General features: G+C 47.1%; 4 protein-coding genes, 1 long non-coding RNA gene and 8 other non-coding genes across 17 annotated transcripts; 9 read left to right on the top strand and 4 right to left on the bottom strand.

Moving 5' to 3' along the window:
- Positions 1 to 9932: 9932 nt before the first annotated feature.
- On the top strand, positions 9933 to 10928 carry OR6S1 (olfactory receptor family 6 subfamily S member 1). The gene has a single exon (XM_008269605.4). It carries the CDS (start codon positions 9933 to 9935, stop codon positions 10926 to 10928), a length of 996 nt encoding a protein of 331 aa, XP_008267827.1.
- Positions 10929 to 15207: 4279 nt separating this feature from the next.
- TRNAP-UGG (transfer RNA proline (anticodon UGG)) lies at positions 15208 to 15279 on the bottom strand. The gene has a single exon. It is a non-coding gene; the product is annotated as a tRNA-Pro (tRNA).
- A 1295-nt stretch (positions 15280 to 16574) lies between these two features.
- On the top strand, positions 16575 to 16647 carry TRNAT-UGU (transfer RNA threonine (anticodon UGU)). The gene has a single exon. It is a non-coding gene; the product is annotated as a tRNA-Thr (tRNA).
- A 524-nt stretch (positions 16648 to 17171) lies between these two features.
- On the top strand, positions 17172 to 17260 carry TRNAY-GUA (transfer RNA tyrosine (anticodon GUA)). Its single transcript is given in 2 exon segments — positions 17172 to 17208; positions 17225 to 17260. It is a non-coding gene; the product is annotated as a tRNA-Tyr (tRNA).
- A 3094-nt stretch (positions 17261 to 20354) lies between these two features.
- Positions 20355 to 20436, bottom strand: TRNAL-UAG (transfer RNA leucine (anticodon UAG)). The gene has a single exon. It is a non-coding gene; the product is annotated as a tRNA-Leu (tRNA).
- Positions 20437 to 24281: 3845 nt separating this feature from the next.
- LOC149123052 (uncharacterized) lies at positions 24282 to 31593 on the bottom strand. 2 transcript variants are annotated; one of them, XR_016217485.1, is made up of 2 exons: positions 31240 to 31593; positions 24282 to 28171 (listed from the first exon to the last, which is right to left on the bottom strand). It is a non-coding gene; the product is annotated as an uncharacterized LOC149123052 (long non-coding RNA). The 2 variants fall into 2 exon arrangements; XR_016217486.1 differs by lacking the exon at positions 31240 to 31593 and adding an exon at positions 28562 to 28975.
- Positions 25405 to 25477, top strand: TRNAT-UGU (transfer RNA threonine (anticodon UGU)). Its single transcript has one exon. It is a non-coding gene; the product is annotated as a tRNA-Thr (tRNA).
- TRNAP-AGG (transfer RNA proline (anticodon AGG)) lies at positions 25770 to 25841 on the top strand. Its single transcript has one exon. It is a non-coding gene; the product is annotated as a tRNA-Pro (tRNA).
- On the bottom strand, positions 26819 to 26900 carry TRNAL-AAG (transfer RNA leucine (anticodon AAG)). The gene has a single exon. It is a non-coding gene; the product is annotated as a tRNA-Leu (tRNA).
- Positions 27510 to 27581, top strand: TRNAP-AGG (transfer RNA proline (anticodon AGG)). Its single transcript has one exon. It is a non-coding gene; the product is annotated as a tRNA-Pro (tRNA).
- On the top strand, positions 29104 to 34359 carry RNASE12 (ribonuclease A family member 12 (inactive)). Of its 4 annotated transcripts, none has more exons than XM_089309379.1 (2): positions 29104 to 29249; positions 33708 to 34359. In XM_089309379.1, the coding sequence occupies exon 2, from the start codon at positions 33746 to 33748 to the stop codon at positions 34181 to 34183; it is 438 nt and encodes a 145-aa protein (XP_089165505.1). In that variant the 5' UTR covers positions 29104 to 29249; positions 33708 to 33745; the 3' UTR covers positions 34184 to 34359. The 4 variants fall into 4 exon arrangements, with proteins under 4 accessions (XP_089165505.1, XP_089165506.1, XP_008267525.3 ...); XM_089309380.1 differs by lacking the exon at positions 29104 to 29249 and adding an exon at positions 30355 to 30482; XM_008269303.5 differs by lacking the exon at positions 29104 to 29249 and adding an exon at positions 33108 to 33263.
- A 5979-nt stretch (positions 34360 to 40338) lies between these two features.
- RNASE11 (ribonuclease A family member 11 (inactive)) lies at positions 40339 to 41865 on the top strand. Its single transcript, XM_002718037.6, has 2 exons — positions 40339 to 40505; positions 41007 to 41865. The coding sequence occupies exon 2, from the start codon at positions 41032 to 41034 to the stop codon at positions 41626 to 41628; it is 597 nt and encodes a 198-aa protein (XP_002718083.2). The 5' UTR covers positions 40339 to 40505; positions 41007 to 41031; the 3' UTR covers positions 41629 to 41865.
- A 15646-nt stretch (positions 41866 to 57511) lies between these two features.
- On the top strand, positions 57512 to 65863 carry RNASE9 (ribonuclease A family member 9 (inactive)). Its single transcript, XM_002717871.4, has 3 exons — positions 57512 to 57665; positions 60922 to 61153; positions 64864 to 65863. Exon 3 carries the CDS (start codon positions 64871 to 64873, stop codon positions 65435 to 65437), a length of 567 nt encoding a protein of 188 aa, XP_002717917.1. The 5' UTR covers positions 57512 to 57665; positions 60922 to 61153; positions 64864 to 64870; the 3' UTR covers positions 65438 to 65863.
- Positions 65864 to 69004: the final 3141 nt, after the last annotated feature.

Here is a 69004-nt window from a genome sequence, read left to right on the forward strand (position 1 = left end):
CTAGTCCCGGTTGGGGCGCCGGATTCTGTCCCGGTTGCCCCTCTTCCAGGCCAGCTCTCTGCTATGGCCAGGGAGTGCAGTGGAGGATGGCCCAGGTGCTTGGGCCCTGCACCCCATGGGAGACCAGGAAAAGCACCTGGCTCCTGGCTCCTGCCAGGATCAGCGCGGTGCGCCGGCTGCAGCGGCGGCCATTGGAGGGTGAACCAACGGCAAAAGGAAGACCTTTCTCTCTCTGTCTCTCTCTCTCACTGTCCACTCTGCCTGTCAAAAAAAAAAAAAAAAAAAATAGATAGGATAGGCTTCTGTCCTGGATCTCCCCATTCTGACTTGTGGGTTTCAATGTTGCCTGCACTCCTTATGGATCAGACAGCAGGATGTTGCTGGGGGCTTTAAATTCCTCGAGGAGTTGGTAGCTCATTATAGTTTATCTTTCCTGGGCTCTGAGTAGCCCACATGGCATTGACATTCCCCGGTGGCTGCTTCAGTAATTTTGTGGAATTAGTTTCCATCTTTAGGGAAGTATTTCTCACATTCATTAATTCTTAACTTAAGAAATTTTGTATTTTTTAAAAGATTTATTTATTTGTCTGAAAATCAGAGTCACACAGAGAAAGAAGGAGAGGCAGAGAGAGAGAGAGAGAGGTATTCCGTCCGCTGATTCACTCCCCAATTGGCCACAACGGCTGGAGCTGCGCCAATCCAAAGCCAGGAGCCAGGCACTTCCTCCAGGTCTTCCCATGTGGATGCAGGGGCCCAAGGACTTGAGCCATCTTCCACTGCTTTCCCAGGCTACAGCAGAGAGCTGGATCAGAAGTGGAGCAGCTGGATCTCAAAAGCTCGTGCACATATGGGATGCCGGCATTCAGGTGGCGGCTTTACTTGCTATACCACATGCTTGAATTTTATTATGAAATTTTTATTAAGAAGAATTTCAAGCATACTAAAACTAGAATAGTATAATGAATCACAATGTAACCAACATGTAAAAATTCATGGCCATGATAATTTTGTCTTAATTGTCCACTTTATTTTGAACCAAATCCAAATTATATCCTTTTGCTATAACTTACTTTATTTACATAGGGATAACAAACTTTCTGATACAATTATACCACCATAAAAGTTTTACTGATGATGAAAATTCAAGTAAAAATATCAATTATTAAAGCAGATGTTTAATTTAAAATGTTGCAATCCATTCATCAATTGATTTCTCATGCTAGTATTATCTTCCTATAAATATTCTCCTTCTACTCTGTGTACAGAGAGGGAACTTTTTTAAGAGAATCTAAAAAGCAAAAAATAAGGTACTGGACAATGTATGAAAGTTACAGGCAAATAATCATTTTGTCACATGCTTGTATATACACAAAAATTCCTGGAATTATATACATTAAAGTAATGAAAATGGTGAATCAGAGAAGGGAGGTGGAATACCTAGGGATGAGGGGGACTAGGACCATTGTCACTGTGGTTTTTTTGAACCATGTAAGTATGCTTTAAAAACAAAATCTAAATCATCATCTCATGTACCTAATACTTAACAATAACAAAATAAATTTCTTCTAACATGCTCTACTTCATGAAAAAATTTGGAAAATCCTATGATCAAGTAGGCTTGAAAGTAATATAAGCTGAATATCAAAGCTGTTGCCAATTGAAACAATAGCTGTATAATTTCAGAAATTACCTGACTTTAATTTCATCTCCTTTGCAATAGCTTTTTTTTCCCCAGTGATGATAAATGCATTTCGTTATTTATGTAGATGCTTAAGCTCTCATATTGTTTTTACAAGCTAATGACTGACAAGTTATTTCTCCAAACAAAACTATAACCAGACATTCCCAGATTGTATAAATATATTGTTGAACTAACATTAATACACATCACCATTTTATCAATTACATAATAAAACAAATTACTGAGTATTTGATGTCAAGTTAGTTCAAAAGGCATATGAAATATTACCCGTCTGCTTAGTTCAATAGCAGAAACCCATTCTTTCTTTTTAAAAAAATTTTTTTTAAAGATTTATTTATTTGAAAGTAAGAGTTACACAGAGAGAGGAGAGGTAAAGAAAGAGAGATCTTCTATCCGCTGGTTCGCTACCCAATTGGCAGCAATGGCTGGAGCTGTGCCGATCCGAAGCCAAGAGCCAGGAGCTTCTTCTGGGTCACCCACTTGGGCACAAGGGCCCAAGGATTTGGGCCATCTTCTACTGCTTTCCCAGGCCATAGCAGAGAGCTGGATCGGAAGTGGAGCAGCTAGGTCTTGAACCAGCACCCATTTGGGATATCCGTGCCCATACGGGATCCCAGCACCTCAGGCCAGGGCGTTAATCCACTGCGCCACAGTGCTGGCTCGCAAACAACTTTTGATAAGTAAAAAAACAATTACAAGAATTTCAGAAATTTTATCATTAGGAATTGCTTTAGGCTACAATAATAAAACATCTCTACCTCATAAAAATATAAATTAAAGAGCATCTTCTACATGTTCTGCACAAGACAAGGCAACATTTTTTAAGATTTATTTATGTATTTGAAAGTCAGAGTTAGAGAGGCAGAAAAAGAGAGAGAGAGAGAGAGAGAGAGGTCTTCCATCTGCTGGATCACTCCCCAATAGCTGTAATGACTGGAGCTGGGCCGATCAGAAGCCAGGAGCCAGGAGCTTCTTCCAGGTTTCCCATGTGGCTGCAGGAGCCCAGGCACTTGGGCCATCCTTCACTGCTTTCCCAGGCCACAGCAGGGAGCTAGATTGGAAGTGGAGCAGCCAATACTCAAACTGGTGCCCATATGGGATGCTGCCACTGCAGGCTTTACTTGCTATGCCACAGTGCCAGCTCCCCAAAGGCAATATATATATATATATATATATATATATATATATATATATATTTTACAGGCAGAGTGGACAGTGAGAGAGAGAGAGACAGAGAGAAAGGTTTTCCTTTTGCCGTTGGTTCACCCTCCAATGGCCGCTGCGGCCGGCGCACTGCGCTGATCCGATGGCAGGAGCCAGGTGCTTCTCCTGGTCTCCCATGGGGTGCAGGGCCCAAGCACTTGGGCCATCCTCCACTGCACTCCTAGGCCACAGCAGAGAGCTGGCCTGGAAGAGGGGCAACCGGGACAGAATCCGGCACCCCGACTGGGTCTAGAACCTGGTGTGCCGGCGCCGCTAGGTGGAGGATTAGCCTATTGAGCCGCGGCACTGGCCCCCCCCCAGGCAATTTTTTAAAAAAAATATTTAATGGTGCTCTCCCACTCTTTTATCAGGCCCTCCCTGGTTAAGTTGCACCTCAGAGCACAAACATTAAATTAAATGAATGCCTTTTTTGATTTGCAAATGTTAAGGACATGTGCTTCTGATTAAAGTGGTTTTTCAAAATGGACGTTTTCCATTAACAGAAAAAAATATTTACAGAAATACATTAAATAATCATAAGACTTGGTAAAAAAAAAAAGCAAAGGTTAAGCAAACCTGATGTATACTGGTATGAATGTGAGAGTTGTAGTCATAAAGTCTACAACATAAAGAGCAGGCAAATAACCATAGAGTCCCTACTTTCAATGCTTGAAATGACTGAAGGAATAAACCACATAAGGTCTAGAGTGTTCATAGTTTCTGAGATATTAATTCGGTATGCCACTGAAAACATACAAGTATTGTGCTGGGTGCAGTAGCTTTAATCCTACAGGTTAATTAAGATTTTAAATGGATAAAGTTTAGTATGTTTTGCTAACTCTCAAATTTCATGGGTCTCTATCATTCAGTTTCTAGTTTAGTTTGTCTGACTTAGTTCAGTCAGTTTTTCCCAATCTTTGCTCCCACTCCTTCCTTGGAATCTGGTGATGATACTTACCATGCCTCACCCATGCTTTTGTTTATGTGTTTTCTTTTCTCTAAAAGGAAGAGTGTCTAGAAAGGATGGAATTGAGCCAAACCGAGTCCCAGAGGCCCCTGTGTACTCTCCTCCTTAGGTTAGAACTTAGTGTTCATTTCACAAGAACAGCTGTTCTTCAAGTGTGAGTGAACCAGGGAGTTTAGTTCACATGGAATTTATTAACCACGGCATTGATGCCTGGGTGAAAATATTCCTGCCTCAGGAATTCAAAGTTCAGCAGGGGATACACACAAGAAAATAGTTACAATACGAAGGATTAAATACTGAAATAGAGGTTAGCAGAACCTGCATCAAAGAAGGAAGTCAAAATATCCAAGTTTTCAGATGACATGATTCTGTACATAGAAAAACTTAGACACGCAGCCAAAAAGCTCAACTGTGGGGAGCAACTGGGAGCAACTCGAACTAGACTAAGTTACTGGAATTAAGACTTATTCTATGCATCTGCTCTCCCACAATATGGCGCTGGGAGAGGAGAAAACAGCTTCTACGCAGCTGCCTCTTGCCAACTTGAGTGATGACTTCCAGGAGCTGATCCTGCTCCTGATTGGAGGAGAGCAGCGTGCTGGGCGTGTGGGCAGCCAAGTTGGGATTGGCGGAAGAGGATTATAAAGGAGGAGAGAGACAACATGCACCGGGAACATCTGAAGGAACACCTGTGCAGCCCCCGAGAGAGCCGGCCGGCGGTGTGCCGCTCCCCTGCGGAAGTGGGGAAAGTGGCCAGGGGGAACCGCCCTTCCACAGAGGTGGAAGGGACAGTAGCCAACCCGGGAAGAACCAGCAGCAAACCTGGGAAGGGCCGAGCAGACGAAAGAACAGCGCAGGGTCCTGTGTCGTTCCTCCACGAAGACGGGGAGCGACACTCAACCAATTTAGTAATCTCACTGGCTACAAAACAAACATATAGAAAACAGCATTTTTGTACATCAATAATGATCTTGTTGAAAAGGAAATATCCTAATAGTTATAATAAATTTTTAACTTTTAGGAATAAGTTTAAACAAAGAAGTGAAAGATTTCTATAATAAAAATTATAAACCAGTGATGAAAAAATCATCAGTGACACAAAAAAATGGAAAAATATTTCTTGTTCATGGATTGAAAAAATTAATTATTAAAATGTCCATACTATCTACATCATTAGCATCATTAAAATCTACATCATTACATCATTAAAATGTCCATACTATCTACAATAATTATACAGATTCAATGCTATTCCTATCAAAACACCAATGACATCCTTTACAGAATTAGAAAAGCAATCATAAAATTCATAAGAACACACAGAACACCCAGAAAAACCAAAGTATTCTGAGGGGGAAAAAATCAAGCTGGGAACATCATAATACCTGATTCCAAAGCATACTACAAAGCTATAGTAAGTAAAACATTCTGATACTGACCTAAAAACTGACACTTATGTCAATGGAACAGAATAGAGTGCCTAGAAATTAATCCATATACATCTGGCAGACAGATTTTTGACAATGTACCAAAAGCAAACATTGGAGAAAGCATAGTCTTCAATAAATGGGACTGGCAAAACAGGACATATATATGTGGAAGAATGAAATTAGATCCCTGCTTCTCACCACATAAAAATCAGCTCAAGATAGATTAAAGACTACATGTAAGACCTGAAACCGTGAAATTGCTAAAATAAAACATAGGGGAACCACTTCAAGATCCTGGTGTAGGCAATGATCTTTTGGATAAGACCAAACAAAGCACACAACAAAAGCAAAACCAGACAAATTGATTTTAGCAAACTCAGAAAGTTTCCACACAGCAAAGGAACAATCAGCAGAGTGAAGACACAACCAAAAGAATAAGATAAAATATTTGTTAGCTACTTATCTAATGGAGAATTGATATTCAGAATATATCAGGAACTCAGAAAACTGAATAGCAATAAAAAGAAAAGAGCAAAGGACCTGAATAGTTCTCAAAAGAAGATATGTAAATGAGAATTATATGGAAAAAATGCTTAGTATCATTAAGCCAAGAGAGAAACAAAATTTAAAAACACACTGAGATGCCACCTCACCCCTGTCGGAGTGGCTATTATCCAAAAGACAGAGAACAACCAATGCTGGCAATGATGTGGAGAAAGGGGAACTCTTACACATTGTGGTGGAAAGGTAAGTTAGTGTAACCATTGTGGAAAAGAGTATGGAAATTTCTTAATGAGCTAGAAATAGACTTGCCATATGACCCTGGAATTCCAGTACGAGTATATACCCAAAAGGCATGAACTCATTTTATCAAAGAGATACCTGTTCCACCATGTTTATAGCAGCACTGTTCATAATAACCAAAAAAAGGAACTCACTAAGTTGTCCATCATCAGACAAATAGTTAAAATGGGTATCTATATACACAATGGAACAATACCGGTCATAAAAAGAATGAAATACTGTCATTTTCTATAATAAGGATGGAACTGAAAGCCATTATATTAAGTGAAATTGGCCAGACACAGAAAGAAACGCTGCGTGTTCTCCCTCCTTTGTGGGAGTTAAAAAAAAAACACAACCCTCCATATGCACACAAAATAGGGATTACTAGAGGCTGAGAGGAGTGGTAGGGATCAACAAAGTTGGGGAGAGGGAATATGGGTGTGATTCATTAATTGTGACAAATATACTCACGTGAGATGTTAATAATAGAGGAAACTGGCTGTGGGTATACGGAAACTCTTATATTAACGTTACAGTTTCCATTTGGTAAATTTAAAACTGTTCTGAAATAGAAATCTTATTTTTAAGAAAAGGAAAAATGGTTCAGGTGTGAGAGTAGATAGAGAGGCAGGATTGAGGGGAGCGATAGGGGAAGCTTCTTCGAAGAACCATTACGCACTGCAGTAAGCTGAGGAACAGCAGCAGGAGGAGGCAGTCAAGTCTTTAGTGAGGAGAACAGAATGGACACAAATGGAAAAATGTCGATTGTCCAGACTTCTGAATACTTTAAGTATGTGGTACCAAATGTATTACCACTAGAGGATAAAGTTTGGGACTGGGGGAAGCAGTAGAAGACAGAGATGATGTTTGGAACTTCCCCTAGCTCGTCTCACCCTTGGGTTTCCCATTATTTCCTAACAGGAAGCATGGGGAGGGATTTACAATATCGTTTTAAATCTTCAGGGAGAAGAGACAGCATCTGTGCTTCTTAGGATATAAACATTTCCCCTAAGTGCCATGCAAGAGAAAGGTGGATGGTCAGAATCTTCCACAGTTGACTGAATTCTTCTTTTCCTCATTCTCATTTTTAATGCTACTACATTTTTGCAGTTGCTTGGCTTCTGGTGGTTGACAGATGAATGCAGGATGCACTCTTTATTGAGTGAAAAGGTCAGCCTCCTTTTCAGATTTAACAGCACAGAGTCTTGGAAATTTCCATTGACTTGCAATCTCCCTTGGGTCTTCCAGGATTTTTTTTTTTTCTCTCTCTTTAATGGTCTTATCTTCTCATCCTCTCTGGGTTGTTTCTCCAGAAAGCATCACTGCTAGCTGGGTTCCCAGCGTCTGGATCAATCTTCCTTTGGGGGCAGAGAGCATCTCCTTTGGAAACTACAATTATGCAAGAATCCTACCTTTCAAGAACCAGATTGGTTGTAAACCATTATCTTCTTCAGCCATCTACTTCTCTGCGTTCAGGCTAGTACCAGGATGCAGGGAGGATATGGTCTAAAAGAAAAAAAACCTGAGACTTTGTATATAAAAACTCTCAGCAAAAAAATAAAGATATGGCTTCAAATTAAACATTTTTTCAACCATTAGAGGTGAAAGGAACTGTAGGTAAGAATGCTAAGTCTTTTCAGGCTTTTGGTGGCCCTGCACAGTACAGCATATGGGAAGGACTCCAGGATGGAGTAGGATGTTAAATCACAAATGGAAAGAGAAATCCTTTATGATGATTCTCACCTCCTGGAGATATCAAGGACATACAAGGGCTGATAGGCATTCCTTCTATAAGGTTGGGACTTATCATCCTGCCACATAAGATACAGGTTCAGTTCAATGGGGCATATTCAAAAGGAGTAACAAAGGGGCAGAACTAGTCCCCTACAAAGAGACCTGTGATTCTCATTACATTCCACTCCATATGTTCTGTGCTTTAGCCCAAATGTATTATGCTTACAGGCTGCTGTTTCTCATTGAAGACCCTCCCTTTTCTCCTGTTAAATCCATACTAATTTTTTTGTGTTTATTTTAGGCATCACTTTTCTCTAGGATATGATTTATTTTTCTTCAGTTTGGTTCCCTTTCTGTGTCCCCCTCTTAATACCTTGCATGTACCTGCAGCATTCCACCTGTCTTACGTATTAAATGCAGAGCAAAAGTTAAATGACTTTACTGACCAAAAAAAAAAAAAAAAAGCACTTTTTAGAGAAGCTGAATGGAAGAAAGACTGAATGAATCTCTAATGAGAAAGACCATGGAACTGCTTTACCCTAGACAAAAGGTACAAAAATGCCCCTACTTGTACTTGTGGGTCCCACAGGTGAGAAATTCTAAGAGCCTAATGTTTGCAGGAAACAAAGACTGTTGAGGTACCCTAGCCAACAAGCAGGTTGGCAGAGAACCAAGGGTCTTAAGAGCAATTCTTTGGTTTTGCATGGCTGAGAAGACCAGCATTCTCCTGGGTAACTGAGGCATTTTTAGAAACAAGTTTCTAAATATCATCAGTTCGACTTTTCTAACTTGTTGTTTGGTTTTCTGAACTAGAAGGACCTGAATCAAAGGGTAAGAATTTCATTTCTCATTTCACAGCCAGGAATTCTTAATTCTGTCTCTGACAAATCATCTACCAGGGGCCACATTTTGGAAAGGGCCTTGGATTGGTAGTTCAATAGGGTAGTTGTCCTGGACTGGAAAATTTAACATTCCACAGAATATTTCACTTGGAATTGACACTAAAGTAGAGTAACAATTGATCAAATGAAGCAATGTGGTTTATTCCTATTCTTTTTTTCCCCATAGTACACTGGCTTTAAAAATTCAAGCACTTAATGAAAATCTAAATTCAGTTAGACTCTTAGATTGTTGGTGAAATTCTCCATGAAAAGGGTAACTTCAGGTAATAGGTGTACTAATGGCCTGGATTCATTGACAGTCTTGAAGGGTAGTAGCAAGTCAAGCCTAGATTCTCATATCCTAACGTACAACCCAAGGTTTTTTTTGTGTGCATCATTTGTTAGTTGAGTGCTGGAAAGTCTTAAATTTTTTGCTATTGTTTCACCTGCTCCTTATTGTACTCCAAAATTAAGGAACAGAGAGGTTAAGTAACTTTTCCAAGGTTACTCAACCAGGAAGTAGAGATGCAGGAATTCAAAGCTAGAGAGAGTCTGACTCAACTTCTGATCCTGGTTGAATGAGAAATTAATTTTCTGGTATTCTTGCCCAACTCAGCTCTTAGTCATATTATTGTAGTAATGGAGTATGATTAGTTAAGATCTACAAACAGGATATCTGAAAAATCTATTTTCCTGGCTTTTTTACTTCTAAATTTTAGCTATGCTTCATAAGGGCTGGTGTTTGGTGCACAGTTAAACTGCCACTTGAGACACTTGCGTCAAATGCCTGGGACTGAGTCCTGCTACGGCTTCAGATTCAACTGCCTGCTAATGTGCACCTTGGGAAGGCCATGGTGATGGCTTCAGTGGGTGGACCCTTGTCACCCATATGGGAGACCTGGATGAGTTCTCAGCTCCTGGCTTCAGTCTAACTCAGCCCCAGCTGTTGTGGGCGTTTGGTAGGTGAATCAGTAAATGGGAAAGCTCTCTCTGTGTTTGTCTCTCTCTCAAATTAAATTAAATTAAAAAATTACAATTAGTAGGACTAGTCTTTGCAAACATAAATTTGCTCACATGATGACCTCAGGTGCTTCAGATCCTAACAAGATGTGCAGCTGGAGAAAGTGGGGCTACTTGTGCCATGTTATGATAGAAGAAGTTTCTGGATAGAAGAGAGAAGCTGCTTTCTCCGTGATCATGTTCATATTGTCACACAGGTGGAAAAGAAAATGGTTCTTGGCTGTAACCAGAGTAATAGTGCGACAGAATTCATCCTGGCAGGCTTCCCAAATCTCAATGGCACAAGAGTGGAACTGTTTTCTGTGTTTCTTCTTGTCTACCTGCTGACTCTGACAGGCAACGTATTGATCGTGGGTGTGGTGGGAGTTGATACTCGCCTGCAGACCCCCATGTACTTCTTCCTGGGTAACCTGTCCTGCCTAGAGATTTTACTCACTTCTGTCATCATTCCTAAGATGCTGAACAATTTCCTCTCAAGACAATACACGATTTCCTTTGCTGCATGTGTTACCCAATTCTATTTCTACTTCTGTCTTGGGGCCTCTGAGTTCCTGCTGTTGGCTGTTATGTCTGTGGACCGCTACCTGGCCATCTGTCACCCTCTGCGCTACCCCTTGCTCATGAGTGGGGCTGTGTGTTTTCGTGTGGCTTTGGCCTGCTGGATGGGGGGCCTCCTCCCTGTGCTCGGTCCCACCGTGGCTGTGGCCTTGCTTCCTTTCTGCAAACAGAGTGCTGTGGTGCAGCATTTTTTCTGTGACAGCGGCCCTCTGCTCCGTCTGGCATGCACAAGCACCGAGAAACTGGAGAAGACAGATTTTGCCCTGGCCTCTCTCGTCATTGTATCCTCGTTGGTGACCACAGCTGCGTCCTATGGCCACATAATCCGGGCTGTTCTGCGCATCCCCTCTGTCTCAGGCCGCCAGAAGGCCTTCTCAACCTGCACCTCCCACCTGATGGTGGTGACCCTCTTCTATGGAAGTGCCATTTTTCTCTATGTGCGGCCCTCCCAGAGCGGCTCTGTGGAATCCAACTGGTCAGTGACGGTGATAACCACATTCGTGACACCACTGCTAAATCCATTCATCTATGCCTTGCGCAATGAGGGTGTCCAGGAAGCCTTAAAAGATATGTTTAGAAAGATAGCAATGGAATCTTTCGGAAATCTTTCACTTGCTAAGACTTTCCATAAGAAGACAGGAAGGTGAAAGTGAAGAGACTCAGTAATCAGTGTTAAGTCTCAACAGTCTCCGTTGTACTTTTCTCTCCATCACCATCATGGACTTCTCCAAAGAACTGAATTCTGGAACCGCTAAAGAACTCCAAAATCATCCAATCTATCCTTTTTCTTTCTGGTAAAATGTCTTGATTCTATATCATGCCTAATAACAATCCACATTATTCTTTATTTATCCTGATCAACATCATCATCATTTTGTAAGAACGTCCTATCTGTAAGATCACAACCTAAGGGCCCATAGTTACCTAGGAAATCTAAGGATGGTTTTCAGAAAATCTATAAGCCCCATAGGTACCTAAATTTTATGTATTTGCATATATTTACATTTGTCTGGGAAGAGGATCCATAGCTTTAATTCAATATTTAGAGTTATCTGGGTGCGCCCTCTTCTCAAAGTTAAAAACTGATTATCTTGGGGCCGGCATCCCATATGGACACCAGTTCTAGTCCCGGTTTCTCCTCTTCTAGTCCAGTTCTCTGCTATGGCCTAGGAAAGCAGTGGAGGATGGCCCAAATGCTTGGGCCCCTGCACCCACATGGGAGACCGGGAGGAAGAACCTGGCTCCTGACTTCGGATCGGTGCAGCTCCAGCTGTTGCGGCCACTTGGGGAGTGAACCAGCAGAAGGAAGACCTTTCTCTCTGTCTCTCTCTCTCTCTCACTGTCTGTAACTCTGCCTGTCAAATAAAAAAAATTAAAAAAAAAAAAACCTGATCATCTCAGAGCCTTCCTATTGTTTATGCAAGTTAAAACAGTTTTAACAAAATTTTCCTTATAATCATAAAAAATAAAAATAGATTGTCTGGATATTTTTGTATACATTTTACAGAAGAAATTACACTCACCACCAGAAAACAGTCAAATAAAAATTTAACAAAGGAATTTAATCACTTCATTACTTCTCTATGATGACTGTAGGTGCCTTTGGGAAGGCAGATCAATGAGGGATTCTTGAATAATATAGTATTTAATGTGTTTTTCTAATTTGTATTTTACTGCAAAAATGAGTTAAAGACATCACTCATTTTGTTGCTGGATTATGTTTCTTTCATTTATTCAACTTTATACATTCTTATATATGTTGTCTCAAATCTTTTGTTTTCATTAAATTTCAGATTGAGATGAGGGACTTTGCCATTCAAAGAGTTAAGAATGCCAACTATTGTTGTCATCTACCAAAAACTAGACTTTGTGGTCAGTTTTATCTACTTCGCTGGATTTTGGGATTCCTGTTTGTACTGCCCTTGAAAATCTTAAGGACAAATATTCATTTATTTATCCACTCATTAACAAGGTTTGTTAAACATCTTTGTTGGACCCTGTGATACACAAATATATGCTGAAGTGACTAACAAATTGTTTTTAATCTCTTGAACTTTAGAAGGGAAGTGTAAGAGACAAATAGAATTCAAGGGAATGAGGAAGATAAAGGGGTTTACAAAAAGACATTGGCGATCATATGAGAATCGGTTTACCCTTTCTCGTGTGTTCTCTTCTTGAAGCTTTCACAGAGGCTTTCATTCATTAAGCAGGAATTAATGCTACGTTGGAATGTGATTGTGTGTATAGGGACCATGTTAAAAAATCATAAAATTCAAGATATGAACAGCATACTAAACTCAAAATAGTGCTGTAAAATTATCAAGCTGAGTATTAGCATCAAAGGAGGTAGCCACAAAGCTTCACTGGGCACAGAAAACATTAATGCTTTCATCCAGTTCCACTGATAATATGTACAAATACAAACTAAACATTTCTATTCTGAAAGCTATTTGAGTGCTTATGCAATGGAAGGATGACCAGTGATTTGAGGAAGGAAAAGAACTCTTCTGGAGTGATATAGAAGTGTTGCCTAGAGAGGCGATGAAGAATTGCCTTAAAACCTACTTAGTTTTCAAAAAGAAACAACAGAAAAGCTAGAGTAAAAAAGTATTATCATTAAAACTTAAGACTGAACTTAAGACTGAACCTATTACACAGAAGGCTGGCTCACAAACTGATACTAGTTAAAATTAGGCCTGGGCTGCTCCAGGCTGGAAAGCCAGTTCACCAGAGACAAGAGCTGCCCTAAAACCTCAGAGTCAAACATGTAGTCTGTTCAAGCACTTCCCCTCACAGTGAAGCTTCTAGAATTATTTGCCTACAGGTCCATACCTACCCCCTCATGCAACCTGTTCTGTAAACCTGCTACTTCCAATGCTGGGAAAGACGGCCTCTAGCCCCTGTACAACCAATCCAAGCAGTAGTCAGAGCAAGTGACTGTCCTTGAGACTGGCGGAGGCAACATCATCCATGCTGCATGACAAAGTCCCAGCTGGAGGAGGAGAACTCTGCAAAGCAGGAAGCCCCTGCCTGAGCTGAAGCTGTGTTTTTATCAGGCTTAACCATGATGTAGTCATTGGGTTTGGGTGTGGGAATCATGGATATCAATGTAAGCAAAATTGTTGTTACAGGAGGTGGCTGGAGAAATAAGAGGGGAATCTCCCAAAGTTTGTCTAGAGCAAAATATTATTAGGAACATGAGTAATGAGCTTTATGAGAAAATAGAACAGAAAGAGCAGGCAGGTGCTTGTTCCCACAGACCGCTCCTTGCCTCACACAGCAGTGCATGAGAATGTTAGGTGTGTAGTTAATATTACAGCAGGTGGATTGATGCACAAGCACTGCCATTCTTAAAAAGGTTAGGACGTTATGGCCCTGCTTGGAAATGTAGAACAAAGGAACAAGGAACTCTTACATTAGCCAATGGGATAGGTTTTATGAAAAACACAACTGTTGGGGGTGTGATTTACCTTAAAAATATATAATCATTAGATAGGACATAATCATTAGAATTTTATAGTTTTAACATCTTAAAATAAGTCGATTAACCTATAAAATCTTGGACTTTTTATCTAGCACCTTTAGATAAGTTAAGCAAGTTCCATGTAGCTGACGCATCCACTATGAAGAGAGAAAAGATTAATGGGGAGGTTATGATGAGGCCATGAAAGGAAAACGAAATAAAACAAGATTAACAGAGAAAGGTTACCCATAGACGATCACTTGGGATGTGTTCTTTCCCAGAAAGAACAGAGGCTTGGGAGGAAGTAGGCTTAATAAAAAGTATGTGTAAAAAGGGTAGAAAATAAAGCTATGAGCAGGAGCGGCAGAATGATGCTTTCCCTTGCCACCTAAACCTGGTCTCCTCCTTTTCTCGCCGACGCCTCCCCTCCTTCGGGATGCCCTGGACCTGCTGAGTCTGGACCGCGGCAAGACTCCTCCAGCTTTAAACACTGGTGAGCGCCAGGGCTCTGCCCTTCACCTCTCTGTGAATTCTCTTCCCAGTGTGCTCTGGCCCAAACCAGTGTTCACCCCTGCCCTGTGGTTTTGATTCCTGAAAAGCCTTTCTTTAGTTTGGATCTTGTTCCTGAACTCAAAGACTTTAACTCCAACTTCCCAAAGGGCGTCTCCACTGGTAGGCATTCAGCAAACACAAAGTCCCAGGCCTCGGCCACATCACCTTTCCGAATGGACGACCAGCCTAGAAGTCAGGCCATCGTGGCGGGTTCCTGCTCTTCTGTCCCTTCAATCGCCAGCCACAAAACCCCTTCTTCTCAACAAGACTAATCAGAACAACGGAAAGGACAACATCCTGTGCACAGGCGGTTTAGGAAGGACTAGCACGTTTCTTGCTGGAAATAACAAAAATGACTCTCCCGCTTACGGTGCGTTTTGGAAAACACCCAGGCAACGTCCCTCGGCTCTCACTTCGAAGGCAGTGCACGTGGAGCCCCAGCGTTTCCGGGGCAGAGCCCCTGCCTGGAGGCCGCTGCCCGGCGCCTGCCGTGGTTGGGGGCTGAGGGTCTCCCTGAGCCAGCAGCGCACCGGGCGCAGCTGCACCACGCGCGGGGTCACCACGGAGACCCGAGCCTCAGAACGCGGGTTCTGCCCCGCATTGTGACGCCCTTCCAGGTCATCTCCGTGCCAAGCGGCCCGGAGAGAAGCGAAGATCCCCCCCCCCCCCCCGCAGAAGGTGCCCGGTAAGAGGTGTCGGAACGAGACCCCCCTGCCCAAAGACCTAGAATGGTGAACACCCCCATCTCCCACAGGGCCTTTACCCCTGGTGGTCTCTGTTCCCGAAAGCTTTGGATAGAAGCGGACCATCATTGTGATCCGGAGACTGGTAGAGGATTCAAGATAGGTGGGCCTGGCCAGGCTAGGCGACGACGTCCACTAACAATTGCTGGCCAAGAGTTAAAAGGATCAGGGCTCGTCCGGGATTTGAACCCGGGACCTCTCGCACCCAAAGCGAGAATCATACCACTAGACCAACGAGCCGCAGCTGGAAGGTGTTTTTTCGCTCCGCCTGTTCACTCAGCCTGCGAGGCCTAGCACACCCATGCACTTCCCCACACTCCTCTCCTCCAGGTTCCCTGAGCGAGGACGAGCGAGTCTTGCAGGCCTGGCCCAGGGCGTGCCGCAGGTGGAAATGCCCATGGCAGGATTCAGGCGCAGGATTGCCTGCGCACACCGCCTTATGGGTCGGGCCGGAACCAGCTCCGGAGGCCTGGGGCTGGAGGGCCCAGGGATAACTACTGGTTTGGCAGCAGCGGCAGAAGAGGGGGCATGAGCCGTAGGAGGCACCGCCCTGGTCCATTCAGCACAACACTTCCTAGGTCACACGGGGCTTTCGCCTCCTTCAGCTTTACCCGCTGAACTTTATATTACAGGTCTGGTTTCAGGACACCTCTCAGGGGGTGCCCAAGGGGGAAAGTTGCTCCCTTCTGATAGCTTTCCATAGAAGAAACTTACCTCTCTTCCACCAAAAACGTGGCTGGGCCGGGATGCGGGGGTGGGGAAGAGCCTGGCTCTACGGCTGCGTGTGCTTGGGGACCCGAGCTCTCGGCTGTAGCTTTAACTTGCCTAGCACGGAGCAGTGCCTGGCTGGGTCACGGGGCCCACGGTGAGCACGGTTCCCAGCACGTGTGGGAAACCCAGTGAACAGGTGGACGGGGTGGCCGGCTCCCAGGCAGGCCAAGAGCAGAGGAAAAAGCAAAACAGAGAGAGGCCCCACCTGACCCCGCCAGCTTGGCGTCCGCCTCTCCTCCTGGCTCAGCACCCCGGCCCAGGCTCCGCGCAGGGTCCAGGGAAGGGCTGGTCTCTTCCGAGCGGCTCTGCCGGAACCTAGGGGAGGCTGTGCCCCAGCTGGACTCCCTGGCTGGTCCGGGGAGGTCTGGACGCACGCCCTGCCTCGGTCCCCACGCTCCCTGGGACGGGAAGCACCCTGTGCCTGGAGAGAGCCGCCGCCATTTAAAAAAACAGCCCGCAACTTAGCCGATAGTTACTTTTCTAAGACCCCAAGCCCGTGGGGAAGAAGGACGCTGCAGCCGGGCCGGCGCTCCTGCCCCGGTGAGACCCCCACGGCTCGTGTGGCCTGAGTCTGGCCGGCCGTCAGCCCACCCAGGGACTGACATTGCAGACTGGGCCTGGGCCAGGAGGAGGTCCTTTCCCACACATAAAAGGACGGTTCCTTTCCATCTTAACTGTGTAACAAATCTGTTTAGATGCAAATACTATGTGGCTATGATTTGATAATTTTGACGGATTCTATCCTGAAAAATGGGCTGTATAACGGCTCCATAGCTCAGGGGTTAGAGCACTGGTCTTGTAAACCAGGGGTCGCGAGTTCGAATCTCGCTGGGGCCTCATGGAGGGTGCATTCTTTTCCTGCCTACATGGGTTTTTTGTTCATTGATAAAGCAGACGAAGGGAAGGCTGAATCTTTGATGTGTGTGTGGAAGCCAAATCCTGGAGATCTGGGACGAACGAGCGCAGTTGGTTCCCTTCACCAAGTGGGCAGAGGCTCTCCTGGAGCTGGTGGGATCCGCAGCTCTGTGCCTGCTGCAGACCCAAGCCCCGCTGGTGGCCAGGAGCCCTGCAGCTTTCCCGGTGCCGCGGGTTCTCCCGGGCTCCTGGCGTGAAAACCGGCTCGCAGGTTTCTCCGGCGAGGTTCTCCGCAGCTCGGGTGGCTTCTGCACGCTCGCATCTCGGGGCCTCGGACTCAGACCCCCAGTCCTGCTGTTGCAGGGCTGCTCTCAGGGCTCCGTTCGCTGTAGGTCCGCGTCTATAGGGACCTCCTGAACGCGAGGGCGAGCCTCAACCACAAAGCCCAGACCGCGCTAGCCGCTGCCTCCTGCACAGAAATGCACGCCAGGGGAACCATGCTGTATCCTTCGATAGCTCAGCTGGTAGAGCGGAGGACTGTAGGTGTTGGACTGCTGTCATCCTTAGGTCGCTGGTTCGACTCCGGCTCGAAGGAACTTCTTGGAACTTTTGTTTCAATTCCCAGAAGGTTTTATTTCCTCCTAACCTAATGACCACGAAACATTTGCTTCTGTTTTCAGGCAGTGAAGAATAGCTTTTTGCCATTTTTGCTATGAACCTTAATTTTCCATGTTCCCCTCGTGGTCCTGACGTAATTGGTTCAGATGTAATTTGATTTACTCAGATGTGATTTAATGACGCCCCTTTTAGATTTGAATCTTTCATCTCCTAGTCGTTCAGGCTAGCTAACATCAACTGAGTATTAGATGACACTCCTACATATTTTCATGAACCTTGAATCATTCAGAATGAATCCGGGTTTAAGGAGCAATACTTTAGAAAGGACTGCCCTTTGAAAGGTTGTAGCAAACAACACAGAGAAAAACAGTGCAAATGGTTAAATATACATATAGAAAATATTCCTTCAGTAACAGGAAAGAAATACTGATTAAAACAAGGGGCTATTATTTCACCAATAATTAGAATGTATTTCTTAATATCTCATCCAAGGATGCAGTGACAAGGAGGTTCTTGTAGAATGTCATTACTTTCTGGGCATTATAAATCAAGACATATATGTGATCAAAATTCTATTTCTGCTTCTAGAAATTTATTTAAGATGAAAAAGTATAATATGCCATAACATGTTTCTTGTGTGTGACTGATATTCCTTATAGTTGTATGTATTTTCTGGGATGTACCAGCTGTATATATTTTTTGAAAACATCTTTTATTTTACAAAAGAAGTTCAAAAATACTCTGTGTTGTCATGGAAGACAGTTTCTTACACAGTGAAGCACATGCTGACCTTATAATCCAATAATCACACCCCTGGGGACAAGAAACCCAGTCCCAGCCCCTAATGCCCTGGTTGTAGACTTTATCAGGTACTGTAAGAGGAATAAGAAGAGGGGACAGAAGGAAGGTTAGGAGTTCAGGATCAGTTTGGTGGTGGCAAAGGTGATGGAGGCAGGAAAGAGCAGGGGGAGGGTGAGTGGCATGAAGGACCAGAGACAGCAGCGAGCAAACATCCAAGGGGATGGAGTTGGCTAAACTGAAGGGGCAGTGAGGGTACTGCAAGGGCGTGGGCTACACAGACAAAGCCACTCCGCATGGTGCTTCTGAGAGTCCAGGGAGTGCTGGCATACTGGAGAATGAGGAGAATGGGAAAAGGCCTGACCAGGGAGAGGTGGGAGAGGGAGGAGTGGCAGCAGGATCCCAGGTTTACTCTCCTTTGGGTGCAGGTGGTGGCCTCATAGGAGACACTCTCTGTGGTGGAATGAGAAGGCCATGCCAAGATGGCCGCTGGCGAGTGAGCTTCAGTTACTCAGGAATGGCTTTGGAACCCACCTGGCAAAGAAGCCTGTCTGGCAACAGGCTGTGACTGGTTAGGGCATAAACCGCCCCTTGACCAGATTAGCTGCCTAAGCTATATAAGCTGCTGTACCAACTGAAATAAATGAGTCTGCAGGCTGCTCGCCTCTAGCCCACTTTCACCCAATCCCCCGGGGTTCTGTGTGGTGACTCCATGTGGTGACTCTGTGCCTCTTGCCCCCACCATGCTCCTCCTCTCAGAACAAATCCACAGCAACAACTCTCTATGCAGTTAAAAGTATCAAACTAGAGAGATCGGGTCATTCTGAGAGCCAATAGAGGAAGATGAACAGAAATACAAAAATTAAGATGAATCTCAGGATAAAGCAAAGAATTAAATTTCAGGAAGAAGGAAAAAGAAACCTTGGAAGACAGCACAGTTGCCCTGTGGAGAAATTGTTCCATCTCTGTGGGAACAGGATTGTGACTCGGAAACCGTGGAGAGTTGTCCAATGTATCCACTGATGTTGAAGTTTCTCCTTCCGCCTCCTCCTCATCCCCTGCCACTGGGCTGCAGGCGCAAAGGAAACCTGATGTCTCCATTTCTGTGTGGGGCAGTGGGGGGGGAGTGGGCTCTTTTGTGAAGACCTTGGGGTCCCAGGTATTTCCTGGTGAGAGGTGGGTGAAAGCGAAGGGAACTGGTTTGGAGGAGTCCCCACAGGGAAAGGGGAATCATCTGGGAGGTCACAGAAAAGGAGTTTAAGGGAGGAAAGGGATAGGTATAAAAAGGAAGACAGACTCTCAAAGTGGCACGAAGACAGCCAAGACCTTGGTTCTTGCAGAGCAGTAGTTCTTGGCTCCCTTTCCTTGATTCCTCCCGACCTGCAGGGAAATCTGGGAACTGCCCAGCCAAACTCAGTGGCTCCCGTGGCTGAAAAATGCAGTAGAACAACCGTTGAGTGTATCCTTTCCTGCTCCCCTCACTGGGTTAGGATCTGCACAGGTCTTGCACCTGGCTGCTTCAGACAAGGTAAGCAGATTTACTTGGCAGGAGGGTGGCTAAGCCAACACCATTCATAGCACACCCCAAGACCCTCTGGTGCCCGGAGTCGGCCAAAGATCCCCTTTGAAGTGTTTTGAAATCTTAAAATCATCTGCGAAGTCAAAAAATTATTTACTTGCCCTTTCTCCACTTCTAGTGAGATAAGGAAGCCTACTGAGTTTTGGCTTTATCCGTTCATACACCCTGCCACCCACCCATCCTCCCATCCTGTTCAGTTACAAAGGTAACGCGATTGGAACCAGGGTATTTCGGGAGCCCAGGGCTGCCACTACTGAGCAGTGCCCGTTGAGTGGGGCCGCTTCTGGGAAGTCTTCCGGGCCAGCAGGTGCCTGAATCAGCCCAAGAGAACGATCCAGAGACAACGTGCGTTTTAGAAGAGGAAGACCAAACCGCTGCAGTTCGCGGGCACACGACAGCGGAGCCTACGCTGGGACTGGGACGTAAGGAATGTCGGGTGTAACTCCCCGCCCGGGTAGGGCCTGTCAGCAGATGCGGCTGCCCCTGCCCAAGCTGAACATTTTACCTAGGAAACCGGCAATTCGAGCTGCAATAGAGAAATGTCGGAGGGGGACAGATTTGCGGTAGCAGTGAAGAACACGTGATAGAGACGCCGAATCTCAAACGACATTGTATCAACAAACTCTAAAATTCCTCAAATCCGGGTCTCAAGGCCTCTTGTTTCACACCATTTTGCTAGAGTAAAATACACTGCTGGCAGTGGTGGGATTCGAACCCACGCCCCCGAAGGGACTGGAGCCTAAATCCAGCGCCTTAGACCGCTCGGCCACACTACCACAGCGACCCACACTCCCTCTTAGTACTTTTTCATCTCTGAGCGCTGGGCCCCGGGGCGCGACAGTTGGATTCTGTTTTCTCCACGGGAGACGGAGCTCTCCTCAGCCGGCTCACCCGTCCCAGGGTCCCGAGCAGACCCAGGCGGAGGAGGAGTCACCGGCCGGGAGGCGGGTCGGGAGGTGACCAAGATGTTTATCAGCGCGAAAGTCCTCGGGGGAGATTTCCATCTTTGCTTCACCCTGGGCACTAGGACACAACACAGAAACGAAGAACCCAGTGGAGGCCGAGTGCGAGCGCTCAGAGCCTGTGGAAGAACAAGGGACTGCAGCCGGGGGCCCCAGTCGCGCTGAGCGTGCCGTGGAGCCGGCTTCAGCACCTCGGAGGCGCACCGCCGCGTCCACGCGAACTCCGCGCCCGCCGCCTCTCGCAGGTGCACTTCGGGGCGCCCGGGTCTCCTGGCCCGCCCTCCAGGTCGCCTGCGCACTCGGGTGAACGAGACACACTTTCCCTGCTGTAGCTCCAGGAGCGCTTTCCCTTTATAGGAGCCAAAGTGACAGCCAGGGGGAAGTCGCACCCCCAGAGCGCGGCCCCCCGATCCCCCGGGGGTCCTGCGCTGTTTACTCCGGGCCATTCCTTTCCAAGGAGCAGGGGGGAAAGCCGGGGGTCTCCTGGACCCCGAGTGGGAACCACTTACCTGCCGACGAACCCCACTCAGTGCAAAGCCCTGGGCTGCGTGTGATTTAAATTCTTTGCTGTTTCTGATGGGCAGTTTCGTGGTCTCTGCACCCAGGAATTCTCATAGGAGTCGGTTTAAACTTCCGCAGGCGTGAGTGCCTCCGTCCCGCATCCCATTCCCAGTATTCCAGCACCCCACCCTCTTTGTCCTCTCCTTGCCCGAAGCCTCCCCCAAACCCTGGAGGTCGGAAGGGTCAATGGTGGACAGAGAGGGACATCCTCGCGGGGCGAAGGCCCTTTTAGTTGATGCCACCCGCTGCCTAGCCTCGGGGGGCGGCGAGCAGAAAGAAAAAGCCCTGGAAAAGTAGCTTTCGTAGTCGGGCTCAAGATCGCCAGATAGAAGCAGAGCCCTAGCAGGGAAGCAGAGGTTTGGGTGTGTGTGTGGAGGGGGGAATGGGTTCCCCCACCCGCGCCAGTCCCGGCGCCCGGCGGTGCCATCAGTGCTCGGGGGCTGAAAACACACCGGGTGTTGCGCGCCTGGCTGGGTTCTGGCTGTGCGGCGCGCCCCCTGGCGAGTCCTCCCTCCGCGCACCTCCCGGCTGTCCGAGCTCCAAGGGCACAGCTGGGGATTCTCCCGCAGGCCCCGGCCACGTTTTCTCTTCCTGGAAGTTCCCGGAGTCAGGAGGGAGGCGCGCGCCCCGGAGTGGTCGCCATCCCAGGCCAGTGGGCGCCGTCTTACAGGTCTCCCGTTTAACTGGATGGTCACAGGAACTCAGACACCTTGTGTCCTGTCGCCAGCCCCTTTGGCCGAATGTATGACTTGTAAGAAATTTCACTTCGTTTCCACACTTCTGAGGAATCCTCAGGGGGAAAAAAGGAATATGAGCATACTGCCTCCATCAGTATCCGCAAGCCTTCGTCAAGGTTAGAAGTGCAAGGATGGGTGTTATTCTGAGTTGGAGAGAATTCTAGACATCCACCTCAGTGTCTAAAGAGACGAAGCATCCGTTTGAAAGAGAGATGATGATGGCCCAAATGCTTGGGCCCCTGCCACTCACAGTGGCAGTGGGAGACCCAGAAGGAGCTCCAGGCTCCTGGCTTCGGCCTGGCACAGCTCTGGCTGTTGTGGCCATTTGGGGAGTGAACCACCAGATGGAAGATATCTCTGTAACTCTGCCTTTCAAATAAATATATATTTTAAAAAGAGAGAAAGAGGGGCTGGCGTTGTAGCACAGCAGGTTAAGCCACAGCTTGCAGCACCAGCATCCCACTTCCGATCCAGCTCCCTGCTGATGGTCTGGGAAAGCAGTGGGAGATGGCCCAAGTGCTTGGGCCCCTGCACCCACATAGAAGTCCAGGAAGAAGCTCCTGGCTCTGGGCTTTGGATGGGCCCAGCTCTGGCTGTTTCAGTCACTCAGGTAGTGAACCAGCAGATGGAAGACCTTTATCTCTCTTTCTCTGTAACTCTGCCTTTCAAATAAACAGATATATCTTAAAAAGACAAGGTGGCTCAGGAAGCCAAATAAAACACCAGCCTGAGGGAGAGAGAGAGAGAGAGAGGAGAGCAGAACCTGGGTTTCTTTATTACTTGACTGGGCGGTGGGGGTGAGTTGGTGGAAGGGAGGGGCGTGTGCAGTATTTAAAATATTATTGACATATTATGCCTAGTGCCAGAAAAGAGACTCGGGGTCTCTGGATGGGCCCTAGGAACCTCATCTTGAGACTTTTGATGAGATCTACAAGTAAGATTACCCACTCACACTTAGGTCTCTGTGAGAAGGGCTGATTTGATGAACACACTCATTTAAATAAACTGCCATTTCTGTAAGTCTGCTTGGACTTTTTAAAACAAATGTGAAGAGTCTTAAGATGGAAGTGGCCTGAGCGCTTTCCGATCATTTCGAGTGTCAGATCAGGCACTACAACGTGCCTCACAGGGCTCCCTTTGATTCTGGAATGCTGCAAGTTCAAGTTTCCCCACTTGACAGACATTGGTGTATTTCCTCACCAGGAGAGAAAGAGCCACACTCCCAGAACCCAGGCTGAAGGTCCTTTACTAACCAGAGGGTGTGGCGTCCCCTATTCAATCATCTGGTGTTTCTATATTGCCTGCCTTGCCCTCACGTGCCCTTCCATGTTCCTCTCAAGAGGAGGTCACACGAGAGGTTGCTGAGTTCAAACTCGAGTCCCGAGACTCACGAGCCAGGTGCCTCAGCCTTCCTAGTGCAGTGCAGTGTTCTGCCTACTTAACTGCCCAAGTCTGAAGCCATGGATGGCTGACACACACACGCAATGTGCTGGTCTGGCATGTGGCGTTCCTCTGTCTTCAGTGCCGAATGCGGGTGGTCACGACTCCAGCGTTCTGCAACATCGCTGAAGAGTTTAGCCTTGAATTTCCTGCTCTCAGTATCTTGTTAGTAGCCCAGGTGATGATAATTTGTAAAGGAGCAAGAGAGTTACTTTAAAGGCTTAATCAGCAAGAGAGTTACTTTAAAGGCTTAATCAGTACTCAAGGCGTGACCAGGGATCGGTAGAATCAGCATCTTCTTGTAGCCTGTTGGGATGAAGAATTGCACTGGCATGCTAACAAGCCCTCAAACCCCAGAGTGCACAGCGAATCGAGAAGTATGCTATGTGCCGAATGCTGTCCACTAATGTAGACCACTGGAAAGTTCCTACCAGAATCCTCCGTGACGTTGCCGTGGAAAGCTCTGTCCCCAGCTCCCACAGAGAGCCGTCCGGCGATTGGCCTGAGGGCCTCTTCTGCATCGGCTACAAAATCCTACTACAAACTGAATACTAGGGAGTACTACATACTAGGAAGTATTCTTTCCCTTTCATGACCATATAGGTAGCCTTAGGTGATACATGAACACTTATTTCCAAAACAAGGACGCTGAGACCTGGCAGAGTTAAATGACTGACCTGGTTTTTTTCCAACCATGGCACGCCACAGTCAGTGCCTACACAGTCCAACACACACACACCATCTATGACCCAAAGGTGCTTTAATCTGATTTTCCCATTCTAGAAACAAAGTCAGGCAACCTGCCATCTCCTTCATTTATTTCTGCGGTCTGTCTTTCGGCCCCATCATGTTGGAGGTGTTCTCCAGTGAAGTACCTTACGTAGGCAAATGGGGAATAAAGACAGGACTCTTGGTTCAGTTAAAACAAAGTCTTGTTCTTTCGGGGGACACGGGGGCTTTTGCCTATTGGAGGAAGCCTGAGGGTGTGCAACACACAGGACTTTTGGGAGGAGCGGCCCTGGTCAGGGTACAGAAGATTGTGCCATCATCCGTGTGTGCGTTCATCTCACCTTCAGAAGGCTCATCCGTAAGCCAGGAATGTGTGCCACAAATGCCCTGCTTTGCCTACTAAGCAGAGCACATCTGTGGTCAGCTGCATCGTCTTCTGTTTACATAAGGAAAACTAAAGGAGGCAATGAGTCATCACCTCGCTCATTTCTTGAAGACGTACTTCGATCTTGGACAAAGGAAAACATTACAGAATAGTGGCAGAAGGGCAGGCCAGGGGCCAGGGAATCTAAAGCTTACTAAGCGGAGTGGGTTCACACAACTGAAAGAAGTGCTTTTCTCCAGCGTTCTCATCAACGGCCCTGGTCGCAGTAAGAAGTGAGTCGAGATCTTTTCTAGTTAAATAACTTTCCAGTTCCTGTTTACCAGCTTATATGACTGAGGTTTCTGAAAACTGAAAACACAATGCTTTGTCTTACTATCCTATGATTTTTTTTAATAACAAAAATGCGTGAATCTGCGTGCCTCTCCAGGGAAGCTCTTTAACATTCCCTGTCGCTGTTTGCTCCTACCCCGGACTCGGAGAGAGAGGACATCCCCCCAAAACGCACACTGAAGGGTTTGGGGCTCCGGATTCAGGGAGGACAAAAGCGAGGCCCATCTCTTTTTCGCCTCCTTCGCCGGATTTTCTCAGCAGATGGAGTGGAAGGAGCGCGCAGGTCACTTCCCTGTCCCTCGAACACCCTCGGCGTGTACCTGGGGAGGCCTGCAGTGCACCCGCGTGCCTGGAATTCCCGGCTCCCCACCCTCGGTGCGCCCCGCAGAGCCCAGGATCGCGGACCGCGCTGAGGGATGCAGACAGCTCTAAGGGGCAGGCTCGTCCAGGTGCTGACAGGGCGGGAAGACGTCCCAGGTCTGCAGGACTAGAGACAGCCAGGACTCTTGCTTGAACTCAAAGTCCATTGGGCATCTCCACCTGCCAGGCTTATCACACTAATCTATAAGGTGAGAGGTGGAGAACCAAAAGCCGAGTGGAGGCTCCATAGCTCAGGGGTTAGAGCACTGGTCTTGTAAACCAGGGGTCGCGAGTTCAAATCTCGCTGGGGCCTGCCGTAGTTTTTTTCCTCCCCGCAGGGTCCGGATCCCGGGGTTGTTGACGCTGCTGTTTCGTCTACCTCGGCACTGCTCCGGGAGACGCTCCCGCGAGGCCGAGTCCATTCTGTAGCCGCAGAAGCCGCTCGGCCCGGGTCCGGCACGCAGCGTACGGTTGCGGGCGGCCTCCACGTTATGCAGACGGACGCACGTTCTCGCCGACAGATGGCGCTCGAGCGCACGGGTGTTCGCGCAGCGCTCAAGGACGTGAATGAGCCTTGAGGCAGAATCAAAACGAGTCAGCTCCGTGGCTCGTTGGTCTAGGGGTATGATTCTCGCTTAGGGTGCGAGAGGTCCCGGGTTCAAATCCCGGACGAGCCCGCAGTTATTTTTGAAAACTGTAGCTGCGTTTTGCTTTGAAATAGCTCAACCAGTGTCGGCAGTCCCGGGACCCCGGAGAAGCTCCCCGCCGCGAGGAGGTGGGTGACGCTGTGCGGGGGGCAGAGGGGAGCGAGAACGTGATGTGTCTCCTTAGATACAGTGCGGAACAGGAACGCACGTGCTGCGGGCCCTGGCGATGTGGCGGAGGGCAGAGCGCTTCCAGGGCAGCGGCCAGCCCCACGTCACAGCAGCCCCCGCACTGCGCTCCTGCTCCCCGGCACGGGGCCGCGGCCTGCCCCAAACCCCGAGCCGCTGCGGGCAGGCCCGGCCCCATCAGCACGCCAACACCGCAGCGGCGCCAGTCCTCAGAACGGAGCCCGTGAGCCGCCCTGCCGGCTGCCATGCCGCGCGCTTCTCCCCGCACAGAAAAAACATCCCTCAAAAGTTCGCATTCCGTCCCAACTCCCTCTGCTCCGGTTCTCTCCTCACGTGAGGAAAACCAGCTTTGTTTGTTTGTTTTTTCCTCTTCACCGCTGCACGGCTGTGGCTGCTGTCGAGGTCACCGGGGACCGCGATGGGTGTGAGGAACGGGCAGCCGGCAGCCCGCACCCCGCGGGACTCCGGGCGCACCGCGCCTCTCCGGGCCGGAGGCTGCAGTCCGTCCCTTCGGCTGGGGTCTTCCTGGCTGACCGCTCCGCGCGCGGCGGTTCTCCCGGCCATGCCGGGGGTCGCAGCCGCTCCGTGGGCGTTCGACGGCGTCCCTAAATGCGAACCGCACACCCTGACCCAGGCCCGCTCAGTCACCGGCCTGCCTGCGTGAGGCGTCCACGCCGCGACAAGTTCCAGGACAGCGCGTCCTCCCAGGGACCAGGGAAGCGGCTCTGAGGTGACAGCACCGGCGCATCCCCGCTGTGCACAGACAGCTCCAGCCGAAGGGCAAAGAGGGAAAAGAAAAAAAAAAAAAAAAAAAACCAATGTGGCAGCGGTGGGATTCGAACCCACGCCCCCGAAGAGACTGGAGCCTTAATCCAGCGCCTTAGACCGCTCGGCCACGCTACCGCCCGATGGCCCAGCCTCCGGATTCTCCACTCTTCTTCCCGTTCCGCCCTCAGCCCCCCGGGACGCACGCAGTTCTGTTTTTATCGGGTTCCTGGCATCTCTTCGTTGCTTCCTTTTAGCTCGGCATCCAAGACTGGTGGGCGGAGCCGCAGGACGCCGCGCCGGGCGCCGGTGCAGCGTTCACGGAGCGCCTGGCCTGGGCCGCGCGGGCCAGCGGGACTCCGCGTGGACGGCGCCGCGGCCGCTGACCGTCTCTGGTGAGGGGCAGAGATGCGTCCGGCCGGCCACCGGGTCTCCCGGAGCCGTCCCTGACTGCCTTCCCCCGACCCCTGCCGCACCTCTGGCCCGTCCGCAAGGGAAGCAGGGAGCGAGATCCTTCTTGGTGGTGCCGGAATTTTTTTTTCCCTCAAAAACCTAACAAAATAAACGAAAACCGGGTAGTTGGCGAGCGCGGCCTTCCGCGGCGGGGGCGGCGAGACTGCAGTGGCTGCCTTCGTCCACTAGACGTCGCCCTAGACCTGCGGTCGTTGAGAGAAGTTTGCAAGGAACTGTGGTTGTGGCCAAAACTTTTCTTATTGAAGTTTAGAATTATAGCCCTCTTTTAGAAGCGGCTCGTTGGTCTAGGGGTATGATTCTCGCTTAGGGTGCGAGAGGTCCCGGGTTCAAATCCCGGACGAGCCCTACTTTTCCCTCCTATTAGCAGTTTCATAGTGAAATGAATTTTATGCTATTAGCAGTTTCATAGTGAAATGAATTTTATGCTTGTTAACCACCGCCATTCGAAGTCCCACCTGCACTTAATATTGCCATATGAGCGTGATTTTATGTTGTACTATTTCAGACTTCCGTATTACCCTTTAGGCAATGCTCCTTGTGATGTGAGCAAACAGTGAGGGCAAGCGCCAGTAACAGCCACGTACTATTTATGCAGAATTTCTTCCACGACTTCTTTATTCTGAAATCAATCGACCTTTCGCGTTTGAGCTTCTTGGTGATTAGGCAGCAACTGCTCACTCGCGGCTTGGAGAAGCGCACTTCGTGTTCCTGGTCTTAGCCCTCGATCCCACCCCGCCGGAGGCACTGGGGCCGAGCTGTGGGTGGGTGCTGAGACCTCACGGGTGACCCATGTGGTGCTGTCTTGTCCCGGGAAGCGTGGGCTCCTCCCCACACTCCAGCGAGGTCCAGGGCTGTCGCAGGCTGCCGGCAGTGTAGACAGTTGGGAAGGAAGACGACTTTTCTCAGCGGACACGTTCAAGCCTTGTGAGGCTCAGCTGTGAAGATGGTTAACCATTCACTGCTGGGTGCACTCCCAGGCCAATGAAACAGAAGGCTCTGAGGACGGGGCCCGATGTGGCTGTTTCTCCAAAGATCCCCAAACTTTGGGGAGCTACTGCTGCTGGCTGCCCAGTTGCTCTGCAGGCCACAGCTGGAGAGCGTGCCCCCGCACGCCGCTCCCTCCAGGCACCCGAACCCCACTTCCCCTGCCTCAGGATCACGCCCCCTTTTAGCTGGGACCCCGTCCTCCCGGGGTTAACCTGACTGCTGGGGCCAAGCTGGGGCCAGGGGCTGCCTGCTGCTCTGAGCAGGATGCGGATGGGTGTTGGGGGGAGGGTCTTTAGATCCCTGCACCAGGGCCTGGCCCTCGGGTCCCCTGGGCTCACCTGTGCCCTCCCTGCCTGAGCTCACGTGCAGTCTTCAGTCTCATCTGACGCACAAGTGCTGGACAGCACGGGCACCTTTCGCCTCCTCCCGGTCACGCTCTGGTGCCGCTTCCAGCAAAGGAGCTTGGAATCACCATCAACTCCTCTCTCCTGCAAACCACGTGCAGTCCCTCCACACGTGGGGTTGGCTCTGTCTTTCAAACACCCCTCACCTCCTCCGCCACCACTGCTGTGGCACAGGCCACTGCCATTTCCACCTGCGTGGCGGCGGCACCTCTGTAGCAGGACTCCCTGCTGTCCTTGAGCCCTAGGACTCTGTGTTCCACAGAGCAGTGAGAAGGATCCTGCTGAGCTCCCCACACTTGCCTACCACAGTGCCTTTGCACCTGCCCATATGGGCGTGGCTCAGCCCTCACTTTTTAAAGACCTCTGCTCAGAAGCCACCTATCAGAGCCGACTCCTCGGACCTCTCAGATGCCACAGCTCCCGCCCCTTTGCTCTCCACTCCCCTTTCCCTAATTGCTTTCATTGCACCACTGCGGCTTGGCTTTTGCTGTCACCACTGCTGTTGGTTTTCTGAATTCTCCCTCTGCAGAACGGAATGTCCGCGAGGCCCCGCTCTTAGCGCTCTGCACGGCTGCCCACTGCGGCTGCAACAGTGCTTAGCATTGAACAGTCAGTAACTCTGGTTAGTGAACTGTGTGAACTGCTGCTTTAAACCAAAAAATAATATGGGCTTTGAAGAGGGGTCTGGTCCTGTGACACTGGGGGTGGGGGGGACCAGGCGCGTGGGGGCTGGGAAGGCTTGTGACAGAGGGGCTCCTGCAGGGTGAGAAATAGGCCGTCCTTGCGAAGGGTGGGGGCACACGTGAGAAGGGAGTGGGCACTTCAGAAGTCCACGGCAAATGTCTATGACGAAGCTATGCATGGTTTCACATTTCAAAATTTAACCTTAGGCTGGCTTTGCGGTGCAGTGGGTAAACCTGCCGTCAGCGACGCCAGCATCCCTTATGGGCACCAGTTCTTGTTCTGGATGCCCCATTTCCGATCCAGCTTCTTGCTAATGGCCTGGGGACAGCAGCAGAAGATGGCCCAAGTTTCCCTGGGCCTCTGCAACCAATGTGGGAGACCCAGCTGAAGCTCCTGGCTTCAGCCTGGCCCAACCCTGGCTGGAAGGCCTCTCTCTCTCTCTCTCTCCCTCTCTCCCTCTCTCCCTCTCTATCTGTAACTCTGCCTTTCAAGTAAACAGAATCTTTTTTAAAAGCTACATAAACTTATCTTTTAATTCCATTTTCCACACTAAGCACCCTGGTGCTCTGCGCAGCTCTCCTTCTGGTCACAGTGTGGCGCTCTAAGCGCTTTCAGGAGGCTGTGGAAGCTGCTTCCACCTGGACGTAAAGACACAAAGCAGTCTTCAGCGGCCGCCAGCCGGGGGCCGGGGGCCGGGGGCCGGGGGCCGGGGGTCGGTGCCATTGACCCCGCTGCGGCCCTGCGGCGGGCAGAGCAGCTGACGTACAGGGCTGCATCCCACGCCTATGGCCTTGAGCGAACGCTGGACCCCAGGGTGTTTGGGGTCTTATTGCAGCATGGCTCTTAGCAGGACCATTCTGTAGGAGTCTGCAAGACGAGCAAAGAAACCCCCGAGAGCAAGAGCCGAGAGGAGCAGGAGAGCTGGGGCGGAAGAAGGGCCCGCAGGACTTGGCCAACCTCACTCAGCCGGGTTTCCGTGATGAGGGATCCATCACGAGGGCTTTTTAAGCCTAAGACAACTTTGGCAGTGTATGGGGACGATGGAGGAGGGACCAGAAGGCAACAAACGCAACGGGGAATTAGAACCGCCTGGAGGTGGCAAAATTCCTTAATAGACTGCAGCGGGCATGCAAACAGCCTGGGGAAGTCTGCCCTCTCGTGGACAAACCAGGTACTGCCACTGGTCTTCAGGGTCTTGAAGGAGAATTTGTGAAACAAGTGCTGATTTCTAGAGACCCCTCTATTTTTTCGCTGAGCCTCTCCCTGAGTATGTGAGGTGGGGGTGGAATTTATAGGGAAGACATCTGCGTCATTGTCCAGGGCAGTGGTGTTCATGCAGCTAAGCTGAGAGACTTACTTTGTAGAAGGCATGTCATGATCATAGAAAAGCAGCAAGCAGAGAGAGCAGCCAGCAGCGGATCTCCCGAGCTAGGGTTTGCCAGAGGAAGTGAGGGATCCAGGGATTAGCCGCAGACCTAAGGCCGTGAGCAGCAAGTAGAGAATCAACATTTTTCTTTCCTCTCATCAATCTGTTTTTTTTTTTTTCCCTCTGAGCCCTGACTGCCGACTCATTTAATGCTAATGCTCTCTACCTGAAGTTGGCGTTAGTGCCCCCATTTTACAGGAAGGAAAACTGAGGCTCCAAAGGGACGTCAGTGGCCTGAGGTCACACAGCTGGGAGTGGCTGTGCCCAGGTTCAGGTCAAGGGCAGAGAGGCTGTGACTCCAGCTGTTTCTCATCCACTGGTTGCCATCTGGCCCGTGCCCGCATGGTCCTGCCTGGGACGAGGTGGGCGCCCCCCCCAACCTTACGCCCACATGGTGCTTTCTCACCCAAGTAACCCTCAAGAGGGATTACTGAGGTCTGTGCAGATAAGCTCTCTGACACTATAAAGAGCAAAATATAGTTCCATCGGGCCATATACTCACCCATCCTTTTGCTCCCTCAGTGCTCACTGAGCACATGTTGGTTGAGCGCTATCGTATCCCAGGCGCTGCGCTTGAAACAGATTCCTGAAGGCAGCCAGACACAGGCGGTCTCTGCCCGCGCGCAACAGGCAAATTTTCTAACCACCAAGAACTCTTGCTCGCTTAGCGTGCTGGTGATAAGGGCCACAAGGAAAACACAGGGTCTCACGCGAGCAGAACAGGAGCTGTTCACTCCCCCTGGGGGTTCCGGGTCGGCTTAGCTAAGCAAGGGAAGCGTGCGTGGGATTGCACCCCGCATGAACCTGGGGGTGGTCGGAGGGAGGGAGCCGGTCAGTTCAGGCCTGGAGCAGCCGAGGGAGGGAGTGGGGGGAGGGAGAGTGGTTTCCGGGGAGACTGCTTGTGCACGGCCTGTGCTCCTCGTCCCAGGCGTGACCACTTAAAAGCACACACTTGAGGTGTGTGTTCCTGTGAAGGTTCCAAGGGACCTCTGGCGGCTGGGCCTGGGGCTGGGCCAGGAGCCAGCTAGGGTATGCACAAGGCACCCTTAGCCTTGGAAGGAAGAAGGGCTGGGCCAGCCGTGCAGCTCTGAGGAAGACATGCTTGGTGCAACTCGGCCCAGCCTGGTCTTGCCTGGGCTGTCACGCGGCGGTGAGCACTCCAGGAACGCAGAGAAATCTATCCAACGAGGAGCGGCGCAGGGTCTTTCCAAGCAGGGACAGCGGCTCCCGTGTGTGTGGCCGAGAGCCCTCACCGCAAGGCTGAGACTACGGGTCTCTGACTTAGAACACGCCCTGCCCAGACCCGGCGGTGCAGCTCCTCTGGGCTGTGAGCGTGCACCTGCGCCCGGGAGCAGGGCAGGGAGGGCCAAGAGTGCTCAGCGGTTTGTCTGGAGAGCAGCCCTGCAATGTCACACACAGCCCTGGGCACCCGCCACCAGCAGAATAGGGGTGAATCGTGCCTCGTCTTCAACAGCGAGGTACCCTGTGAGTGGAACGCCAGGTCCCTAGGCCGTTTCGCGGGGCTGCTCCTGCGCACGCCCGACTCCGGGAGTTCCGATCTGGCAGCCAGCACGCAGCTCCCTTGTTTACCCCAACTCCGACTCCGGGCTGAATGGCCGGCTGCCTCCCTCAGCGAGGGGACATTCAAACGTGTAGTCACAGAGCTGCCATCTGAGTCATCGAGTTCATTTCATTTCTTTTCTTTTTAAAAAACATTATTTATTTATTTATTTTGAGAAAGATAGAATGAGAGAGAGAGAGAGAGAGAGAGAGATCTTGAGAGAGATCCCATCTGCTGGTTCACTCCCTAAATGCCCACTACAGCTGGGTCCAGTCTGGGTCCCCATTCTCTCATATCCTGTGAAAGTTTCCCAACTACACCATAGTTTAGTAGTTCCCAAATGTTGCTCTATATGAGAGGGGTGGGGTCCCTCAATAACCCCCGACCCTTGTCACATCCTATAGCAGGTTGGAATCCAGTGTCGTCTTCAGTCCCCAGGTGGTTCCAGTGTGGTCCTATGAGTCACAAGCCCTGGACTTTGTCCAGACCGTGCTAATGCCAGGGCACTGGTTTTGCCCCATCCTGGATGCCACGTGGGGATTGAACTTGTTGGAGCTGGAACTCAAGCACTCAGTCCCGTTTTTCACTCCCAACCTCTCTGCAGCTCATTTGTAAATAACAGCTCCGCCACTGGTCTGTAGTCAGGACTGTTTGGAAATTTGGATTGGAAAGCAGAGAATATTGTGCCTGGCACACTTCAGACCTCCGTTAAATGTTTTTGAAATGCCCACGGTTGTTGAGTGAGGCTGCGTTCCAGACCTGCCTACTGGACTTGCCCTCCGAAGGCGGCTGCTCCCAATGGCAGCCAAGCAGGCGCCTTAGAGGTCCCTCCCTTTCTGCTCGCCCCCTCCCTACGCTCAGCCTGCTCCCGGTCAGTTGTCAGAAAGCAGTGAGACACAAGGTATTCTCTCAGATTCGTGATCAGAAGGATATGTTACCTGTGAGACTGACAGCCAAAAGGGCAGGTGAGAGGCACTAGCGCAGAGCGAAGCAGGTGTGACGCCGGGAGGGACTGGGAAGGCACGGACGGGCATGCAGAACCAAAGCATGTGGAATCCGGTGGGATCTGGGGAGAGAATGTTCGGGGACAGGAAGTGGTTGGTATGCTTGAGCACCTGCTGTGCCTTCAGCCCTGTGGTAAGCGCTCTGAAGGACTTGTAGAAGGTCGTAGAAGCAACACAAGGGGAGGAATTAGAGAACAGTTAACTACAAACTCAGAGGGCTGAAATGGCCAGCAAGGGCATTTTTGGGGGGTCTGTACCTATAGCTGGATCTTGGAGGCTCAGCACAGTTTTAAGGAGCAAAGAGAAGGAAAGACGCTGTCCCAAAGGTGGGAGATCTGTTAGGAATCGGAGAGGGCAAGAACGTGGAGGATCCTCTGTGATTTCCTGCGTTCTCTTCCTCCACAGGAGTGAAAGCCAGAGATGTGAAGGGAATTTTACCCGTGATGGTTCTAATGGTGATCATTTTCTTGATGCTTCTGTTCTGGGAAAATGAGCTAAATGAGAACGGAGTGCTGTTCACCTTGGAGCACCTGCACGTGGATTACCCGCAGGACAGCGCTCCTGTCCGGTACTGCAACCACATGATCCAGCAGAGACTCATCAGGGAGCCCGACCACACGTGCAAACTGGAGCACGTGTTCATCCACGAGAGGCCCCAGAAAATCAACAGCATCTGCATGTCTCCCAAGAGGGTGGCTTGCCTCAACCATTCCACCATATTCTGCTTCCAGAGCGAGACCAAGTTCAGAGTGACGGTCTGTGAGCTCATTGAGGGCACGCGGTACCCCGCCTGCAGGTACCGCATTTCCCCCACACAGGCCTTCATCCAGGTGACCTGCGATGACTTGGGTCCGGTTAGTTTTGAGGGCTATGTTGAATGACCAGCTGGGCGCCCGACTCTGCTGCCCTCTTTTCTCTCAGGGGCTCTGGGGCTGGCTGTCCCTGAGGCAAGGTCTGAAGGAAATGGGTGCTTATAGGAGTGAAGTTGTCCTGCCAGGATGGCAGAGTTCTAAGTGTTTCGCTTTGCTTCAATAAAGAAGTCTTTACTGAATGAAACCATAAACTCAGTGTGTGTGGATTTCACTTTTTGTTCCTTGTGTTTGAGTCATTTGATAAGAGCCTAGAGTAAGTTGGAAGCAGGACTAGAATTAAGGTAAAGTGAATGAGACACTCACTTCAGGGGCGAGATTTAAGAGGACACAAAAAAAGAAGAAAAAAAAAAGAACCCAGAGGTAGTCAAGTTATAGGAGTTGTACTATTATAGATCAAATCCTGTTATTTAAGTATTTGTTCCAGGGATTATAGTGCACTAGTTTTTAGTGTTGCATTTAAATATTATTTATCTTGACTACTGAGTTTTCTCATATCCTGTTAACTTTCATAGCTGGAATGAGTGACTCAATCACTTTACCCTAATCCCAGCCCTGATTCTAGGAATAAAGACAGTTGGGATCCCCTCTCAGGGTCTTTTCTACGATGTTGTTTACCACTCAAAGGGCACCTGGTCCTGGCCAGCACCTCCCCCTGCCTTGAAAGGGAAGGGGAGAGAGGTCAGAAGGAGGCTGACTGTTCAGAAACCATTCCCTTACAGACTGGAGAGAAGCGGCTAAGGGTTTCCCAGGGAGGCACCGTGTCTCAGAGTTCAGGGTCTCGCTCTCTGTACCTCCAGAGGGAACAGAAAGGACTCTGAGTCAGACTAACTTGTCACCTTCCGTCTCTGACGCACGTGCTCACTGCTTAGTTCCTAAGGCCCAGCTGTGGGCATGGTAACCTTCCCGCCAGAGGTAGAGGGAGAGAATCCTAGTTCTGGAAATGCCATCGGGTTCTGGTCTGTGACATTAGCTTCCTCACCTGTAACGTGAGGGACTTCAACCACATGGTCTTTGAGGTTCCTTCCAAGCCTGTTACTCTGTAATTCCATATCTTAGATAGTGTAGAAGCTGGCTTTGCTGGAGGGGAGGCTTAATATTAGGAAGTTGTAAGAAATAAAGGGTAATTGACAAATAAGGGCCAGATTATTGGGTCACTAATTGTTTTCTTTAAAGATTTATTTAGTTACAGAGAGAGAAGGAGGGCAAGGGAGAGAGAGAGAGGTCTTCCATCTGCTGGTTCACTCTCCAAAGAGCTGCAATGGTTGGAGCTTGGCCAGGTGGAAGCCAGCAGCCAGGAGCCAGGAGCTTCATGCGGGTCTACCACGTGAGTGCAGAGCCCTAGATTCAAACCAGCGCCCTTATGGGATGCCACCGTCACAGGCGGTAGCTTTACCTGCTATGCCACAACGCCAGCTCCTCAGGTCACCAATTGTAAGCTAAGACGTTTCGATCCCGTATATGAGAGCCAGAGACACACAATGGGTTAGGGCAGGCCTGAGCGGCTCACTGGCTTTGCAGGGCACTTTCTGTCCCGATCTTCTCAGTTGAGAGACTTCGACTGCTGCATTGCTCATTTGGACTGAATTCAAGGTCATTTCAAAGAAGGAGGTACACTTGCGCTGGTTGTTACTTCCATCTTTGGTGGGCATCGAGTTCTGATGGATTGATTAGATTTATGGGGGACAGTCACAAGGGGTCGTAGAGGACACTGCACAACCTGGCAAGTAGGCAGAAAGTCCCCTATCCCACGACTTCTTCCCCCTTGTGGCCTCTGGTAGCTGTTGCATTACTAATTTCTCTGTGGGAATCCTGCCATTATTCCTGTCTTCATGCCACCAAGTGAGCAGAGCCTTCGAATCTGAATAGAAGTTGAGTAGGGGTGCTGGTGTTGTGGTGTCACAGAGGATGCTGCTGCCTGGGTGCCAGCGTCCCACATGGGTGCCAGTTCCAAGTCCTGGCTGCTCCACTTCAGATCCAGCTCCCTGCCTAGGTGCCTGGGGAAGTAGGGCCTGCACCCACGCAGGAAACCTGGGAGACGCTCCTGGCTCCGTGCTGTGACGCTCCAGGCTTCAGCCTGGCCCCGCCTGAGCCGATGAGGCCATTTGGAGCATGAACCAGTGAATGGAACATCTCTGTCTCTCCCTGTATAACTCTGCCTTTCAGATAAATAAAACAAATCTTAAACACACACACGCACACACACACACGCATGCACCAAGTTGAGCAGGAGCAGGTGGTTCTCAGCACACGAATCATTGGATCTTGGTGTCAGCATTTCCTGAGTGAAACTGGACGCAGATGAACTTCGGTTCACCTTGGGCCCCTGCTCTGTTTTCTGCATTCTGCTTCCCTTTCTTCCCCCTCCCTGGGCTGTGTTGTCGTTGCTTTCCTTCTCAGCACTTTCTTTCCTCTGCCTCCTCTAACCTCCCCACTTCTGAATAAAAACAAAACCTTGCAGGTAAGCGCAGTCCCATAAAAGTGTAAGTAACCGAGGTTGCAATGGCAGCCATCGGAGTGTTCTCTAATGATCTTATGCATTTTAAAATTGTATTTATTTTTGTTTTTTCAAAGAGGGGAGGGAGGGAGGGAGGAAGGAAGGAAGGAAGGAAGGAAGGAAGGATATTTCCATCTGCTGATTCACTCTCCAGATGCCAGCAAGAGCTGGCGCCAGGCCAGGATGAAGCCTGGAGACTTTAGCTCGATTGGTGCTGGAACCCAACAACTTGACCTGACACCTGCTGCCTCCTGGGGTGTGCATTAGCAGGAAGTTGGAATTGGACGCAGAGCCAGGACTCAAACCCAGGGACCTCTGATGCAGGCATCCTAGTGTCTTGAAAGCTGTGCCAAACACCTCCCCCAACCCCCACCCCAAGTATTTTCATTCAAAAGGGATCAAAACTCACTTCAAGTGAATCCTGCAACATTTTTCACATGTATAGCTTGGGGGAAGTGGGCTTGGCTTTATTATTCATTTGAAAGAGTTGAGAGAGAGAGAGAGAGAGAGAGGTCTCTTATCTGCTGGTTCACTCCCCAGATGGCTGCAACAGCCAGAGCTGCTTTCCCAGGTGCATTAGCAGGGAACTGGAGCACAAGTGGAGCTGCCGGGACAGGATGCCTGCCCTGGAGGTCGAGGCTTTAATTGGCTGCACCACAGCCCCAGCCCCAGGTTTTTTTTTTTTTTTTTCCCAAATGAGCAACAGTCTGAAATGAGACCCAGAGAGCTGTGAGTTCTGTCCAATTAAAGTACATATTTCAGGAAGATGAGAGTCTGCACTGCCCTTCTTGCATGGATTTCTCCTCGCTGTCTTTCTGCTTTCCTGTCATCACTTCACTATTAATGTCAAAGGTAGAGAAGCAGACGTTTTCTGGGAATCCCTCCTTCCTGCTTTCCACACACAGCAGAGCTGTGTTCAGGCACCCTCGGAAGGCTCACCCAGGACCATGTCTGCTTAATGCTACCAGTAGTCCATCCATCCAATTATTAAGGCTCCTATATCTCAGGGATAGTTATTTGCTTTATTGTCATACACAGGACATTTTAAAGATTTATTTATTTATTTGAAAGTCAGAGTTATACAGAGAGAGAAGGAGAGGCAGAATGAGAGAGAGAGATGTCTTCTATCCACAGGTTCACTTCCCAACTGGCCGAAATGGCCAGAGCTGTGCCAAACCGAAGCCAGGAGCCAGCAGCTTCTTCCGGGTCTTCCACACAGGTGCAGGGGCCCAAGAACTTGGGCCATCTTCCACTGCTATCCCAGGCCACAGCAGAGAGTTGGATTGGAAGTGTGGGGAGCAGCTCGGACTAGACTGTTACTGGAATTAAGACTTATTCTATGCACCTGCTCTCCCACAATATGGCGCTGGGAGAGAAGAAAACAGCTTCTACACAGCTGCCTCCAGTTCAACCAATAAACTGTAGGACTTGCTCCTGATTGGAGGAGAGCAGCGTACTCGGCGTGTGGGCAGCCGAGTTGGGATTGGCAGAGGAAGACTATAAAGGAGGAGAGAGACGGCATGCACCAGGAACATCTAAGGGGAACATCTAAGGGGAACACCTGTGCAGCCCCCGAGAGAGCCGGCCGGCGGTGTGCTGCTCCCCTGCGGAAGTGGAGAATGTGGCCAGGGGGAACTGCCCTTCCACGGAGGTGGAAGGGATAGTAGCCAACCCGGGAAGAACCAGCAGCAAACCCGGGGAGGGCCGAGCAGACGAAAGAACAGCGCAGGGTCCTGTGTCGCTCCTCCACGAAGAGGGGGAGCGACAGGAAGTAGAGCAGCTGAGACTGGAACCAGTGCCCATATGAGATGCTGACACTGCAGGTGGTGGCCAGCCCCGAAATCAAATATACTTTTAAGGGGCCAGCATTTGGCACAGTGGTTAAGATATTCTGTGGGACACCTGTATCTCCTACTGGTGTGCCTGATTAGAGTCCTGGCTCCTCCACTTCCAAGTTAGCTTCTTGCTAACATGCACCCTGGGAAGCAGCTCAGTTCTTGGGTCCCTGTCACCCATTTAGGATACCCAGATTCAGTTCTGGACTCCTGGCTTCTGCCTGGCCCATTCTTGGCTGTCGAAAGCATATGGGGGTGAACCAGCAAATGAAAGATACCTCCCCACTCAGTGCCTTTCAAGTAAAATGAAAATAAATAAGTAAATTAAAAAATATATATGTTTAAAAGTCCTTGCTTGTTAATGTGAAATGAGTGGTATGAGAAGTAATAAATCGGCTGGTGCCGCAGCTCACTAGGCTAATCCTCTGCCTGTGGCACCCGCATCCCGGGTCCTAGTCCTGGTCGGGGCACTGGATTCTGTCCCGGTTGCCCCTCTTCCAGGCCAGCTCTCTGCTGTATCCCGGGAGTGCAGTGGAGGATGGCCCAAGTGCTTGGGCCCTGCACCCCATGGGAGACCAGGAGAAGTACCTGGCTCCTGGCTTCAGATTGGCACATTGCGCTGGCCTCAATGCGCTGGCCGTAGCAGCCATTTGGGGGGGGGGGGGACCAATGGAAGGAAGACCTTTCTCTCTGTCTCTCTCTCTCTCTCACTGTCTAACTCTGCCTGTCAAAAATAAAATTAAAAAAAGGAGAAGTACTAAGTTTGGAGAAGTAAGAAATAGATTCTTAGACTTAAGGTGTGTCAAAGAAAGGATGGAATCTGAATTGGGCTTTGAAGGATGACTAGGAGGAGAAAAGTGTAATCATTCATGCAGGAGGGGAGAGGGGTGCCACCGGTGTCTTCAGGGCAGAGAGGCCCAGACGGATTTGACCAGAGCGGATTTCTGTTGCAAAATACTGGGGGCTAAACCTTGACAAGGAGATAGCGATTCAGTGGAGCAAGGCTGTGGACAGCAGGCTCAAGGGATTCTATCTCCTGCTGGGGTCAGTGAGGTGTTTCAGGATTCTGAACCAGTGTTATTGCATCCTCCGGTATTGACTTTATCATGGTAGATTTTTTTTTTTTTGGACAGGCAGAGTGGACAGTGAGAGAGAGAAGAAAGGTCCTCCTTTGCCGTTGGTTCACCCTCCAATGGCCGCCGCGGCCAGCGCGCTGCGGCCAGCGCACTGTGCTGATCCAATGGCAGGAGCCAGGTACTTATCTTGGTCTCCCATGGGGTGCAGGGCCCAAGGACTTGGGCCATCCTCCACTGCACTCCCTGGCCACAGCAGAGAGCTGGCCTGGAAGAGGGGCAACCAGGACAGAATCCGGCGCCCCCAACCGGAACTAGAACCTGGTGTGCCGGCGCCGCAAGGCGGAAGATTAGCCTAGTGAGCCACGGCGTCGGCCCGGTATTGACTTTAAATGAAGAATTTTTCTACACGGATCAAGCCTTGTTTCATTGTTAACCAATATTGTTGTGAAACTTGTGTGTTCAGTTCAGTATTTGATGCAGTACAGAATAGTAAGAAACTGTGTTCCAGGCTCAGGAAGTTCTCCCTCCCCTAAGAGCAGAAAAAAGACCGATATGTATCAACTGACACGGATAATGAAAAAGAAGACATAAAATGAAGTACATCATCATCTGGACTTTAGGGTTCAGAAAAGGAAAAATCCCTCTAGGTTAAACCATGGACTGGGAAGTGTCACAGAAGAGGAGGCAGTGGTGAGCCTGGGTGGTTGGGATTCCGCAGCCAAGGGACACTTTGTTCAGTTCTCCCTGAGTGTCCTTGGTTCCACATTGTCTCCTCTGTCAATCTCATACACTTCTATCTACAGCTTTCTTGCCCCTCCTTCCTCAGACCCAAGCATTGAACCTCCCAGGAAACAGGCACAACTGCACTTCTAACCCTGCAGCAAGCTGGAGCCTTTCTCTGCAGGATCAGCTTGACAAAGGAGCTGGTAAAGACAGGTCCCTGGGCTGACAACTGGTGGGAAGCGCAAGGAGGGAAGGGGAAGTGACATTGTGTGTTGCATTTTGTTTCCTTTCTTCCAGTGGTTATCATGTGCCAGATAGGGGTGTAAGACTAGGAGCTATAAAAACAGTGAAGAATATGCTGGATAAATTTTTTTTTATCTAAGATTATAGATAAAAGGAAAAAAAAGAGAGAAATAAACACCTGGTTCCAGTACTTTAAACATATCACCTTACTTAATTCTCACATTTTAATTTTTTTTCCAGTTGGGGAAACTGAGGTTAAATGGGATAAATTGCAAGTGGAGAAGCAGGGATTGGAACGCAGAGCTTCAAATTATCTTTTCACTTTATCTTACTTTCATTAAAATATGTAGGGGTCTTAACTTACACAATGGAGTCACTCCTGGGAACAGCAATCATAAGGAAAAGAGAACTGTCTCTTTAAGATTTTCCTTGTTTTTAACCTTTACTTTTTGTCTTTACAGCAGAAAAGATTACCCTGGGTCTGAGATGGAGACCTCGCTGCTGCTGCTCAGCCTGGGACTGGTTCTCACAGGAGCTTCCGAAAGCACAGTGGAGGTCACTAAAGAAGAATTTGCAGCGAAGAAAGTGCAATATGCCTTGGCAAAGAGCGGTCGAGAAACACAAACTGATAAGGTATTAATGAACTTGACCTTGTTAGATAAAAACACCAGTCCCATCCTGTCCAAGGATATGATGTCTTCCTCCTTACTGACATTCAGGAAGTTACAGTATAGAATCCCCAAGGTAAACAGTCTGAGTAGTGACAGGGAATGCTGCAATGAAGGGACTATCTGGAGAAAAGCTTCCGAAGCCAACGGCTCTTGCAGGCTGAGCAATGACCTCACCTGTGGCACCATGGAAGGGATCCGTGGGGTCCAGAAGATGCCCAGCTGCGAGTGTGGAGAGAATCCTGGCGTAAGCTGCTGTCAGAGAGTGGAACTGGAGAAGACCGTGTGCCAGCTCCCCACGGGCAGACAGCTCCCCAGGTGCCGGTACCACAGTGTTACTTCACTGAAGAAACTGCTGACGGTGCTGACCGGCCATTCTCTGATGAGCTGGTTAGTCAGTGGCTCTAAACTCTAAATCCCACAGGCCTTTGAGACTGGAGCCTACCTGAGAGGAATGTGTGCATGCTTGTCCTTCCTCCTTTCCTTCTATCATCCACATCCATCATCTCGCACAACAGCAAACTCTTGATTATTTATACTCTTTGGAGGAGTGAAAAATCCAAAATTGTGGGTAATCCAATTAAAATGTACAGCTGATCCTGGCGTGCAGATTCACATCCTCCCTCCCCCTACTTCCTTCCTCCCTCCCTCCCTCCCTCTCTCCCTCCCCTCCATCCTTCCCTCCTTCCTTCCTCCCTTCCTTCCTCCCTCCCTCCCTTCCCTCCATCCTTCCCTGCTTCCTCCCTCCCTCCCTCCCCTCCATCCTTCCTCCCTTCCTCCCTCCCTTCCTTCCTTCCACTCCTCGCCTTCTCTGCACCATATTGAACTCTATGCTAATTCAGTTCTAAAGGTAAGAAGCTGAGTCTAGCCACCTGGGCAAAAGTAAGGAGAGAAGTTCTAAAATCAACGTGGCTAATTCACAGTTAATGGTACTGCCGACGAGACTATTCCGAAGAATAGTGAATGAGTGTGGCAGGCTGCTTTCATGCTTCTGCTCAGTGTGTGCATCCCCACCCACACAGCCGTGGCTCTGCCATCACTAGGATGCGCCTAACGGAAGACTCCCTTGGGCTCAGCTGCTGCTCTCAGTGTCACTGCTCCGCTACTACACAGCAACCGTTCCTCCAGCCTCAGCCCCATCTCACAGGTTGCTATAAAAAGAAGGAATGAAACTCTGACCGCAATTTGTGCTCAAAGTCTCGCCTTGCTGGAGTTGCGAGACAGTAATGGCCAGCCGTGGAGGAATGAAGAAGGCATGGAGATGGAGATAGGAAGTCTGTGCCAAGTTCCAGGCCGGACTGACGTTCGATCTTGATGTTTTCTGATATGGCAGCCAGTTTTTTCAGTTATTTATTTGTAAGTCTTCATGAGTCAACATTCTGCAAAAGTATGGATGGTTACCTTGTTCATTGCTGTTCATACATGCTCTGACTCTGTAATCCTCCCTCCACCCCCATTTTCAATAAATGTGTGTAGATGAATGTTGTACCACCGTGACATTTTTGTTGCATATAATTATTTTTTTAAGATTTTATTTATTTATTTGAGAGGTAGAGTTACAGACAGTGAGAGGGAGAGACAGAGAGAAAGGTCTTCCTTCCGTTGGTTCACTCCCCAGCTGGCTTCAACGGCTGGAGCTACGCCGATCCAAAGCCAGGAGCCAGGTGCTTCTTCCTGGCCTCCCATGCGGGTGTGAGGCCCAAGCACTTGGGCCGTCCTCCACTGCCCTCCCGAGCCGCAACAGAAAGCTGGACTGGAAGAGGAGCTGGGACTAGAACCGGCGCCAATATGGGATGCCAGCGCCGCAGGCGGAGGATTAACCTACTGTGCCACAGTGCCGGCCCCTGCATATAATTCTTTATATATGAATTTTCCCAATGTTTTTCATTTTGGTGCAGAATTATTGTTATACTGGAACTGAAAAACTCTAATGATAAACCAATATGGAGTATAACAGCACATTTTTCTACTTTTTGGTGGTGGTGGCTGCTTAAATGAACCATCACTGGATTTGGCCAAAGAGGTGTGTGATTAACACGTAATTTGCACTTGGAAGTGGGAAGAGAGAGTGATAGAAGGAAATTAGCTGCGTCCTGAAGGTTTCCTCTTGGGAGGAGGACCCAGGCTTTCTGATGTGCTTTCTGAGTTCCTCTCCAGGGATAGTTTCACAGAGCGAGTCTGAGGTCAATGGAAGAGAGGGTTCATCTACAGTCGGGCAGCCCCAGCAGGCACCTCTTCGTTCCAGACTGGTTCACATTTGAGTAACTTCTTTCCTCCTGTAGGATTTCCAGCTCTAGCTGAGGGGGCTGTCAATTCCAGAAATCATCCCTATTTCTTGTCTTGGAGGTTTTTTTGTGTCATGTAAGAAAAACCAAAGCCGGCCTCGTCCAGGGCTGAGCAAAGGTTTTTTTCTTCCCTCCCCAGAAAAGTAGAGCCGAGGCCCAGAAGGAAACCTTTTTCTGGACCAGGAGTGTCCTTTAATGAGGCTTAGCTAAGGCCAAGCTTCTCGCTTCTCTGCAGGAATCAGGAATGCTGTGTTCTAGTCCTTTGGTGCCCTAATCTCCAGCACCCGTCACATCGTTGGAGTCTGAGGCCTGGGAGATGCTGAGTGTGGAGCTGCTCAGGGCAGTTAGTGCTGCTGAGAGCCAGCGCTTTCAGCCCCAAAGCTTGTCACTCTTCACAACAAGGTGCATCCTGAAGTCCACGGTGAAGGTGATGATTTGGAGGTTTCAGATCCTACAATATATGTTTTCATCATATTACGGGAAAACAATGGCAAAAGAAGAATTATCATGCAGACACAGCATTGAAAGTAAAGTAGGATTTATTTAGGTTGCAAACCTCCTGCCAGAGCGGCAAAGCGGGGCGGGGGTGTTCAAAGAGAGGAAGACTCAAAGGGCCGGTGGTAATAGAGTTTTTAAGTACAATCTCGGGACCAAACTGTCAATCAACAAGGAGGTGCAAACAAACTCAACAAAAGACTGGATTTACCATCCTCCACCCAGTCTGGCTTGTTTCTGATAAAAAAAAAAATCCAAAAATGGGGTGGTGGTGGGGTGCTATTTTCATGGTAAATTTGGAGATTACCTTAAGACTTGTAAGAAAGCAGAATACTTTGTTCTGCTAAAGATAACCTTTTTGGGGAGGGGCAGGCACCTCAAAATTCCAAATTTCTACCATGAGACCACCCTGGCTGCCTATTACCCATTTAACTCCTTGCAATAACATTCTTTGTCTCTCCCTAATCCATTTCAGGCTCACTTTCTCTTAGGCTTCACGCCTAAGTCTCAGGCTGACTTTCACGACCTCCAGTGCTGCATCCTCATTTTGCTAGCACCTGCCCCGCCTCTCGCTTTGGGGCGATTCTCTTCCCTGTCACAGAGCTTGCTGTGCCTTGTCTTGCTTCTAGGCCTACCCCAACGCCCTTCCTTTTCCTTTTCTCGTTCATCTCAGCCTACTTGATTGCACCAGCTCCATCTGCTGAGAAAAAGTCAAGTGTCTCTTGTACTTGTTAAAAATATAACTGAGCAGTAGGTAGGTGTTCTATCGCTGTGCTCGAAAGGAAAAATGAGAGGAATTGAGTGAGGAGACAGAGCCAAGTACAGAAAAGGTCACGGGAGGGACAGTTAAGTAGAGAAGGAAGTTGAGAGTGGAGTGATAGGTCTGCAAAAGAGAATCTGAGAGAGGTAGTTAGCATAAGAGCAGTGCCCTGGCCGGCGCCACGGCTCACTAGGCTAATCCTCCGCCTAGCGGCGCCGGCACACCGGCTTCTAGTTCCGGTCGGGGCGCCGGATTCTGTCCCGGTTGCCCCTCTTCCAGGCCAGCCCTCTGCTGTGGCCAGGGAGTGCAGTGGAGGATGGCCCAGGTGCTTGGGCCCTGCACCCCATGGGAGACCAGGAAAAGCACCTGGCTCCTGGCTCCTGCCATCGGATCAGCACGGTGCGCCGGCCGCGGCGGCCATTGGAGGGTGAACCAACGGCAAAAGGAAGACCTTTCTCTCTGTCTCTCTCTCTCACTGTCCACTCTGCCTGTCAAAAAAAAAAAAAAAAAAAAAAAAAAAAGAGCAGTGCCTTCACTGTCTCTAATTATTCCTCCTCTTTTCTTTTCTTTCTTTTGACAGGCAGAGTTAGACAGTGAGAGAGAGAGAGAGACAGAGAGGAAGGTCTTCCTTCTGTTGGTTCACCTCCCAAGTCCGGGCATTGCGGCCAAACCGAAGCCAGGAGCCAGGTGCTTCCTCCTGGTCTCCCTTGCGGGTGCAAGGGCCCAAGGACCTGGGCCATCCTCCACTGCACTCTGGCACCCCAACCAGGACTAGAACCTGGAGTACCGCCGCCACAGGCGGAGGATTAGCCTATTGAGCGGCGGCGCCGGCCATTCCTTCTATTTTCTCAACATGAACTATACTCCATTTCTCTTAACCAACAACTCTAAAGTGAAAGCAATTCACTCGTTTCAAGTTCCCAAGATAGCACTGATGGGAAAGAGAGGCTTTGAAACATCACAGATAAGTCCTTTAGCGTGTTTTGGGAGGGGCCTCACCCCCATAATGCCAGTGAAGCTTGCTGGGACGTGACTTTCTCATCTGCACAATCAGGAAGTTGGATCAGGTCTGGGTCCCCAGAGTTAGGGGTGCATCAGGATCCCTGTGGCAGAATCTGCAGGCTGTCCTCCAGGCAAAGGGGTACAGGGACACACTGAGAGCCCAGCCAGAGCTGCTGTCCCGGGCACCAGGGGCAGATGTCACGTGGGCCACTTCTAAGCCCAGGTCTTAGGACTCTGGACACCTTCCTCTGTGGTGGAGTATTCTTCTCCAGAGCCAGATCCCCCAGGTGGACACGAGTGCATCTCACTTTAACTGCACAGGTGGTGATGATCGCCTAGGAAGGGACCACACAGCAAACTGGAAGGAAGCCACATCTCTGAGCAATGTGTTAAGTGGAGTTACTTTGCCAGCCTTGACCGCTCATTTTGGGACTGTTGTTTGATATAAAAATAAATATTTGTGTTTTAACCCACCATCCTCTGAGATTGTGTTCCATAAACTCAGCTTTACCCTGACAAAGTTAATAGACATGTTATTGAATACAAAGCCCTGGGCCCTAGTCCCAGATATTTGGATCCCGGAGAGCAGAGGTAGGGCTACAGCATGTGCACCTTATGTCATTGTGTTAGGTCCTCTGATGTGCTCCAAAATTTGAACACCACTGGATTAGATGAATTCAGAGCTTTCTTTCTAGCGATGAAACACTCTAATTCTATCCTAATGAAGGGGGGAAAAGCTTGTTGCCCACACATTCAAAGATTTTGAGGACAGCACTGAGGAAAAATAAATCAATTTAACTCAAAATTATTCATTTTCTACACAGTCTCCCAGAAGTAACAAGGCAGATTTTTTTTCCAATTCTGTAAGTCCCTAGCCATAGGTACATCTGGTAACAAACACAAGGACGCTGTGAAATACCTGTGTTTGCAAAACAGTGGCTGAGCAATTTAAGGAGGTGCCACACACATGAAATGCATTGTTTTTACTCCAGTGACCAGAGAGCTGTTGGATTGGGGATGACTTTTATTTATTTATTTATTTTTATTTTATTTTTTTGACAGGCAGAGTGGATAGTGAGAGAGAGAAACAGAGAGAAAGGTCTTCCTTTTGCTGTTGGTTCACCCTCCAATGGCCACCTCGGCTGGCGCGCTGCGGCCGGCGCACCACGCTGATCCAATGGCAGGAGCCAGGTGCTTCTCCTGGTCTCCCATGGGGTGCAGGGCCCAAGCACTTGGGCCATCCTCCACTGCACTCCCTGGCCACAGCAGAGAGCTGGCCTGGAAGAGGGGCAACCGGGACAGAATCCGGCGCCCCGACCGGGACTAGAAGCCGGTGTGCCGGCGCCGCTAGGTGGAGGATTAGCCTATTGAGCCGCGGCTCCGGCAGGGGATGACTTTTAAATCACAGTCCTTCACACTTGCAAAGTCTGCTAAACTTTCTTAAAGTCATTAGAACAATTGCCACAAGGTATTTATTGGTATTAACAATGACTAAGCTGAGCTCCTGTGATAAGCCAGACACTGGTCTAAAATACACACATTCTCCGTTTTATTCTCCGAACAACCTCCGTGAAGTTGATGCTGCTAGTATTATTATCCCATCTACAGCAACAAAGAAACAGAAGCACAACTTCAGGCAGTGCACCAGGACACACTTGTAACAAGCAGTCTCCCAGGAGCCAACAAGAACAGTCACATTCTGCAGCCACTCTCAGGGTTCTGATTCCACACCCACTCTCCTTTATTTGACAGAAAAAATCATACAGAAAGATAGTGCTGGAACATTCCAACATTCCTGAGTAGGCTCTAGCCGGCAGATGGTTTTGAAGATAAAATTGCAGTTGCCATTTTTATTCTTTTTGTTATGATTAGATCAGGGCACTGTGCTAAGGATGCGACCAAACAACACCAAATGCCAGGGTTAGCACACAGTCTAGTACATTCTGTGGGGAGCAACTCGGACTAGACTAAGTTACTGGAATTAAGACTTATTCTATGCATCTGCTCTCCCACAATATGGCGCTAAAAGGGAGTAAACAACTTCTACACAGCTGCCTCTTGCCAATTTGACTGATGAGCTGCAGGAGCTGATCTTGCTCCTGATTGGAGGAGAGCAGCGTGCTCGGCATGTGGGTAGCAGAGTTGGGATTGATGGAAGAGGACTATAAAGGAGGAGAGAGACAACATGCACCAGGAACATCCAGATAACATCTGAGCAGCCCCCGAGAGAGCTGGCCGGCGGTGTGCCGCTCCCCTGCGGAAGTGGGGAAAGTGGCAGGGGGAGCCCCCCTCCACGGAGGTGGAGGGGTCGGCAGCCAACCCAGGAAGGACCAGCAGCAAATCCGGGAAGGGCCGAGCAGACGAAAGAACAGCGCAAGATTTAGTGTCGTTCCTCCACGAAGAGGGGGAGCGACACATTCCACATCAGCGTGCCTGGATTCAAGTCCTGATCCACTCTCCATTCCAGCTTCCTGCTAGAACACACCCTGGGAGGCACAGGTGATGGCTCAAAGCAGTTCCACCCATGTGGAAAACCTGGTTTGGGTTTCCTGGCTGCTGTCCATTGTGGACACTTGTGGGACCATTGTGGGCACTGGGAAAGTAAACCAGCAGACAGGATCTCTCTCTCTGAAATAAAATTTAAAAAGCATTTCCAATATATATGGCTGACAAATGGTTGATATCTTTAATATAAGAAGGTCTGTCAATTTAATAAGGGAAAGATGAATATTTGTACAGAAAAACAAACAGGGGACACAAATGAAAATAAGCCACACAAGAAGAAATAAATGGTCATTAAACATTTGAAAAAAATTTCCTCCCTACCAAATGTAAAATAAATAAAAACAGAGTGCTATCACATTTTCCCTTACCCGATCAGCAGAAACAAGATTTAAAAGAATAATGTAGGGGCTGGCACTGTGGTGTAGCAGGCAAAGTGGCCAGGTGGGGAGTGAACCAGTGGACGGAAGACTCTGACTCTCTCTCTCTCTCTCTCTCCCCCCTCCCCCCCTGCCTTTCTGTAACTCTGGCTGTCAAATAAATAAATAAATAAATCTAAAATATATAATAATGAAACAGGGCCAGTGCTGTGGTGCCATCTGCAGTGCCAGCATCCCGTATGGGCACTGGTTCAAGTCCCAGATGCCCCACTTCCGATGCAGCTCCCTGCTAACGTACCTGGGAAAGCAGCAGATGGTGGTCCAAGTCCTTGGGCCCCTGCACCCATGTGGGAGACCCAGATGAAGTTCCTGGTTCTTGGCTTTGGCCTGACCCAGCCTTTGCTGTTCTGGCCATCTGGGGAGTGAACCAGCAGATAAAGATCTCTCTTTCTCTCTCTCTCTCTCTCTCTCTCTCTCTCTGTCTCTCCCCCTCTCTGTAACTCTGATTTTCAAATAAAAATAAATAAATAAGTCTTTAAAAAATAATGTAGTACTGGCATAGATATTGGAAAGGAGACATTTTCATGCACTCCTCCAAGGGGAAAAACAAGTTGCAATTTGCTGTCTTTCTCATGAGCAACTGGCTCTAAGCCCCATTCTTGCTTTGAAGGCCCCTGTACATGTGTCTGAATTACCTTGCCTTGACGCCCCTCCCTCCCCTTATGCATCATTTAGGAAGGAGGCTCAAGCCAGTCAGCTCTGGCCGCGGTGGTCTTTGAGATGGGGACCTCATTGAAGGGCCTGCTTAGGCCCTGGGACTTGACTTGCACGGGCTCAAAGGGCACGGGCACAGAGCTGGCAGAGCCCAGGACCAGGAGAGCTCTAGGCTATGTTATCATGCATCTCCAACTCAGGCTGTTCCAGGGCTCTGTGTTCTTCTGTATGGCAATGTGAGCGGGACCCTCTGACCCGTCCCGGTAAACACCCTCTCCCAGAGCTTTGCTGGGCGCAGGCAGTGGGAAGGGGCTCCTGAAAAGGCCCACACAAGCCTGAGGACCGTCACTTCCTCCTTCTGACCCTGCTTCCCTTATCTCCCCTCGCCCCTTTCCTCACTGAACTTCCTTATTCTCTCCTCTTGTTTAAATGGTGCCCTCGACGCACATCTCCCCTTGGCACGCTGCCAGCTCTGTCTTCTGCTTTCCTTTTAGGCTCTGCACGACTCAACTTCCTGTGTTCTGCTCTCTGCACCCTGCATTCACACTCACTGCTCAGGTGTGGCGTGACAAGGGGCAGATTTCCAGAGCCAAGACAACCTGAGGCTGATGTTCAATCTGTGCTGGTTTGAGCCCATGTGGGAGCACTGCACGTGTCCATCCAGGGCCTGCGGCCCAGGTGGGCCCAGTGGAAACAGGAGAGAACATCAATACAAAACACAAAGGAACTCCTAATCAACAAAAACAATCTTGAAAAAGAATAAAACTGTAGTCAAAGCCAAAATTAACTATTGGGATTGCATCAAATTGAGAAGTTTCTGTACTGCAAAAGATACAGTCAGGAAAGTGAAGAGGCAACGGACAGAATGGGAAAAAATATTTGCAAACTATGCTACAGATAAAGGATTAATAACCCGAATCTACAAAGAGATCAAGAAACTCCACAATAACAAAACAAACAACCCACTTAAGAGATGGGCCAAGGACCTCAATAGACATTTTTCAAAAGAGGAAATCCAAATGGCCAACAGGCACATGAAAAAATGTTCAAGATCACTAGCAATCAGGGAAATGCAAATCAAAACCATAATGAGGTTTCACCTCACCCCGGTGAGAATGGCTCACATTCAGAAATCTACCAACAACAGATGCTGGCGAGGATGTGGAGGAAAAGGAACACTAACCCACTGTTGGTGGGAATGCAAACTGGTTAAGCCACTCTGGAAGTTAGTCTGGAGATTCCTCAGAAACCTGAATATAACCCTACCATACAACCCAGCCATCCCACTCCTTGGAATTTACCCAAAAGAAATTAAATTGGCAAACAAAAAATTGGTCTGCACCTTAATGTTTATTGCAGCTCAATTCACAATAGCTAAGACGTATAATCAACCTAAATGCCCAACAACAGTAGACTGGATAAAGAAATTATGGGATATGTACTCTATAGAATACTATACAGCAGTAAAACAAACAAACAAACAAAAAACAATGAAATCCGGTCGTTTGCAACAAAATGGAGGAATCTGGAAAACATTATGCTGAGTGAAATAAGCCAGTCCCAAAGGGATAAATATCATATATTCTCCCTGATTGGTAACAACTAACCAAGCACCAAAAAGGAAACCTGTTAAAGTGAAATGGACACTATGAGAAATTGTGACTTGATCAGCCCTTGCCCTGACTGTTGACAAACAACTTAATACGTTATCCCTCTTAGTATTTTTTTTGTCTGTTCTACTTAATACTATTGGTTTAATTCCGTAACTAATACACAGTTATTCTTAAGTGTTGAAACTTAACTGAAAAGTGATCCCTGTTAAATATAAAAGTGGGAATAAGAGAGGGAAGGGATGTACAATTCGGGACATGCTCAAGCTGACTTGCCCCAAACGGTAGAGTTAGAAACATACCAGGGGATTCCAATTCAATCCCATCAAGGTGGCATGTACCAATGCCATATCACTAGTCCAAGTGATCAATTTCTGTTCACAATTGATCATAATGATAGGACTAAGAATCAAAGGGATCACATAAACAAGACTAGTGTCTGAAAATACTAACCGATAGAACAAAAAGGGAGAGAACGATCCAACATGGGAAGCGGGATACACAGCAGACTCATAGACTGACAGATGTCCTAACAGCACTCTGGCCTCAGAATCAGCCCTTAAGGCATTCGGATCTGGCTGAAAAGCCCATGAGAGTATTTCAGGCATGGAAAGCCAAGACACTCTGGGGAAAAAAAGAAAAAAAAAAAAAAAAAAAAAAAAAAAAACCTAAATGAAAGATCTCTGCAAGTGAGATCCCAGTGGAAAGAACAGGTCATCAAAGAAGGAGGTACCTTTCTCTGAAGGGAGGAGAGAACTTCCACTTTGACTATGACCTTCTCTAAATATGATCAGAGTCGGTGAACTCAAAAGGCTTCCATAACCTTGGCAACTCATGACTGGAGCCTAAGGAGATTACTGTTACCATAAACAAGAGTGTCAAATTGTTAAGTCAACAATAGGAGTCACTGTGCACTTACTCCCCATGTAGGATCTCTGTCCTTAATGTGATTTAATGCTATAACTAGTACTCAAACAGTATTTTTCACTTTGTGTTTCTATGTGGGTACAAACTGTTGAAATCTTTACTTAATATATACTAAACTGATCTTCTGTATATAAAGAGAATTGTGAATCTTGATGTGAATGGAAGGGGAGAGGGAGCAGGAAAGGGGAGGGTTGCGGGTGGGAGGGAAGTTATGGGGGGGAAAGCCATTGTAATCCATAAGCTGTACTTTGGAAATTTATATTCATTAAATAAAAGTTAAAAAAAAGAAAAAGAATAAAGCTGGAAAACATGTGCCTTGCAATTCTTTTTTTTTTTTTTAATATTTTATTTATTTATTTGAGAGGTAGAGGGTGCAGGGCCCCAAGGACTTGGGCCATCCACTACTGCTATCCCAGGCCACAGCAGAGAGCTGGACTGGAAGAGGAGCAGCCAGGACTGCCTGCAACATAGGCAGAGGATTAACCTACTGAGCCACGGCGCCGGCCCTTTGCCAATTCTTTTATTTAAAAACTTAGAGAAAAAGAGAGAGAGAGAGAAAGAGAGGACACTCTCATCTGCTGGTTCCCAAATGTGCACAACAGCTGAGATGCCAGCCTTCCCACTGGCATCTTAAATGCTGTGCCAAATACCTGCCCCTACACTTCTTTTATTTGAAAGCAGAATTACAGAGACAGAGGTAGAGACAGAAATAGAGAGAGATCTTCCATCTGCTGGTTCACCTCCCCCAATGACTAGGGTTGGACCATCCAGGTGTCCCATATGGGTTCAGGGGCCCAAAGTCTTGGGCCATATTCCACTGCTTTCCCAGACACATTAGCAGGGAGCTGGATTGGAAGTGGAGCAGCTGGGACTCGAACTAGCCTTCAAATGGGATGCTGGCATTGCAGGCTGCACCTTAACTAGCTGGACCACAGTGCTGACCCCTGAAGTTAAACTTTTAGTGGCATGAAGATTTAGGATTATTATGTCTGGCTGATTAATTAATTCCCCTCATCATTTGGATATGAACTTCTTTAGAAGTTCTAAAGTTCTAATGTTCTATATTGTTGTCTATATTGCTTGATATTGATATAGCCACTCCAGCTATTTGACTAGTGACTACGTTAGCATGGTCTGTGTTTCCATATCCAAATGCTGTTAATTTCTTTGTGTCTTCATGTTAAGTGCATTTCTTGTAGACAAAGTATAGATGAGTCTTGCTTTTGCTTTTTTTTTTTAACCCAACCTATTACTGGCTTTTTATAGATGTATGTAGACTATTTACATTTAATAAGAGATTGATATGGTTTGATTGAGCCTAATATCTTGCTCTCTGTTTTAAATTTGTCCCATATACTCTTTGTTCTATTTCTTTGGTTTTTTTCTTTTTTCTTCTTCTTTTTTTTTTTTTTTTTTTTGGCTTGTATTTAGACCTACCCAGTAGTCTTTATGATCGTATTTTACCTCCTCGGTTGACTTTTTAGCCTTAGCTTTTTGCTTTGCTATTTCAATAGTTGTGTTAGGATTTATAGTACACATCTTTAACTTTCCACAGCCTACCTTCATCTGATATTATGCTATTTCTTTTATGGTATAAGAACTTTGCAAAAACAGACTTCTGCATCTCCTCAGATTTTATTCTGTGTTGTTATACATTTTATTTTTTACATATATCAACCTCATTAAACTATATCTAATAATTATTTTTCTTAAACAATTATATTTAAAATAAATTTTAAATAATAAGAAAAATCTCATATTTTTGCATTTATGATGGGCAAGTCACATGTTATTACTACACAGTGTTCTCCATTTCCTTATATAGATGCAGATTTCCATCTGGTATAATTCCGCTCCTGCTGATATGACTTTCTTTAACATATCTTGCAGTGTGAATTTGCTGGTGATTTATACCTTAAAATTTGTATCTATTTTTGAGAGATATTTTTACCAGGTCTAGAAATTCTAGATTGATAGTTTTCTTACTTTCAGTACTGTTTTCTCACTGCATTCTTACTTGTTTTGTTTCAATAAAAAATCAGATGCCCCCTTTATCTTCATTTCTCTGGACCATGCATGTCTTTCTGTCTGTGGTTGCCTCTCAGGTTTTCTCTTTGGCACTGTTCTCCCTGGCACCCACCTCCACCCCAAAGTCTGAGTATGATGTGCCTTGGTGTATTTTTTTCATGATTTTTGTGCTTAGGGTGTACTGAACATTTTTGGTTTTGTGGATTTATACAAGTGTATAAATATATCACTTGTATATTTATACAAGTTTTAAAGTTTTTGACTTTGTTTCTTTTTTTTTTATCATCACACTTCTGTCTTTCAGAGACTCCAATTGTCTGTTTCTAAGGTTATTTGCACTTATTGCACAGTGTTTTTTTTTTATGTAATGACTGAACTGTCATTAATACCAGCCAGTGTATGTTTTATTTTTTTTTCCTTTAAAGATTTATTTATTTACTTGAAAGTCAGAGTTAACACAAAGAGAGAAGGAGAGGGAGAGAGGGAGAGAGGGAAAGAGGGAGAGAGGGAGAGAGGGAGAGAGGGAGAGGGAGAGAGGGAGAGAGGGAGAGAGGTCTTCCATCTGCTGGTTCATGCCCCAGATGGCCTCAATGGCCAGAGCTGTGCCGATCTGAAGCCAGGAGCCAGGAGCTTCTTCCGGGTCTCCCACGTGGGTGCAGGGGCCCAAGGACTTGGGCCATCTTCTACTGCTTTCCCAGGCCACAGCAGAGAGCTGGGTCGGAAGGGGAGCAGCCGGGACATGACTCAGCACCCATATGGGATGCCCGCACTGCAGGTGGCGACTTTACCTGCTATGCCACAGCATCGGCCCCTAATGTATATTTTCATCTTACACATTGTAGTTTTTAATTTCTGAAAGTTTTCATTAAGTTTATTTTTCTAGCATCCTAAACTCCACTTATCTCTTTGCTCCTATAGAATTCAATAGTAATAACTGTTTCAGTGTCCTCCTGTATTCACTCTAACATCTGGGACTAGTCCAGTTTGATTTCCATCCATTATCCTCCTTGTTATGGTATTTTTCTGCATCTTTGGATCCCAGATGTTTTGATTCTGCATTGCCAATTAACCTTGTGGGATATTGGTGGCATCCTAAAAATCTTCATGAGCTTTGTTCAAGAGTATTTGGTTTGGGCCAGTGCTGTGGCAAAGCGGGTAAAAGCCGTTGCCTGCAGCACCTACATCCCATATGGGCACTGGTTCGAGTCCCGGCTGCTCCACTTCTCAACCAGCTCTCTGCTGCGGCCTGGGAAAGCAGTAGAACATGGCTAAAGTCCTTGGGCCCCTGAACCCACGTGGGAGACCTGGAAGAAGCTCCTGGCTCCTGACTTCGGATCAGCCTACCTCCGGCCGTGCCGGCCACCTGGGGAGTGAACCAGCGGATGGAAGACCTCTGCCTCTCCTTTCTCTGTATAACTCTGACTTTCAAATAAATAAATAAACCTTTTTTTGTTTTTTTAAAAAAAAGGATATTTGGGACCCTGGGATCTTAATTTTATGATCTGGTAGGCAGGTCAGCAGTGTTCAGTCCAGGGCTAATTATTACCCACCACGGAGGCTAGACCTTCCTGAGTAGTTCACTTAGGGTCTATGATTGTTTCCTTTTCAAGTTGGCTGGTGAGAGTAAGCACTGTTTCCTGGTTCTTTTGGACGGCTCTTTCCCTCGCCACAGGTGGATTTATTCCACACATGTTACAAACAGCCCTCTGCTGGACATTTGAGGGGGACTGTGCAGATGTCCAAGGCAGTGTCTGGGTGTAGCTCTCTCCTGTCTCATGTACTGTCTTGTGGACTGAAGCTGCTTTGTCCTCTCAATTCCATGTCCTCAACTCAAGTGGTCTGCAAGCTCTGAGTTCACCCTCACTTCACCTCTGCCTGAAATCTCTCTCAAGACAATAAACGGAGTCCTTTAGGGTCCTCCTTGTAATTGTCCTTTCTCGCAATGATCCGAGTGTTTTGTTGACATATGTTCAGGATCTTGAAAATAATTTTTCAAGAATTTTGTTAGTTTTTTATTGTTTCAAGAAGGACGGTAGCTCCAGTCCCTTGGACTCCATCTTGGCTGGAAGCTGACCCTAGTCCTTCTTTTTCTGTTTTCTTTTTTTCACTTTAAAAGCAGTCCAAAGTATTTTCCTCTAAATATGCTTCCCTCAGTTTTAGGGAGCTAAGCAGCTTCTCTTTCTGTTTTAGTGCAAATGAAAACATATCATGGCGCTAGAGCTGCTACGAACCCTGGGAACTTGCTGTATGTACGATGAGGCAGACGAATAAACAAGAAGGCGATTTTAGCAAATTGAAATGAGCAGAGGGAAAGCTCCTGGGGAAGCAGCTGGGAGAGACTGCTGAATGCAGGAAAAAGCCATTCAAAGAAGTGGTCTGGGGTTTTATAGTCGTTGGAAAGTTTGTGCAAGGTCCTTTTAGAAAAGTGTTTCTTGTGTGGTGAGCTCATCCCGCCTTATCGCGATTCCTCCCATATGGTCGCGACTCTTACAAGACACAGAAAAAGGTCTATCTCGGGCCTGTCCGGGGAGCAGGGGGTGGGGGTGGGGGCTGCTTGTCTTCCACGTGCTCCCTCCGGAGACTGCGCACAGACAACCCCAGCCACCCGGCCTTCTGCATGGCCTGGGGGCAGAGCCTGCTTTTCTCCTGACTAATCAACAACATTCTTCCTGTCTCTTTTATTATTGCACTTGCTTTCTAGCTCCTAACCCTGGGTCAGGAAAATGTTCCGCATTACTGGAGGGGCCCCTTTGTTCTCTCTGTTTTTCTCCTTCCTGCTCTCACTGCCTCGCAAAGCTGCCTTCATACTAAGCATCGCTAATCAGTGATGCACGACATGAGGCGTGCATGGGCTGGTGTGCACATTTCACAGGAGCTAAGAAAGGGGTCAGGATGCAGCCTACCAGGTGCCACTGGAAGGCTTTGCCACTCTTCAGAGACACAAGGATCCAGAGGAAGAGAGGAAGAGACTGGAATGACCAGTTCACAGCAGTTAGGATCTGCGTAGAGACTGAGGGTGAATGTGGTATCAGCCACCTGCTGCAGCCCTCCTGTTCTCTCACCCCAGGACGGCCAGACGGCCTCTCAGGGATAGGAAACAGCACAATAGTCATTTCACTCGCTTGAAGGTGAATGATGTAAACAGAGTTGTAAGCTATAATATTAGTCAAAATGAAAACCCCAACAGGTCGTTGTCCAAAAGACAGCTTTTATACTTGCAACTACTTTTTCCCCCTTAATCCTAACTCAGAAAAATATTCCCTGAAGACTGTGCCCATGATTTTGAGGAAGCCAGTGGTATATAGCCTTATACAGGGCATATTCTCATCAATAAACTACAAATATAAAGAGCTAAATATATCCCATATGCAGGTTTGTAGCACAGGCTTTAAGAAACATGAAGAGAACATCAGTGTTTTCAATGACATCCAATATTGTCTTCTGTGTACTAATCATTGCTTGCTTTCTGTGTGATAATTAAGTATTATCTCTGTGTTGGAATTAGGTTCCACAATTTATTGGAAAATCAACTGGGGGCCGGCATTGTGGCATAACAGGTAAAGCCGCTGCTTGCTGGCCAGCATCATGCTCACTATTAAGACCATTTACAACACAGAGGGAAGCTATAACCATGTCAATCAACACCCCCGGACAAGAAATGCACTTTCTCTTTTCCTAGGACAACTTCAGATCCCTGGATTCTTCTAGTTCCATAGGGAAGGTAGAAGTCACCTAAAATAACAACTGAGGTAAATTTTGCTGTTATTTTCTAGAGTTGGGTTTTTGTTGTAGATAGGTAGGATTTAGAAAAGAGATTAACACTTTCCCACACCCAGGCTTGAGAAGCAAATTCACATTGCACGGATTTGGAGAGTACTTTTTTCCAAGCTATTGTTGATTTTTGAACTTTGTTTTTGGTGTCTTTGGATGTTAGAGTTTGTCATTTATTTTTGGTGAAACGAAAGCAATAACTCATGTACTTGGGTATGTGGTTAAGTCTGTATGTGTCCAATCAAGTCTTCTAATAGTTCCTTTATGCCTGTGCTCTTATCTTGTTTAATGAGGACAACTTTTATTGACCCTAGGACAATGAAAAAATATCCTATTATATTTTTACTTAATGTTCTTAATTTAAAAAAATATTAGTTGGGGTTCTAGTCTATTGTAAATTGAGTTCGTGTGTGTGCGAAAGAGAAAGCATGTGCAATGTGAATTCTAGGGTCTATGTTAGTTTTTCTTAATATAGAGCCCATTGTCTCACCAGGTCTCCTTTTCTTTTCCAAAACAAACTCTATGATATGTGTTCCACACTTCCATTTTTCTGCCTTTGTTGTTTCCTGAAACAAATTATGAAATCAAATAAACACCAGTGGCTATAGCTCAATCTACAGCTCCAAAATTCATACTAATATTATAGGAAAAAAGTAGCAAAAGCTATCTAGCATAATGTTTCACAGTCTTCTAGAACTGTATGATTAAAAGCTAAACAAAACACAAATTAAAACTAATTTGCAAAAAGCTGCCTCTAGTTGTTTAGAGATTTTTGTGATTCTAAGGCAGGAGACAGGCCGGCTCCGAATCCAAGACGTCCAAGTGACCCATGGTGCTGCTCTGGAGGCTTGTTTTCCAATGATTAACTTTTGTGTTTCTAGTCTATGTGCCTCTGTAAGCTTTAAGACGCAAACCTTTTTATTGGCCCTAGGAGGAAGAACTGTCTTCCGTTGAGCAAAAGACGCAGTACCCCAATAAAACTGTTAATTCTCTGTTGCCCCACAGGGGAATGTTTTTCTCCAGATTTCCCAACCTGATACCTAATATTAAGTTTGGTTAGGGGTGTGAAGGTCTGAGATGTAAACATTGCTATGAAATGTTTGTGAGAAGTATAAATCCTAAGCTGGTGAAATCTTAGATTTTAATGTTTTTACATTTTTGAGAAAACATTTTTAATGTACTTTATAGTGAAAGGCTAAGTGCATCACTAAATAAAGAGTTCAACAAATAGAAAGTAAAAAGACCATAGCTCAGCAGGAAAATAGGCAAGGGCTACATCCAATAATCAAATGAAAAGATGTTCAACTTTACTCATATAAAGCAAATTTTGAGATAGTCACAAAAACTATAGTAGTATATAATTCTTCACAATTTGACAACAATTTAAAGCAAAGTTTGATAAAACATTGCATTTGCAACAAAACTGATACAGGCATTTCTTTCTATTTTTTGTTTTTGTATTTTGATGTTTTTAAAAAAATTTTAGCCCCTATGTATGGGGGAAGATGCAGTGTTTGCCTTTCTGTGTTCAGTTTATTACATCCCACGTTATGTCCTCCAGGTGCAACCATTTGCTGCAATGATAAATTTCATTCTTTTTTACAGCTGACTACTTCATTGTATGTGTGTGTATATATACACATATCTATATGTATATATATATATATAACATTTTCTTTATCACTCATCTGATGATGGACACCTTGATTGATTCCATATTTTGGCTATGGTGAACAGTGCTGTTACAAACATGGTGGTACAAACATCTCTTTTTGACACAGTGTGTCCATGTCTTTTAGGCATATACCCAGCAACAGGATTACTGGATCACATGGCAAGTCTATTTCTAGTTTTTAAAGAAATCTCCGGGGCCGACGCTATGGCCCAGCAAATTAAACATGCTTCCTGCTTTGCCAGAATCACATATGGAAGCAGGTTTGAGTCCCGGCTGCTCCACTTCCAATCCAGCTCCCTGATAATGGCCTGGGAAAGCAGCGGAGGATGGCCAAGTGCTTGGGCCCCTGCACCCAAGGGAGACCCTGAGGAAGCTCCTGACTTTGACCTCGCCCAGCCCTGGCTGGTGAGGCCATTTGGGGAATGAACAAACCAGCAATAAAAGATCTCTATCTGTCTCTCTCTCTCTCTCTCTGTACCTCTGCCTTTTAAATAAAATAAATAAATCTTAAAGAGAAAAAAGAAGAATTCTCCATACATTTCTCCACAGTAGCTACACTAATTTGCATTCCCATCAACAATATATAAGAGTTCCCCTTTCTCTATATCCTCGCCTGCTTTTGTTTCTCTTGTCTTTTGAATAATAGCCATTCTGGCTTGGGGGAGGTGGTATCTCATGGTGGTTTTGATGGTGATGGTGAATATTTTTTATATATTTCTTGGCTATTTGTATTTCTCCTTTCGAGAACTGATTTGGTTATTTTTGTTGTTGAGTTTTTTTAAGTTCCCAATATACTTTGGCTATTAATCCTTTTTGGATAAGTAGCTTGCAAATATTTTTTCATTCTGTGAGGTGTCTCTTCACTCTGTTGATTGTTTCCTTTGATAAGCTGAGCTTCTGAGTGTGCTGTAATTCTATTTGTCTGCTTAGATTTTTCTACCAAATTTCACTGAGAGATACCCTGGGCTTCCCTTCCAAAGGCTGGTCTATTCCTAAGGACTGCATATGTTTTTGTTCAACCATTCAAATTAAGGAAGTGCTTTTTCCTTGTGGTGATGAAACGCTAGCGTGCGCTGATACCAAAATGTAGGGTTTGGGAAATTGATGCTTAATATTTAAGAACATGCTCAATGCAAATATTAAAACTTAATTCCTTTGCTGATTATTTTGTTGTTACTTTTTTTAATTTGTAAAATTGACCACTTTAAAGGTAAGAATAAAAAATGAACCAGTAACATATCATTCAGAAATAATGTTCTATTAAAATCATATTTTATTTTTGTCTTTTTTCCTCTATGTAATCTGTATTTTTATTAATTGGGATCCTGTGATAGAGTTTTAAGTTTTGATTTTTTCCCGTTTCTTGGAATTCACTTTGTCTACTTCTGTATTTGGTCCCTGTTAATGGTTTTGAGTAAGAGGGAACAGCCCTGCTGTCAACAGACGGAATTCTGCTAGGATTTTGATTGTGTAGTCTTTCCATTATTCTCAAAGAAGGACACACATTTCAGACTGACCAATCAAAAGACCCCACATCCCTGTATTTATTTCTGTGACAGAAGCAAGGCCAATCAGAACAGTTATCTCCCATGCTGGATGAAGGTGGGAGAACACTGCACTTCCTGCTGTGACCCTAATACAAAGGTGACAACCATTGACTCTGCCCTTGTCTGGAGAGAGACTTACGGAGAACGGAATCAGTGTGCAGAGTGGAGAGGGGCAGTGCAAACAAGAGCCCAGTGAAGAGTTTAGCTTCATTCTCCTGTTGGACCCCTGGGACTTTCATCTTCTGTGAGTCAACATAGTTCCTTTGACATTTAAGATTGTTTGTTTGGGATTTCTCTCACTGTCAATCAGGCAGTCCAGTTATGATGATATTATAGCACAAAATATTTTATATATCTAAAATTCCATTGAGCGACACATTTGCAAATTCTGGAAAATAGTCCATTCAAAGAATATGTAATTCATGAATATAGAGTACTGCCTCAATAACTTTTATAAAAATGATTATTATTGCTAACATGGTTATGGATAGGATTTAATTTAACCTTTTCTATATTTTAATGCTTATATTTTCAACAATTTTAATATTTATATTTTCAAAAATTTCAGATTTTTGTCTCTCGTTGCCCATCCTTCCATAAACATTTTTGCAACTTAGAATCCTAACTATTAAAACCCTGGGGCTAGAGCAAACCTTTGGTGCTGTGGTTGAGATGCCATTTGGGACACCAGCATCCCATATTAGCATGCCTGGGTTTGTGTTGCCTCCACTTCTGCTTCCATCTTCCTAGCGATGTGCACCCTGAGAGGCAGCTGGAGACGGCGCAGGTGCTTGAGTCACTCACATGGGAGACCCAAATACGTTCTGTGCTCTTGGTTTCAGCCTGGCCCAAGCCTGGCTGCTGTGGTCATATGGGGAGTGAACCAGTGGATGTGAGATCTTTCTGTAGCTGTCTGTCTGCCTCTCTGTCTTTCAACTAAAGTTAATTAATTGATTATTGGAGAATTATAAGATTTTCAAGGTTTTTAATTATATTTCTCTTTTCAGAAACAATTATAACAATTTATTTCCTCCAAAAAATGCATGATTTGCCACTTCATCACACTCTTAGCAACACTGAATTTATGGGGTGTTATAATTGTCACCAATTTGAAAGATATAATTTTAATTCTTCCTTTTGTGAATGAAGCTATGTAATAATTATGATAGTTGTCTATTAATGTCTTACTGTAAAATTTTAAAGCATTTTGCTTTTTCTCTTTAAATATTGACTCACTTTTAAAACACCATTAAATTATCCATTATCAATTAATATATATTGATCTATCTAAAGAACTCAGCCCAACCTTTTCTTTTTACTGGTTCATTCCCCAAAAGGCTGCAAGGGCCAGGGCTGGGCAAGGCTGAAACTAGGAGCCTGGAACTCCATCTGGGTCTCCCACAACAGTGCAGGTGCCCAAGGACTTGAACCATTTTCTACTGCTTTCCCAGGCACATTAGCAGGGGACTAGATTGGAACTGGAGCATCTGGGACTTGAACTGGCACCTGTATGGAATGCTGGCATTTCAGGCAGTGGCTTAACCCACAATTGCACCACAACACTGGCTCCTAAAATAGCTTTTGAAGGATAAAAACTTTTAAAGGGATGATAGAATGGATTTTTCCCCAAATAATTGATAGTGGGATAGTGTGCAAACCATAAGAAAAGAAACTTCTTACTATACATTAACATAAATTCAAGATGGATGCAAATTTTTAAGAAGTCTATAAAAGTAGCAGAATAGAACATAAATGAAAATGCACAGACTTTGAGATAAAGTATTTGGAGAAGCATGAAATCAAAGGTTGAATTAATAAATAAAGGATTAAGAAGCTTGGAAATCTAAGAAATGAAGATGCGTCGTGCACCGACACCGTGAGTGACCTCAGTATGCACTTCAAAAAGTTCATGGAGGGGCTGGCACTGTGGTGTAACAGGTAAAGCTGCCTCCTGCAGGGTCGGCATCCCATATGGGCACTGGTTTGAGTCCTGGCTGCTCCACTTCTGATCCAGTTCTCTGCTTATGGCAGTGGAAGATGGCCCAAGCGCTTGGGCCCCTGCACCCATGTGGGAGACCTGCAATAAGCTCCAGGCTCCTGGTTTTGGATTATCTCAGCTCTGGCCTTTGCAGCCATTTGGGGAGTGAACCAGTGGATGAAACACTTCTCTTTCTGTCTCTCCCTCTATCTATAACTCTACCTCTCAAATAATAAATAAGTCTTTAAAAAATAAAAAAGAAATTAGAACAGGATTTTTGCCAGGCTCAGTGTAAAACTTTAAGCAAGTTCCCTTCACAAAGAGATGCCTATTATAATAACTACAACCATAATACTAAAAATAAGTAGTTAACCTTGTGCTTGGCACATACCTTCTTATTGTGCTTATTGTTTATCATTATTTTTAAGGGTAATTTCAACAATGTATTTGCCTTAGCTGCTTAAATTTAGACCTTGTTTGATCCCCTTCCCCAAGGTTGTGACTAACACCAAAAAAGAAGATAATGAAAGATGTAGTTAAGGAATTTTCCTCATCAAAGCAGAATGCTAAGAAAGGGGTTGGTGATTCACTTATGTCTCTCTCTCTCTCTCTCTTTTTTTTTTTCCCTGACAGGCAGAGTGGACAGTGAGAGAGAGAGACAGAGAGAAAGGTCTTCCTTTTTGCCATTGGTTCACCCTCCAATGGCCGCCGTGGCACTGCGCTGATCCGAAGGCAGGAGCCAGGTGCTTCTCCTGGTCTCCCATGGGGTGCAGGGCCCAAGCACTTGGGCCATCCTCCACTGCACTCCCTGGCCACAGCAGAGGGCTGGCCTGGAAGAGGGGCAACCGGGACAGAATCCGGCGCCCCGACCAGGACTGGAACCCGGTGTGCCTGCGCCGCAAGGTGGAGGATTAGCCTGTTGAGCTGCGGTGCCGGCCTTTATGTCTCTTTTTTAAAAACGATTTTTTTTTTTTTTTTTTTGACAGGCAGAGTGGACAGTGAGAGAGAGAGAGACAGAGAGAGAAAGGTCTTCCTTTGCCGTTGGTTCACCCTCCAATGGCCGCCGCTGCAGCCGGCGCACCGCGCTGATCCTGGCAGGAGCCAGGAGCCAGGTGCTTTTCCTGGTCTCCCATGGGGTGCAGGGCCCAAGCACCTGGGCCATCCTCCACTGCACTCCCTGGCCATAGCAGAGAGCTGGCCTGGAAGAGGGGCAACCGGGACAGAATCCGGCGCCCCAACCGGGACTAGAACCCGGTGTGCCGGCGCCGCAAGGTGGAGGATTAGCCTATTGAGCCACGGCGCCGGCTTTAAAAACGATTTTTTTTTTGCTTTTACTTATTTGAAAGGCAGAGTTACAGAGAAAGAGAGGGAGAAATCTTCCATCTGCTGTTGTGCTCCCTAAATCCACTGCTTTCCCAGGAATGTGAGCAGGGAGCTGGATTGGAAGGGGAGCAGCTGGACGTGAACCAGCACCCAAATGGGATGTTGGCGACGTCCCAGGCAGTGGCTTAACCCGCTAAAGCCACAACACCGGCTCCACTTCGTGTCTCTTTTCAGAGCAAGTTCTCAACTCCTGGGAAGGGCCAGCAGCACTCGCTCCAGATGGAGAGAGCACGGAGCCACTCTCCCTCCTCTGCCACGGCTACCTTGATCTCCTTTTCCTTCTCCCTCACCCTTCACCCTTCCCGTGCTCCATTCCTCCGTTTTTCCTGAATTCTTTTTCTTCCTTCTTCTGTTTATTTCTCTCCTTGTTCTCCTTTCTTTCACCTTTTCCTTGCTTATCCACAATCTCTGGGCTAATATACCCTTTATAAGGTAATTTTAGTAATTCAGAGGAAACAAATTGTGAATTGTCAATTAAAGTAGTTAGCATTCAGAATAGCAATAAGTGTTAGAAAAATTGCCCTACAAATGAAATAAAATACTGCCCATTTTCACAATACATTATATCTCCTTACCTCTTTCACTCTCTACAGAAAAAAGATGAAAATTCTCATCTCCAAACATCCGCTGCCTCTAGTGCTACTGCTGCTGCAGCTGCTACAGCCACTACAGTTTCAAGACAATGAGAGACGCTATGATTTGCCACCTGATAAAGCAGATGAATTTGAAGATTATTTGGAAGAATTTAGTAGTACAGGGCCTACCAGACCACCTACCAAAAAAAAATTCATAAGGCTTTCCCTTATTGGAACAGAAAGGACATTAAGTGATTCCTTCTTCTGCACTGATACAGTCAGGCTAAAAAATGTTCACAACAAGTCTCGTTGTGTGACGGAACATAATTTCATCGTAATGCCATACGATGATGTGAAAAACCTCTGTTACACGAGGTATGTCGAGTGTAAGAATGGGATCAAGAAATGTCACAGAAGCAGGCTGCCGATAGAGGGAGTGTATTGTAAATTAAGAAGAGGGACCACTCTACCTGACTGTGATTATGATTCAACTTATAAGATGGGCTTTGTCCTAATTACTTGTCGATGGCAAAATAGTATCAAAAAACTTGTTCCTGTTCATGTAAATGATATCCTGGTGCTACAGGATTGAAAACAAAAACATCCCAAGTGAAGCCTTCCTCGGTGGTGCAGGTGTCTCCCAGAACAAAGATGCCCTCCATGAAGAAGAAGAATTTCAGAAGTCAGAGTGAGAGGATATCACACTCTCCACATGAATCTTTCTTCATCAAAATTGAGAATGGTTATTTTCATTCCATTAATTGTAATCATCAGCCTCCCTCCCTTCCTGTCCGAACATCACTCAAAGGCAATGTAGGCTGGGTTCACTGCGAGATGGTTTCACCCAGGTCTCACAGTTCCACATGTTTTGAATGGGTCATGGGTATGCATGCCTGCCGTGGGAGGAAGGGCGACCAGCACTAAAAGGAACGGGAAGAGGTTGCCGGAAGCATCCTCCAAAGATGCAGTCACGTAATTCTCTAGTTCAGCAGAAAGAATAAAGTGCTTCAAAATGCAGCGACTTTGGTGTGCCTATGTGTGGTTTCCAGGTATGAAACTCTTTCTAGGGGCGTGACTTGACACCAACAGAACTCAAATTCCTTTGAGACATTTGTGTAAGCCACCCTCCTGGGCTGTCTGTAGATCGTTCACATGTCCTGTTGCTCCTATACAACACAGCACAACACAGCACAGCACAACACAGCACAACACAGCACACATAACCAAAAAAAAGTAGCTCAGGTAGGGGACGCCTCCGGGTAAACCCCTTGAGATACTTGGAAAAGCAAACTCCCCAAAGTACTCTCAGCCGTGCAGTGCTGTCTCTGTGGATTCCTAGATCTCTAGTTTAGACATCAGTGTTCATAAAAACTAGAAATAAATCCTCACTTCCGGCACAGGAACAATGTCTTTTTTTTATATTTTAAACATTTATTTATTTGAAAGGCAGAGTTACAGAGAACGGGAGAGAGAGATGGGGCAGGGGGGTGGAGAGAAAGAGAGAGAGAAATATCTGCCATCCATTGGTTCACTCCCCAAATGGCCACAAAGGCCGGAGCTAGGCTGATCTGAAGCCAGGAGACAGAAACTTCTTCCAGGTCTCCCACATGGGTGCAGGCACATTAGCAGGGAACCGGATCGGAAGTGGAGCAGTCAGGACTTGAACTGGTGCCCATATGTGATACCAGCACTGCAGGCGGTGGCTTAACCTGCTATGGCAGAGCACCTGCCTCTCCACAGTGCCTTTCGCCACCTTCCCGTAGATGTGGTCACACCGCTGCATATACCTCCTCAGAAAAATGCTGAAGAGTCGGTCTGCTAACAGAAATCTTCCCAACCAGTTTAAGTCACAATATCAAACTTCTTAACATTTTTTAAATTATTTTTCCTTAAAAACTTTCTGAAATTGTGATAAAGAGTAGTAATGGGAGATGATAGGAAGAGCATCCATTGCCTTCACACATTTCACCCAAATCCAATCTCTGATCTACTCCCAATCCCTTATCCCTGTTTTTAGATTCAAAGTTAAGATCCTAATTTACCAATCAGTTGAGATAAGTGAAGGGCTGGGGCCAAGAGTCCTTTTCACTAATCAAAACGAGGGGTTACCAGAAAAATCATGCTTCTAGACACCTATTTTAACTTGGAAGGATATGGCTTTTAATTGCAATGTCTGATGAAGAGGGGGCCCATTGAACTTTGTGAATCTCCATGAAACTAGAACTCAACACTACACAGGTGCTGAAGAAATTACACCCGTGGGTTAGTCTAGCTGTCTTCTGTAGACCATCTCTCGGGGTCCTGCTCACCTCACTAACCCTGGTAGTTATACAACATAGAATATGAGAGCACAGCATAATATAGTAACTGAGGCATTAATATAATCATAATCTATCTTCCTCGCCCCAGATGCCAGTGTGATCCACATACCTTTTAGAACTAGAATAATGGAAATAAAAATCATCTACACAGATATTTCTTGCTATATAATATTGCATTAAAAATTCAGAAACTACCACCTGGCACCTAAATCTCACATGTGGGTGGCAGAGGTCTAGGTATTTGGGCCACCTTCCATTGCCTTCCCAGGTGCATTAACAGGGAGCTAGCTCAAAAGTGGAGCAGCCAGGATGTCAGTGCCACCAGAAGTGCCTTAACCTGATGCAGCATAACACCAGCCCTGATTCTTTGTATTTCTATGATATCAGCTGTAATGTCTCCTCTTTTATTTATAATTTTATTTATTTGAGTCTTCTCTCTTTTTCTTTGTTCAGGAATAAGTTTGTCAATATTGTTTATCTTCTGGAGGCCAGGGCTGAGGCACAGCGGGTTAACGCCCTGGCCTGAAGCACTGGCATCTCATATGGGCGCTGGTTTGAAACCCAGCTGCTCTACTTTTGATCCAGCTCTCTGCTACAGCTTGGGAAAGCAGTGCAAGATGGCCCAAGTCCTTGGGCCCCTGCACCCACGTGGGAGACCTGGAAGAAGCTCCTGGCTCCTGGCTTCAGATCAGCTCAGCTCTGGCCATTGTGGCCAATTGGAGAGTGAAGCAGAGGGTGAAAGATTTCTACTCTTTCTGCCTCTCCTTCTCTCTCTGTGTAACTCTGACTTTCAAATAAATATAAATTAAAAAAAAAATTATGTTGTTTATTTGAGATCCTTATTTTTTCATAATGTAAGTCTTTATTGCTATAAACTTCCTTCCTGTAACTGCTTTTGCTTCATACCATAAATCTTGGAATATTATTTCCATTTTCTTACATTCCAGGATACTAAAAAAAAAAGTTTTAATTCATTCTTTGACCCTTAAGTGTCTTTTTAAATTTCCATATATTTGGGGATTTCCTGAGACTGAATCTAGAGATATGATGGCTTCATTTAAACTTTTTAATCATCTTGGGGAGGCCAACTGCCATTTAGCAAGGACAGTTACGCAACTCAATGGAGAAGTCCATGTGAATATGAGCTGAAACTTCTTGCATGATCAAGGAATCAACACCTCATCCCCAAAGCCATGTGAGCAGCCTTCTTGGAATCAAATCCTGTAGTCTAGTGAAGCTTTCCAGTGACTACGGCTATTAATGGCATCATGGATGCAACTTCTTGAGCAACTCTGATCCAGATCCACCCAGTGTAGCTGTTCTTGCATTCCTTTTTTTTTTTTTTTTTTTTTAAGATTTATTTATTTGAAAGGCAGAGTTACAGAGTGAGAGGTAGAAATAGAGATCTTCCATCTGCTGGTTTGCTCCCCAAATGGCCACAACAGCTGGGGCTGGACCAGGCTGAAGCCAGGAGCCTGGAACTCCATCCAGGTTTCTCATGTGGATGGCAGGGACCCAAGTACTTGGACTATCTTCTGCTGCTTTCCCAGGCACATTAGCAGGGAGCTGGATCAGAAGTGGAGCAGCCACTCACATGGAATTCTGTCATAGGCATTGGCTTAACATGCTGCACCACAATGCAGACCCCTGTTCCTGAATTCCTGATTCACAGAAACTTTGAAATAAGTCTTTGTTGTATTAAACCACAACATTTAGAAGTAATGTGTTACCCAGCAACAGATAACTAATACAGCCTGTATTATGTATTTGTCTGTGGAATATCAGATGATTCTGGAAGAAAACAGCTGGTAATGTGACTGTAGACATGTCGGATACAA

The sequence above is a fragment of the Oryctolagus cuniculus genome, chromosome 12 (genome assembly GCF_051225735.1).
Source record: "Oryctolagus cuniculus isolate XC-2025 breed Fujian yellow rabbit chromosome 12, ASM5122573v1, whole genome shotgun sequence".
NCBI lineage: Eukaryota > Metazoa > Chordata > Mammalia > Lagomorpha > Leporidae > Oryctolagus > Oryctolagus cuniculus.

Bases quoted from the DNA above. Each gene is read 5' to 3' on its own strand.
- RNASE11 (XM_002718037.6), top strand. From the start codon at position 41,032: ATGGAGACCTCGCTGCTGCTGCTCAGCCTGGGACTGGTTCTCACAGGA.
- OR6S1 (XM_008269605.4), top strand. From the start codon at position 9,933: ATGGTTCTTGGCTGTAACCAGAGTAATAGTGCGACAGAATTCATCCTG.
- RNASE9 (XM_002717871.4), top strand. From the start codon at position 64,871: ATGAAAATTCTCATCTCCAAACATCCGCTGCCTCTAGTGCTACTGCTG.
- RNASE12 (XM_008269303.5), top strand. From the start codon at position 33,230: ATGTTACCTGTGAGACTGACAGCCAAAAGGGCAG. The intron at 33,264-33,707 runs GTGAGAGGCACT...CTTCCTCCACAG, and splicing joins ACTGACAGCCAAAAGGGCAG to GAGTGAAAGCCAGAGATGTG.